Below are 72,089 nucleotides of genomic sequence, written 5' to 3'. Positions count from 1 at the left end.
CGCACGCAGCGGCAGCGCAGCGCGTGCATCGACCCCTAGACAGGCCCGGTCCTGAGATTTTTTGGGCCCAGTGCAAAATTAAATATAAGGCCCTAAATATATTTATATTGATACCGATAAAAACTTAAATTACATAAAAAATAATATTTATATGAATACTTCAAACATATTACCTTAAAAATTTCTTCGGATATTTCTAGATGCGAAGTCATTGATGATTGTATCAATATCAATCTCATCCAATAATTTCTTCTCAATGCATAAAGTTGCCAGATCGTTTAATCTTTCTTGTGACATTGTAGACCTCAAATGGTTCTTTAATAATTTCAACTTTGAAAAGCTTCTTTCAGCAGATGCCACAGTCACTGGTACAGTAAATAAGATCCGATAAGCAACAGAAATATTAGGATAACAATATGCATTTGTGACAAACTCAAAAATCTCTATGGCAGACATTGGTCTATCTAGTAAAGTCAACTGCATAACACTTAACTCAGAAATTAGATCATTTAACTCAACATCAGATGAACCCTTTAGAGAGAAAGTTTCTGCAAATTTAGTGCAACGATCTTTTAGTTCAATACCATCCAATGACTTCAAGATTGTTGAACTCATTAAAAACCCAAATATACTTTTGAATTCTTGGAGTTCTTCAAATCTAGTTTTCAATGAAGTGATTGCCATATCAACCATAACAAAAAAGTAATCAACTTCAAAAGCCCTCTCAGCTTGCAAATTTGCTTCATTATAATCAGTTTCATCAAACTGTTTCTTCCTAATAGAACGACGTTTTACTGGAAATGATGCCTCTACACCCATTTCAAATGCAATATCTTTGGCTATGATCAGACTAGAAGCAAATCCTTCATTTCTATAGCTGTGAAAGTAATTCATTATGCCTTCAATTTGCTGTAAGGTAGACTCAATGCACATGGACGGTGATTGCAACTTCTTACTCACAGTGTTAACAACAAATAAAATGTCATGCCAAATAACCATACCAAGTATAAATTCAAAGCTGCCAAGCACTTCAAATAAATTTTTTGCATCACTCTTATCCTTGGGATCAGTATCATCAGCTTCCCTTAAATTTAACAAAGCTGACCTTAGCTCAGGAGCTTGATACCTAATTGGTTTTACACTTTTGATTCGACTCTCCCAACGAGTATTGCACAACGATTTCACAGTTAAATTTGGAATATGTTCGAGCAAAACTTTTCATCTTTTGGTAGAACCAGAAAACAATACATATATCCGTTGCACAATTTCAAAAAATGAAATAGCTTTAGCACATGATTTAGCCATGTCACAAAGAGTAAGATTAAGACTGTGGCAAGCACATGACATATACAAAGCTCTTCGATTAATATCAAGCAATCGTCTTTGCACCCCCTTGTGTTTTCCTTTCATGTTAGAGCTATTATCATAACCTTGACCCCTAATATCATCAATATTAAGACCAAAAGACTTGATAGAATCAATCAATACATTGAAAAGCCCTGAACCAGATGTATCATCCACCATCAAGAAATCCAAAAAAAACTCCTCTAATTTTATTTTGCCATCGGACATATTAACACATCGTACCAACAAACTCATTTGCTCTTGATGACTCACATCTGGGGTACAATCAAGGATAATGGAGAAATATTTTGCCTCTTTAACAATCTTTATGATAGAATTTGTAATATCAGAAGCCAAAAGAGAAACCAACTCATTCTGAATTTTATGACTAAGATAATGATAATGAATCTCATTATTTTTAATACGTCTAAGATGGTCTTGCATCACCAAGTTAAATTCTGCAACCATCTCAACACAAGCTAAGAAATTGCCATTATGATCATTATAGAGTTGCTCATTGGATCCTCTAAAAGCCAAATTACGTTTACCAAGAAATTTGACAATGGCAATTATTCTTAGTAAAACTTGTCTTATACGTTCTTTCTCCTTTGTGATTTGCTGTTGTAAATCTTTGTCAATTGTTTCACTTTTCCTCAATCTAGCTCTCAGTTCATTCCAAGAGGTCATGTTGGTAATATGCTCAACACTAACTTCATGTTCTTTTAGCCTCTCACTAATATGCCTCCAATCTCTAAATCCATCACGCCCCAATGAACTCTTGCAATTTCTAGAATTGAAAATCTTACAACAAAAGCAAAACACTCTATCAACGTGCTTCGAATACAATAACCATTTTTTATCATGAACCTCCCCATTGCTCATTTTTCTAGAGAAATGAGCATACGAAAAATATCTTAAGTTGTCATCTAAAGGAAATACAATATTTTCTTCTCTTATAGGCCCCTTATCCACTAATATGTCCCTAGCTTTGTTATCAAGATTATCCCAATTTCTTGGATCATAAATATCCGTAGTAAAAACCGACTGCTCATCAACACTAGCAGATTCTGTAGCAGATGAATTAAATATGTTGTCATGACCACTTACATTGTTATCATCCTCGTTGATGTCAACATTATCTTCCGTAGGGTTAGGGCACTGGTCATCATCATTCACATTAGTTTGTTCCTCCACAGCAACTATCGCCCACTCATCTGAGGTTCGTGAACTGCCCGTATTACTCCTTAAGAATTTGTCCATTGCCCCCTTCTGTGATTCTATTAACTCATCCACCTGTTTTCTCTTTTTCCTTTTTTCACTACCCGATGCGTACTTTCTCAATGACATGATACCTAGGACGAACTGATAATTGAAAAGATTAACAATTTAACATATTAGTGGTTGAACTCATATAAATTACAAAGTCACAAAATTAAAAAATATAAGAATAATTGAAATTAACCTTAAAACTGATTTCTGAAATCTGCTACCTGCTGGTTGCTGCTCTGTACTCAGTACACAGTACTCAGACCTAGCAGAGAGAAGTGACCACTCTGAAATTGCGCCTGGTGTGAGGGGCGTAAACGGAAATAATCTTGCTCACCGCCACTAGCTGCAAGCCTGCAAATCTGCAATGCGTCTCAGCGTCTCCTTGCTATAAAATAATAAAAATGGCATTGACATTCAGATTTCAGAAGCATCGTACAAGCTAGCTTTCAGCGATTGCCACTTGCCAGACACTAGAGTGATGTCGAGCGGTCGAGCGAGGATGAAGTAGCGACTCCGGGGCTCCGGCCACCGGCCTCCGGGCGGACCGCGGACGGCGGACCAGGGGCTAGGCAGAAGGGCGGGCTGCGGACCTGCGGATTGTGGTCAGCGACTCAGCGGGCACCGGCCAGGCCACCGGGCGGACGGCGGACGCCGCGGACCAGGGGGGGCTGCGGCCTGCGGGCACCGGGCACCGGCCACCGGGCGGATGGCGGACGGCGGTCGGCGGACCGCGGACGGGGCCCAGGCGGACGGCGGTGGGTCGGCGGACCACGGGACCAGGGCGGGCACCGGGCCACCAGCTGACGGGCGACGGCGGACCGGCCAGGCGCGCGGACGCCGTGATTCCGCGAGACGCGAGTTCGCGATGGCAGACGGCAGCAGGTTCGGACTTCGGAGTTCGGTTCGATTCTTTGGCGGCGCATGTGCTATGCAATCCTGAAATCCGCTGCGAGCCTGCGAGTTGGGGGCCCCTGCGAGTTGGGGGCCCGGAGCGGCCGCACTGCTCGCCCCCCCAAGGGCTGGCCCTGCCCCTAGAAGCGAAAGCTATGAGCACGCGCAACGACGGGATTGAGACCCCAGAGGTAGAGAAGGAGAAAAAATGAAGAAAAAAAAACTTGTGCTCGCCAGCCGCTTCAGGTCATGGCTTTGACCAATCTTCCTCCTTCGATCGATACCCAGCTCGATCAGAGGGCGTCAGTGCGTATGCGTGTGGTGTGACGCATGCTACGGCCAATGTATATATCGGTGTGGCTTTTTCCTGGCTGCGAGCGTGTGTCGTACGTGCAAACTGCAAACCTCAAGGCGCTGGCTGGTCAAGATCGAGGTCCTTTATTTACCTGGTTGATTTGCAGAGGTTCTGTTGAAGATTGTTAGCAAATAATACAAAAACTAGATCAAATACAAGACACAATTTGTACTAAAAACTGTTGTCAGAAAAAATCATAGGCGCCATACGACAATCTTCACTGCGAACGAGCATGGTGTCCAGTGGCAAAACTCCAAGCGTGAGCCGAGCTTGTTAGGGTTCCATCCCCGGTGTCGCATCCCGTCAAAACGTCTCTTATGAAGACTCTAGAACAGGAGGCCGTGTTAAAAAAAAACCTTCGTTATATCATGAGTGACAACACCGGTCAATAGCAATGAGTGATCAATTCTTTTCATGTGACTTACCAGAAATATATATGATGGTAAAAAGAGCTACAGTCTAATAGAAAAACCCCGCTAAATACAACTATCCATATCATGGGAGGACTCCGCCCCCGCAGGCGTCCTAGCAAGACCTATAGAATTCTGATTTCGGATCATATATCGACAAAGATGGCTGATCGTTTGCTAATATCACCGGTGCTTAGTTTGCAGATGTGGCATATTGTCGATTTTTCACTAACTGGTTGTCTTAAAGATGACTGGTAAAACGATAAACATCACTCAATTTATTTCTCTTAAGAGAAGAGAGAAAAATTAAGCAGTTTGTAAGTCATATAGTGTCAAGGGAAGAAAATGCTCATGCTGTCCTGCAAGCTGTCGACATCTCTACCTTCTTTCCACGCCTGGCTGGGTATACAACATGATTCACGTTCACAGAATCACAATGCTGCCTTGGCACGAGTGGGTTTTATAACATGGGTCAAGCTCACTGAACCCGGTAGCAGATCTGCGTATACCACAGAGCATTGTTGACGTCAACTTTCTAGTACTGGTGTCAGTTTCATTTGACAAATTACGTTATCTCACTACTATAAAACCGGTCTTATATATCAACTTATCACTATCGATTACTAATGAACCAATAGTAATGGAACATCATTGTTGATTCATAATCCGTGTCAAAAAATCAGTCATCGTAGCTTGAGAACCGACAGTAATAAGGGTCATCACTGCCGGCTCGAATTAAAAATCGACATCACTACTGGTTTTTAATTCGAGCCGACAGTGATGCTAGTATTGGATCTGAGTTTTTACTTCAATCCAGTTAACTCTCGTGTCCGCTCATCCGACCAGTCAAAAAATCTACATTATCTCTCCCACCCCGTACTCTCTCTCCCTTATCCTTCCTCCGGTCTTTCCATGCTCAACCTTATCTCTCAGCTCACTCTCTCTCGATCTCTCCTCTCTCTCAATTTCTCCTCTCCCTCCATGCAGCAGCTGCTGCACCAGGCGGCTGCCGCAGGGCACCATCACAAGCCCTAGCCAACGCTACCGCAACACCACCCATAACCGACCCCAGCGAGGTAGACCCACAGGCGCGTGCGCGGACGGCCTGAACCAGCTCGCCACCGGCTTCGACGCACCCTCAGCTCCCTCCTTGCCGGTCTCGCCCCCAAGCTACCAAGTCTCGCCTACTCCCTCGCCGACTCCCTGGCCCTCACGCAGGCCACCTTCGCCAATCCACTGACACCCAGTTAGAGCTAGAGCTATAGCTAGAGAGGAGCTCGGATTTGATGATGGTGAGATCGATCGATGAGGTGACGTGATTTGGTGGTGTCATCTGTGCTGTAGGGTTCCTGAGGTGAATTTTTTTTATGTGGATGTGAATGCGAATGTTTGATGCGCACTGAGCTCGATGATATGAATGTTTGATCTTGCTGCACTCATGGATAAAACCGGCAGCAGTGGTGGCGGTGCAGTGGTGGTCGTCGGACGAGCGGTGGCGGAGTGGGCGCGGGGCTAGCGAGTGGGATTTTTTTTTCTCTAAAAAATAACAATACTGTCGGTGGACAACAACTAGCAGTGATAGCAATTGAATTATCACTGTCCGTTGTGTATTGTCGATTCCAAAGCCGACAGTAAAAACCATTTTGGAACCGGTAATAAAAGGTTGTTTTGTAGTAGTGTCTCTAAAGCCACCTTTCGTTTAACTTTCCCTGCATTGGGATCTTTGGCGCGCAAAGTTGTGCAGCATTTCCCTTTTCCACTTGCTGCATTGGCGCGTCCGTTCACAACAAGGAAATAGGAACACAACATCGCCGTGCTGATCAATCCCCAAAAAGAAGTCCATTGACACGTCGTTCTTCATCGGAATCCAGATAGATACACTAGTGACAAGGAAGATTTGAAAGATGTGTGTAGACATACAAAAGCGTATATGTGTTTGATGCCATCACGCCACTAGGATGTGCTTTATGTACATGAGCACGGTCATGGCCTGATGAATTTTTTAGTATAAGTTGGATGCCCACATACACTCATACACATATTCATGTCCATACATACCAATTTGGTGTGTCAAACACAATGTATAAATTAGATTAGAGATTAAGGGTGGCAACGGGTCTGCCCCGTCGAGTTTTTCTCGCCCACACCTGATTCCTCAAATCAGATCCGGCCTCGAAATGGACACCAGGTGCAAAACAGCCCCCGGTTATGACCTTGATGGGAACCCGAGACCCGGTAGGGACCCGAGCTCCGGACAACACAGGTGGCGGAGGGCGCTGGCTAGGCAACCGAGCACGTTCGGTGGAGCAGCATGGGTGGCGGTGGAGGTAAGGGCGGGCGACCGGGCAGTAACGCTTGGCCCCCGCCTCTGATTAACCACATCCTCACCGGATTCCAGCTCGATCGCGCCTTTCTTCCCTAACGTAGGCAACTTCCTCCTTGAACCCTCTCAGCTTGAGGACCGAGAGGATAAGGGCACCATGAAGATTAGCACGGCGTGGGGATTCTGTTTGACTAGTCAGCGGTGACATGCAGTGGCTGGAGCTAGGTCACCGACGACGACCATGGTGGGCGGGGGTCGAGCTCCGGTGGTGGCGCGCTACATCGAGGGAGAGGGGAAGGGAAGGGGCATGAGTGGCTCAGCGAAGTACGATAGAGTTCACCTTGGAGGCAATCGGGCCAAAGGAGCAGCAGGGCGGGAGATCAACGATGGGGTGGATAAGCTCAGCTGCCAGTTGGGAGGAAGAAGGTGGCGGTCCGGGGAGCTCCGGTCGTCGGTGACACTCGTTGGGGTCGTGGTTGAGCTCGCCATGGCTTGCTCTTCCGGATCCCGATGGCGGAAAAAGGCACGGAGGCGGCAGGTGGTCGACGGTGTGTCGGTGCTATGGAGCTGCGGTGCTACGGTGTGGTGGAGCTCAGTCTGTACTCGCGATGGAGAAGAACAAGGGAGAGCAGAGAGTGAGTTGAGAGGGGGAGGGTGAGAGGGATGGGCCGGGGGTTTAGGTGGGCTGGTGGGGAAGAATACGTGAATAAGTTGTGAGATTTCGGGGCTCGTGAGGTACCCGCGGGTGTAAAATCAACTCCGGCTCCGAACTTGACCCGATTCGGGGCCCTGATCCGATGCCCCCGTGGGGCTGATTCCCCACCCGAACCCAAATCCGCAGGGATCCGACCTGACAGCGGAAACTACCATCCCTATATGAGATATAACCTCACCTAGCACATACATACATACTCTAACCACTTAACGCGCCCAAATATATATACAATATGGACAAATGTGAGAGCACATATGCTGAGTCTGAGATTCAACCGAACTAAGGTGGCTATGTTCCTGATCAACAGAGAAAATGGTTGTAATGGGGAGGCTGTTTAGTTAGGCTCCATCAATTCGGTTTCACTTTGGAGCCTAAATCCGACTCGATCGGATGCTTATCTCCTTCTTTATCAAATGCGGACTCATCAGAGTTCATGGTCAACTTTCAGAAAAGAAACGAAGTTTGAGCTCAACAAAGAGGATGTGCCATAACCAGATTTTTTAAAATAATATTAAAATAATAAAAAATTGCAAAAATAATATCTGTTTTTTGAAAGTTATAGAAGTAGTACCCTGTTAGCATACGAGATGTTGACAAGAACCTATCGGCAAACCACGTTCTGAAAGGAACCTCTTTAAAGAGGTGTTCTGAGTGCGCGAGAGAGAGAAGAAGAGAGGAGAGAAAGAGAGGAGGAGGAGGAGCAAAAGGAGAGGATATAGGAGAAGAAGGGAGGAGGAGGAGCAGGATGAAGGAGAAGCTTCGGGATTAGAAGGTAAAATTTTCTTCTTCTTGTTTTTCTGGTTCACAGATGGCCGATCATATATCAACAAAGATGGCTGATCGTTTGCTAATCACCGGCGCTTAGTTTGCAGATGTGGCATAATGTCGATTTCCCGCTAACTCTCCATGATATTTTTTTGCTGCTGGTTCTTTTAAAGATGACTGATAAAACGATACACTTCACTCAATTTATTTCTCTTTAACAGAAAAGGGAGAAAAATTAAGCAGATTGTAAGTCGTATCGTGGAAAGGGAAGAAAATGCTCCTGCTGTCCTGCAAGCTCTCGGCATTGGAATTTTTTCAAATATTATTAAATTATACGTAAATTTTAAAAATAATATGCAAATTACGAAAATTATAAAAATAATACCTATTTGCGTTCTGGTACCGCAAGAAAGGGATTTGAAAAAGAATTTTCATGCCCTGAAAAAATGAAAATAAATGTGAAATTCCCATGTGTGCATAGTGTGCAAGATTTCGCGCCACCATGGCATGAAAAAGGCATTGTCGCGGGTTGTGAGCTCGAAAACTACTGACATGTCAGTAATCGTGGGCTAGGGGCGCGAAAACTTGACAGGTGGTAGGTTTTCACGTCTTAGGGGTGTGAAAACTGCCGGCCCTATCCTGGCCATGCGGCCCCTCCTCCCCTCGGTGCCATTTGCAATTTGGCCGAGTGCTCGGTTCAGGAGAGCGAGAGAAAAAAGTGAGGAAGAAGAAGGAGAGGAAGAAGGAGAAAGGAGATATCGAATATCCAACTATGGGGTATATGCGTATAATGAATATATCACATATGAACAGGGTATATACAACACATATTAAAAAGCTTCAGATATTATGGAACCGAATCAGCGGTATCTGATACACCCGGAATCAAGGAAGTACATATCAAGAAGGTTTCGATTGGTTACCTAACTCGATACAGTTAGTACCCAAAACAGATTTATCTACTTGGATGTCAAGGAAGACAACTCCCTATTGACCACGGCTGGATAGAAGTCAGTACCTTACCCCTATATAAGGCGAAAAGTCTAAGGAGGAAGGGGAAGAGAGACAACAACACGAAAACGAGGAAAGACAAGAGAGAGAGAGAACTCGAGGCAAGCATCAAGATCCTAGTAGAGAAGATACTTGGCGATTTTAGCTTTAGGTTAGACCAGATCTGATATACTCGCTGTAATAGATTTAGCCTTATTGCTTGTACTCGAGATCATCAATATACGGCAGCAACACCCCCACAGGACATAGGGTATTACTCCAATCAGAAGTCCGAACCTGTATACATCGATTGTCTCATTTCGTGATTAATCCCTTCACTCGAAGGTACCCAGTTAATTTATGGACACATTGTCAGAAACTAATCTTCAACAGTTGACGCACCATGTAGGGGCATTCTTCCGCTTTGCAAGATTAATCATGTCTCGGGCTCACGTTTACGTCGGATTCTTCGACAACGGCTTCTACGTCCACTTCGAGTCGACGACAGACAGTTTCGAGTCCCCCCTCGTCGACTCGGAGATCATCTTCGGAACCATGGTTTTCCGTTGGGACAACCAAGGTGGACTGATCCATACCGGTACCCTAAGTGGATGCGTACCATGAGGTGGGACATCTCGAGTCAGATCCCGCAGAGCCAAATGTTCTCCACTGTATGGACACTGACAGCGATGAGGATGGCGACGGTGATTCTACGCTAGCTAGAGCAGCCGAACAGATCGATTCGTGTATATGGCTAGAAGAAACAACCCCCCATCGGCTAACCAAATGGCGATAAATCCAGAGACCGTAGTCGACCACGGCGCGGAAATTCCCAAAGATCCGGCGATAGCTATCGAATCCTCAATTTATATGCTATCAAAAACATGAATATCAAAAGTATGTCATTGTTTTGATTTAAAAAGACATATAAGAAGATGCCAATTTTGATGTCAAGAACTTCTCATATTTTTTTGCAAGAAATTATATGCACCATCAGCCTTATTCTATCCAACCATGCCAAGTCTATGTAAAAAAGATAATCATAAGCTTAACACAATGATTTTAGTCATACACGACTTCTTCCAAGTTCATATCAAAGTGTAATGATATTTGGTTATTGTAGATATTGGTAGAAATAATTAATTAGTACGGAAATAAATTATAGATTTAATAATATTTTTGTAGATGTAGAATTTAATTTAAAGTATATGGTAGTTGTAGATGTCCGTAGAAATAATTAATATTAGGTTATAATTATTAGACAGATGCAACATTTACTATAGGATAAATGAGTCGGGAAATAGAATATAGATTTTGTAACGTTATCATTGGTGTACAATTTAATTTGAGGTATTTGGTAGTTGTAGATATCCATAGAAGTAATAAAAATTAGGTTGTAATTATTATACGTATGCAATATTTACTCTTGGATATACGAGTCGGGAAATTAATTATAGATTTAGTAATGAAATCATAGATGTGCAATTTAATTTTAGGTATTTGTTGTATGTTATACATATTAGATAGATGTAACATATAATTTTATTTGTGACATTTGTTCAAAGTTTAGTTATGTTTTATATAGTTTTTGAATATACAAGAAATTATGTAATTTTATAATATTTGCACTGCTATAATCCTAGACGATATAAGTTTTGATTTAGGTTGAGAATAATTATATTTTGCTGAAAATTATATCATGCCATAGATATGTCTTGGGCACTATATGTCTTAGATCAAAGTAAATATTTTGTAGGTAACTTTTGTGTTTGTAATAATGTTTTAGATTTACATAATTTTAGCTGTTGTTATAGATCTATGTAAGTTTAACCAGAGATGTACAAGGAATTATTTATATTTTAGGTACATGTAGGGTTCACAAAATTTGATATTGATTATTAGATTAAGCAGTTTAGAGAAATATAGTTATTGTTTGCTACATTTGAAGTTAGTCACATGAAATTAACTTGGTAATTTATTCGATATATTTATTTTAGGACGCAATTATATCAAACACTATAAATCTTAGAGTTTTCTATGGAAATGGTCAAATCCGTAACGGTCCATCGGGTGTTGATTTGAGCAATTTTCCTTATACTATTATTGACCACCCAAACCCTGAGGGTACAAGGATGAAAGAGATGAGAATGTGGTTCACCCAATATTTTTAGTTGGACCCTAACATTTATTCCGTTACAGTGTATTACATGTGAACTTGTACGTAGTATACTGGTGCAGGCTTGTCAAAGAGAAGTATGTGTGATGGTAGTATTGCAGTGACACGATGATGATGAGTCCTCTAAAACTTCCATCCCAGATCAATGGAACTTGCATGAGAAAGTGAAGATGCAAGTTATGGAAAACCATGATTCCCCTTGGGAGTATGGATCAAGTATGGTTCACCTAAATCAGGTCTTCTCCATTCGGTTTGAAATGAAGGTTGCAGTGGCACGGTGGGTAGTGACATAACATAGGGAGGTATGGGTTGCTTTGTCGATCCTAGAAAAGTACATTGTGAAGTACAGAACTCCTGGATGCAACTTTTATGTTTATGCATACAAGCTGAAGCATTCAACCCATTAGATATCCTCTAGAGTGGTTGAACACAATTGTAAGCTGAAAAACATAGGTCGTAAGCACCGTGACCTCACTGCTGCACTAGTTGCAAATGAATTATTCATTGAGATTATTCAGAAGCGGGACATGGAATTCTTATTCATTTAACGATCAATATTATGACAATTTAAATATAAGATTACTTATAAAAAAACTTAGCGTGCGAAGCAAAAAGCCTTGGAGAAGCGCTGGGGGTACTTTTGAGGCTTCTTATTGCAACCTTTCTCGTCTCCTTGAAATTCTAAAGGAAAGGAACCCTGACACATACACTACTTTCAAGGAGACTAAAATTGATGAAAACCAGCCCATGATTTTTCGACGTGCTTTCTTTTCTTTGGTTCAGTGTATTAAGTCCTTCCAGCATTGTCGTCCTTTGCTTTGTATGGATGACACATTCTTGACTGGAAAGTACAAATCCAGATTCTCACTGCAATAGGTGTTTATGTGAATAGCCAGATACTTCCTTTAGCATTTGTGTTTGTGGAGGGTGAGAGCAGGTTGAGCTAGCTTTGGCTTTCAGGCATCGTAAGGCTGGAATTGTCCATGATCGATCTAATATTTGCATTATACACAACTGGCATGTTGGGATCTTGTCTGCTATAAAGACACTGCAAGAGGATTTAAGTGAGCCGTTCCCATGACCTGACCTGTAGAACCGATGGTGTAAGCGTCATATGGGAGCAAATTTCTACAAGCAATTCAAGAACAAAGCACTGATGGACATGTTTAAGTGGTTGTACGGTCAGAATCAAAGTCGCAAGTTTGATGCTTTGTGGAACGAATTGGATAATTGCACAAGGACGCACATCCAGGAGAGGAATAAGAATCCGCCTACTGATGATGACACTATACCGGAGGCGCTGCCGCCTCTTAGAGCAGGCATTGACCCTCAAAATGTGAGAAGAAGGTCAGCAAGAAACATCAAATGTTTCTCACACTGGATTGAGGCAGAGTTAGAAGAGAAGTGTTCCTTGCTCTATGAAACCGGAGGAGCTTGGTACGTGTTGTTCGTAAGTTATTTTGATGTGTAGTACGAACTAGTATGTTCAAAAATTGATGAATAATTGTTTTAATGCATTTTAGTAGGTATGGCGTCATGATTACCAACATAACAGAGGTTTACAATTGGGTGATTAGAGGGCTGCGTGGACTCCCTCTTGTTGTAATCGTTGAGGGCATGTTGCACGGCATTATCAGGTACTACCAAAAGAGTCATGCTGCTGCTATTATTCACTATACAACAATGCATACATCGTATACCAGCCGAATGATGGAACACTTGGAAAAGAAGAACATGAAGGCAGTGGAATACATGGTTCGTAGCATGGGTGTGAATGGGCACCGTTTCGAGATAACCCTGAGATCAAAAGGAGGGGTGGGGAGCGATACTAGAATTGTTACTCATGAAATGAACATAGGACAAGTTTTTAATGGTTGGTGCGAATGCACATGCAACAAACCGAAGCTTTTTCCATGTCCCCTGTTCTCACGTGCTGGCTGCATTGTCACAAGTAGGTGTGGGAACCTCACTATATGTGTCACAATTTTACTTGAAGGAAAATGTGGTACATACATGGACTGGAGAAATCTGTGGACTCAGTGCATTTGGTGACTTTATGGTTTATGACTGAGATATGCCGACATGTCTGCCCCCTATGATGCTAATTCGACATTTGCATGGGAAGGTGGTCAGTCATAGACTAGGCGTGTTCGCAATGACATGGATGAAGCTGAGGTTGGTAGGCTTATGAGGATGTGTACTGAGTGTGATGAGTTTGGTCACAAGCCAAACGATTGGCCACAGTCTAACCGCGATGATGCTGAAGTAGGGCCATCTATCGGTGCTCGACGTGAGAGAGGTGTCTGTGGAGGACAAGCAATGCACGGGCCCGGGGCGGACCATGAGAGATATGCTATATAGGAATTCAGTGTACTATTGATGTTCGTGATGTGCTGTGGGTTCTTACAGGCCATTCGTGGTGCTACGTCCGTTCCTGTGTTGATGATGCGTGTGCCTCTGAGGGCTTTGCGACTTGACCCCTGGTGGTTCAGCAGGTTGTACAAATAGTTCAATTTTTCTGGAGCAATATTTTATTTTGTATCTTAACTACTCAACTCATTTTTTGTAGGTTGGATTACGCGAGACTTCTTCCTCTTGCACGGATGGTGTATACAATAGATGAGGCCGCGAGTCCACATCAGACGGTAAAGGGTGACGAAGACTACGGTCACGAGGAGTTGTCACTACGGTTCCCGTTTGACCGTTCCCTTGTTTTGGCTTTAGTGGACCGATGGAGGCCGGAGACACACATGTTCCACATGCTGTTTGGGGAGATGAAAATCACGCTGCAGGATGTCTCCATGCTCACTGGGTTGCCAATTTCTGGTGAAGCGATCGGCCTCTCGATCACTCTACTTGGTTGGCAGTAGGACTTGTTTGAGAGGTTCCAGGGAGTTCTACCTGAGCCATTAGAAGGGGACGTATTACCAATTGCAATGAATCGGAGCACGGGCCGAAGTAGCAGTGGCTAGAGCAGTTCAAGGTTAGTAATAATTTTTAGTTGCTTCTTTAATTTCATATTGCAAAAGGCTTGTCCATTTATTATCGGTAGTAACAATCAATGCTATTATGTAGGTGGAGGAAATAGCAGAGGACCCCATAGACCATCAGGTTGCTCGACACCTGGAGACTTACCTGCTGTGGTTGTTCGGTTGAGTGATGTTCACATCCACCCATGGAAACACCGTGGATGGATGTTGGAGAGCCTATACCTAGGCTATTGCTGACGTAGACGTCGACGATGTTCCGCAGGAGTCCTAGGGAATCAGTAGTTCTTGGTGCCATGTACCGCAGCTTGTGCAAGGCGTGCGTGAAGACATGCCCATGGTCTCTTATGATGGGTACGCCTCTACTAGTTTAGTTATGGTCATTCGAGCGATTTCAAGTTGGACGACCCCTTGTGCTGCCTATGCACTACACCTTAGACATGTACGGCGATGACGACATCGACAAGCCAGCAATGGGATCACTTTGGACATACCGATGGGTATGTCCTTCAAACTAACTGCAAATTTTGTATGTTTAACAGTTATTCCCTAACTTAGAGGAACCGTAATTTTGCAGTAGTAGTGGGTGGGAGTGCAAGTTCGTTACGCGTATGAGGCTTTCACATAGCAGTTTGACCACCTGCGGCCTGAGATGGTCGTTTGGGAGCCATACACCTCTGACTTTGTGCTCCGACGATCCACCGACCATGGGATCTCTGCCCTGTGCTACAGGGACACTGTGTTTTGGATGACGAGTAAGAAGCTGGTGTTTGACATATTCGTCGAGGACTACACCGTGCACCAAGTTATGCTCCAGTTTGGATGGTGCCAGTAGGTCCCCGTTCCGTTTGGAGTCCGTGTTCCTACTACAGTACACTCGTAAGTTATATTGTCACCTACCTCATCGTATTTTATGTGTTGCATTTGTCTAATTGAAACTACATTTTAGGTTTTCGACGAAGGGGCCACAAAAGAGCTTAGCTGACATGACCAACAGGCTGCAGCCTTGGTTGAAGCAGTGGGACCACTCTCTTGAGGATGTGATCGAGTATGGTATGCCTTATGATGACTATAGTTACCAGCAGTACCTCCAGTGGTACACTTTGTGGACTTGCACACATCTCCTTCGTGTTGAGGACCCGCCACATCGACCCTCTGCTACCACTACTGCCCTTTATCGAGGACACGCGGGAGTGGTGTTGAACTCTGCGGTACGTGAAATGTGCAAATTCTCATCAATGTTTATATTCATGTAACTACTGGTGGTAATGATTTCTTGTCTATGGCAGTCCGACGTCGGGAGAGAGATTCACGAGAAGGCGACGAGTTCAACTACTAGACTGCGCGAGCACGACATATGTGGTATGGTGATCGATGATATTATTGAACTGTTCTCCCGTTTGGCCACCAAGGGACGACGTATTGTGGAGTGCACATTGTGCCGACAACCTGATCTCGTTGTACACGACTCGTCTGCCGCACGTTCCACACAGAGGCCCCCACGACCTTCGTCCTCCTTCAGCCACTAGTTTTACACTAGTCCGTAGCCTTCACGCCCTAACAAGCCAGCACACTCTACATGGATGGGCCACCAGCTCTATGGTAGTACTCAGCCTCTGCGCCCTAACCAGGCTCCAGCTCTAAGTGGATCAACCATGGCTACCATAGTCCTCAACCTATGTGACATGACCAGCTAGGAGGCTCTGCTTTTGGTGCCCCTGTGTTTATTCCTACACCTAGTATGTGCTTACTCTTTATTCCACAATGTTTGATTTATTACGCATTATGTGACAATACTCATATGTTTCTGCACGATATAATGCATGTATGATCTGCATAGAGATGATCGCACAGGTTTTCAGAGTTCACCACACTCCATCGGGAACCGTTCTTTGATTACGGAGGGTCCTCTAAAGTGATGGGATCTTCTCAATTGTACAGTGCTCCTCCGTCCACTTAGGCTACGTAACAGGAGGCGAAAGGCACCTACGATCTCCACTAGTTGCCCAGACGTGAGCGTCACATGCGTGATTGGTACACACCTTCTGTATACGAGCATCCTCGGGAGGTAGAGGAGGTAGACGTTCAATTGTCAGCATGTAGGTGAAAGCGTGTGTCGGTGTATCATGAACCGGGGGTCTCTGAGTCCCGAGGCCAGGCCAGCCGTCCGCCACGCGTCACCATCCTGCGAGGTCCCTCCTGCGGGATGAGGAAATTCTAAGTTCCGGGAGAAGGTGCTCGGGGCCACAGCCTCTGATCCCCGAGTACCCCAGTTCCCCGATGACCCGCAGAGTCCAAGTATCGGGAAGAAAGTGCTCGGGGAGGTACCCGCTCGCCCCCGAGTATCCTAGTCCCCCGATGGGCCGAAGAGCTAAGTGCTCGGGAGAGAGTGCTCGGGGCTGCGCGTGGCAGCCCCCGAGCGCTCGGTTCCCCGAAGGTTCTACAGAAGTGCTCGGGAGAGAGTGCTCGGGGCTGCACGTGGCAGCCCCCGAGCACTCGGTTCCCCGAAGGTTCGCACGAGGACACCCGAAGCCCCGACGACCTGGAGGGGCCTGCCGACGAGGTGTCGACTAGTCAGAGGTCCAAGGCCGCATTTAATGGACATGCGCGGCCTGACATCCTGACATCCTGACATCCCCAACTGCTCCCGCCGAAGTGTCAGTCCCTGCCATGCTTTGGCACGGGGGCGTGGGTCCATTAATTGCACGGGTCCCGTCCCGTATCGTCCGGTGTATCTCGGGATAACATTGCCGGGATCAAGGCATTCCGCCTGCCACCCTGCCGTGGCAGAAGAACAAGACAGGGTGGGCGCGCCGGATGCCGCTATGGCTGCCCGGTGGGCCCTCTCAACGGCGCCCACCGCTGGGGCGTCCACAGCGGCGGGCGATCGGGCGACGCGTCGCTTTTTTCCACCGCCCCTGTCACTTCACCCAGAGGGAATGATGACGGCTTTCTCAGTCGTGGCGTCTCGGAACTTGTGCCTCCTCTTTCCCGTTCGGGGTATATCGTGGCCGGCGAGTGCATAAAAGGAAGGGGAGGCAGAGAAAAGAAAGGGCGGCCCCCGAATCAGAGATCAATCGAGAAAACATCATCGAAGGCAGACCAAGACAACCCGAACAAACGAGAAAACATCCGAAGACAGATCGAGACGATCAAAGACATCATCCGAAGAACACCGCAAGCAAGCTTGGGTAGAGTTAGAACAAGGGAGCCTCAAGCTCTCAGTTAGACCACATATTCTTGTAAATAGACATTTTCCCTGAGGGATCCCCCTTCGGGGAAAGTTATTGCATCCATACAGGAGTAGGGTATTACGCCCCCGTGCGGCCCGAACATGTCTAAACCCCGGTGCATTTGCTTCCCTTTGCACTAGGTCGATCCTCCCCCACCACCAGCCGTTGCATTTATTTTCACTCCCATTTATTTTTCCAACGAACTTATTCAGGATCATCCCTCGGCCAAATCTCTAAAAAGGGGTCTCTCGGGATCCTTACGACAGGAGTTAATCCTCCGACAGTGTGCCATAGGCAGGACCCAAGGTAGGGTGGGGGTAGGAGTCAGGAGTAGTCTGTATTGCTTTTATGCTTAATGAAAACAATTTGTTTAACTTTCCATTTCCTTAGCCTCCTATGCAATATTTATGAGCTATGTCCTATTATCGGACAAGTGATTCTACGATTTTTTTCATCTTCCTATTCCGCATAAGAATCGAATTGCAAAATAAAAAAGTAACATAATATTTTCGCGCTAAATATCTTTTCTGGCGATAGAAATAATTTTTTTGTTGAATAGTTTTTCAGGCATACAATAAAATTTAAATACATTTACCGATTTTCTGTACAACAAATATGTTAATTCACAGAATGCAAAAGCAAAATAATTTTATGGTGCTAAAAATATTTTTTGCCATGCAAATCATACGTGAGGACTCGAAAAGGATATTTTTGCGTGCTCACAATGGGACCAAATTTTTTTGTGTGATCAGGACGCGAAAAATCTATTTTCGTATTATGGTACCGTGAGAAAGGGTTTTTGAGTCCTTAGGACGCGAAAACCCCTTTTCCCATCCCGAGGATGTGAAAACCCCTTCTCACGGTACCATAACGTGGATAGGTATTATTTGTAATTTTCGTAATTTACGTATTGTTTCTGAAATTTACATATAAAATAATCATATTAAAAAAAAACCTCGGCATTGATCTCAACCTTCATTCCATGCCTGCCTGGTTATACAGCATATGATTCACGTTCACACAATCACACGGCAGCCTTGGCACGAGTGGGTTTTATGACATGGGTCAAGCTCACTGAACCCGGTACGTGCGGATCTGCGTATACCACAAGGCCTCGTACGTGGACGTCAACTTTCGAGTGGCGTCAGTTTCATTTGACAAATCACAATCTCTCTACGACCACCTTTGATTTAACTTTACCTGAACTGGGATCTTTGGCGCGCAAAGTTGTGCAACATTTGCCTTTTCAACTCGCTGCACTGGCGCGTCCTTTCACAACAAGGAAATAAGAACACGACGTCGTCGTGCTCAATCCCCTAGAAGTCCATTGACGCCGACGCGCCGTTCTTCATTGGAATCCAGATAGATACACTAGCAACAAGGAAGAAGTTAAAGATGTGTGAAGACATACAGAAGTGTATTCTATATGTTTGATGCCATCACGCCACTAGGGTGTGCGTTAGGTAAGAGAGCATGGCCATGGCCTGATGATTTTTTTCAGTATAAGATGGATGCACATATACACATGCACACAAAATCATGTTCACACGCACCAACATAGGTGTGCCATACACAATATACGTAGGACCAAGAATACGACTAGTGGAGGTGGATAGGAGTATCACCAAATTCTTTAATGATGTATCCTAATTTTTCACCTAACGTGTTTCAAATTAAAACGTGATAGCAAGAAACAGAAAGAAACCAGAATAACTCACACCAAAAATCTCTGTAAAGAACATAGCACCAATGATGGGTCTGAACTCTAGGTTTCATAGAAAATTATTCCAAGTATCATAGCTCAAACAAACTTACAACTGAAAGAAAAAAAAATACTTAGATCCAAAAAACTAGTCATCGGGTAAAGAAATTCTCCAAGATGATAGATCTAGAAGTAAGAGATGGTTCAAGACTAACTTATAGATGATTCTTATCTATCTAAAAATAAGAAGAATAACTTCAACTCGACACAAAAATTCAGCTCTCTAACAAAAACAAAAATCGAAAAACTTACAATCATGCGTGGGAGCTAAGAGAAAAATTAGTAGGAGATGACCATAAGCGTAATAGGAAACACAATATTCATTACTTACATAGGAACGCCCTATTTCGATGGATTACAAAGTTTTTTTAGATACATAGCTCTCACCTAAATCATAGGCTAAGCTCTTATATCTCTTCTAGAACCCTAGCACAACACTCTCAAATGGCTAGCTCAAGGAGGCTCTCACAGCCCTCTCCCATATTTATAGGCTTTGGGAGCTTCCTTGGATGCCAAGTTTATTATATTCTTTGCCCTCCAAGTAATCTAGAATTCTTACTCTATAAGTAACCTAACTTTCTTGCTTCACAAGTAATCTTCCTGATGATGGCACGTGTACTCCGTCTTGCGATCTCGACTGCCGACAAGTCTCTCCCGCTCCCGAGCCCTTGGGCCACCTTGTCACTTGCACAGACATCCCTTTCATTTGATTTTGTTAGCATGCCATGTTCATCGATCTTCTCATGCTTTGCTTGTTCTCCACGTGTACAGCTGGGATCATCCTTGACTTCGCCCGTCCCTCCTTGATCGTCTAGCACCAAGCACCCCGCTTAGTCCCGATCATCCCACCGTCGACCTCTAAGTTGCATCCATAACTTACACATCATAAGACAAGCATACAAGTTTCTCCAACTCCATTTCTCTCCATCTCCAGTTAGTCATAATCAAAATTCTCTATCAAAAGCTCATAAAAAAAATCGTAAACACTAGATGTTCTAGCGTTAGCAGTAGTACAAGCATCAGAATATCCGGTGTGTACAACTTGATTTCTCTCATCAAATCGAAGGAACACTTCTGGAAAATGCTCTAGCGAAGCATCCGACGTCCATAACTTCAATCATCAGACCATTCGGCGTGTATAATTCTATCTTCCATTGAATCAAAGGAATATTCTGGAAAATGCTACGGTGAAGCCTCCATCGTGCATAGCTGCAAGCACCATACCATCCGGCGTGTAGAACACTTGAACCCTGACTTCTAAGATGCTCCGACGTGCACAATTTCTCCATCGCCGGATCATCCTGCGTGCACATCCGATGTGTACATATTTCTTGGGACTTGTCTAATTCAATCCAATCTTTGTCCTGGCTTTGGTAGTTTCTTCATGTGTTGCATCCATGAGATCTACTAAATTATATATTTGACAAACATATCTAGTCACATTGACTATGTTGTCAATGACTCATGACATATAAATCAATGTACATATCCACTTGGTTTCTCAATCTCTCCCTTTATGAGTCCATTGACAACATATATGCAAAACAAAGAATGAATTGAAGCACAATAGCCCATTATCATATCTAAGTGATCAAAAGGCAAAGAAAAGTAACAAAAAGATCACTTAGCATAAGATGGAATTGCAAAAGCCTAAAACCAAAGCCAAAACGCTCTCCCCTTTGTGGACAATGGATTCATCAGGAATTCAAAAGACATTTTTTTTATTTAGTATCTCCTTTTTTTTTACTAACAAGCATCATAAATCATCCACATATGAAGCAACAACTCTATCAAGCCATACTATCAAACATAATTGCAGCAACCCATCTACACATGTAACAATGCAGTATAAGCACAACTCTTCAGGTACACTTAATAGTTTACTTGCAAGGCATGGTCTCCCAAACTCAGCTACTCCAATCTTAAAAAATATTGAAACAACTGATTTATTGCTTGAAGAAATATAAGATATAATTTATTTGCAAGAAATTATATGCACCATCATCCTTACTTTTCAACCATGCCAAGCCTATGTCACAAAGACAATTGGAAGCTTAAGATTAATGGTTTCGGTCATACACAACTTCTTTCAATTTTAGATCGAAGTGTTGAAAAGAAGAAGTGCGACAATGCATATTTCCTTGATCTTCTGCATATCAACTATTTTTTAGCATTTATCACATAACTTTGATAATTCACATTTAGATCTTTTAGAGAAGATCAAAGCAGTCAAGAAAGTTTGACCATGACAAGATTTAATTTAAGTTTTCATTCTAATTAAAAAGTTATGACTAAAACTACACAATGACTTGTATAGATATGAAAGTGCAACAACCTTGTAGCATAAACATGGCTTCACATGTCATACATGAATAAACTACAATGCTCGTTACATTCTTTTAATTTTATTTTTAGCATTCAAGAACCCTCCTCACATAAAGTTATAGGGATGACACACTTGAAGCTCCCCCTTTAGAAAGGCAAACCTAGTTGAAGAGGTTTGGAAAAGATATCTGTAAGCTGGTGTTAGGTATCTATGTAACGTAGGTCAATACTTCCCTTCTCATTGTGGTCTTGCAAAAGATGAAATTTCACATCTATGTGTTTGGTTTTGGAGTGTTGTACTAGGTTATTGGCTAAGCTTATGTCACTAATGTTTTTACATAAAAATGTCACACTCTTGAAATCTAATAAAAAATCTCTCAAAGTGGCAATCATTCACCAGATCTGAAAATAACAGCTAGCAGCAGCAACATATTCTGATTTAATAGTGGACTGGGCAATACTAGATTGCTTGCGAGAAGACCAATAAACCAGAGAGATACCGAAGAAAAGACAAGTAACTGAGGTAATCTTTCTATTAATCCTACAGCTACCAAAGTCTGCATCCAAGAAGCCTCGGAGAGAGAGCGAAGAAGATCTAGAAAACCAAATACCATATTTGTCGGTGTATCAGGAACCAGGGGTCCCCGAATCCTGAGGCCAGGCCAGCCACCCGCCACATGGCGCCATCCCGCGAGGTCTTTCCTGTAGGATGAGAAAAGGCCAAGTCCCGGGAGAAGGTGCTCGGGACCACGGTCGGTGGCCCCCAAGTCCCCCAGTTCCCCGATGATCCACGGAGTCTAAGTACCGGGAAGAAAGTGCTCGGGGAGGTGTACGGTCACCCCCGAGCACCCTAGTCCCCCGACGTTTAGAAGAGCTAAGTTCCGGGAGAGAGTGCTCGGGGCTGCGCGCGGCAGCCCCTGAGCACTCGGTTCCCCGAGGGTCCATGTAAGAGTGCTCGGGGCTGCACGTGGCAGCCCCTGAGCACTCGGTTCCCCGAAGGTCCGTGCAAGAGTGCTCGGGAGAGAGTGCTCGGGGATGTAAACAGTACCCCCGAGTGATGAGTAATGTTGGCCTGATCTTCCGATAGGTAGCGATAAATCGGTGGGTGAAGAACTCGACGTTGATGATCCAAAGACTTCGACCCGAACAGATCGTCTCCCTTGCAATCACTACACCACAGCTCCGTTGGTTATCAACCGTGTCGCGCGGTTGACCTAGCCAAGAAGGCTCAATCCCTGCAAGCGTACCGAGAACACGAGCAAGAACGCAGAAGATGCAATCTGAAATATTGCGAATTGAATTGAAGCACTCGAAGTTGGGGTTCCACAAACACTTGCGGCGGCCTAGTCGGTCCGGAACCAGAGCGAAAATCTCATAACTGTGTGTAGATCAATATCTAAGCAAAACCCAACCCTAATTAGGGCGGTGGCTACTATATATAAAGGATTAGGGTCGGCCAAGGACTCCTGGACGCGTCCCTAATGGACTCCAACACGATACACGGGCCAACGGCCCAAAAGATGGTGGCGCAGCACCCTGACAGATTCTGGACATCCACTTGTTTCGACGATTCCCGTTGACTCAGAAAGAATTTGGATATGGGACCAGTCCCGTTGGAAAGCTTATCTCCTTAGCTTTCCAACCATATGTAGAACGTCGGAAACGGAGTCCGTATGCGTCCTGAGCGACAATTTTAGTGCGGACTGGTCCTGGACTCCGAAACGGACTCGAACTGAATTGGACCTCCACCTTGGCTTGGGCGCCCTTGCTGTTCTTCTCCCGTGTTCCTAAGTAGCAATACATCACAATTATTCAGTAGCATCCCATCCTCATCAAAATATAAAGGAACATTAAGGAACGAGCTCACCTCATGATTTAGTTGACGTGCACGAGCTCGTGTCAATGGACCTATTGTTGGAGGAATACTCAGTGTGTGTGTATCCGAAAGAGTGATGTCCTCATCACCGAGCACTCGGTACCCTGACGACCCAGGAAGGCCCCCGAGGGACCCACCGTCAAGGCGTCAACCGGTCAAAGGCCCGAGGCCGCATTTAATGAGCGTGCGTGGTCTGACATCTCCAACTGCTCCCGCCGCGTCAGTTCCTGCCATGTTCCGGCAGAGAGGCATGAGGTCATTAATTGCACGGGTCCTGTCCCGTGCCATCCGGATCGTCTCGTGATAACGTTGTAAGGACCAAAGCGTTCCGTCTGCCGCGCTGCTGTGGCATGAGAACAAGACAAGGCGGGCACGACGGGTTGCTCTGCGGCTGCCCGGTGGGCCCTCTCCACGGCGCCCGTTGCCAGGGCATTTATGGTGACGGGCGACCGGGCGTGCGATGCATTTTCCACCCCCGGTCATTTCACCCAGAAGAAATGATGACTCCCTTTCCATTCATGGTGTCTTGGAACTCGTGCCCCCCCTTTCCGTTCTGGGCATGTCTCGGCCGGCGGGTACTTAAAGCCGCCAGCAGCACAGAAGCAGAAAGGAGGAAAGAATATCAAAAGTCCATCGAAGAACAACCAACAACGGGCAACAAAGAACTAATAGGAACCGGAGATGACGAACCGGGATCGAGAATAGACACAAAAGAAACACTGTGAGGAAGGCTGAGCCCAGTTCCAACCGAAGAACAAGGAGCTCTAAGCTCTTAGATAGGCCATTATTCTTGTAACCAGCAACATCCTTGAGGGACTTCCTCAGGACAGTTATAGCATCCATACAGGAGTAGGGTATTACGCCCCCGTGCGGCCCGAACCTGTCTAAACTCCGGTGCATTTACTCCTTTTTGCACTAGGTCAACTCCCCCACCACCGGCCGTTGCATTCATTCCCATTTATTTCCACGACGAACTTATTCAGGATCATCCCCCCCTTCCGAATCTTTAAAAAGGGGTCTCTCGGGATCCCTGCGACATGAGTTAATCCTCCGACAATATTCAAGTGTGTGCTTAAGATACCTCAAGACGCGCTTGGAAACGAGCACATAGACAGATGACAAAGTGAATGTTAGGTCTTATCACCGTCAAGTACAAGAGGGAGCCAATCATGCTCCTATACTCCCACTGGTCTACTGCCTCACCATTTTCATGCAGATCAAGCGGGTTGAGGCAGCCATCGGTGTCGCTAAAGGCGTTGCATCGCTCATGTCAAACTTGTTCAACAGATCCTTTGTGTACTTCATCTGGTGAACGAATGTATCTTGCTTGTATTGCTTGATTTGAAGACTAAGGAAGAAGTTGAGCTCACCTATCATTGACATCTCAAATTCCATACTCATGGTTTCTACAAACTTGGCCACAAGAGCATGAGATGAGCCATAAAAAATGATATCATCCACATATATCTGAACAAGTATGAAGTAATTTCCACACTTAAAAATGAACATGGTTTTATCCATCAACCCCACCACATACCCATGGTCTAACAAAAAAGACTTAAGTCTATCATACCAAGCCATATGCGCCTACTTAAGCCCATACAAAACATTCTGAAGCTTGTATACTCTATGTTAGTATTTGGGGTGCTCAAAATCAGGGGGTTGCTTTATATAGACATCTTCCTCTATAAACCCATTTAGGAAGTTACTTTTGATATCCATTTGATACAACTTGAAACCCTTAGATGCCGAAAATGCAAGAAGAATCCTAATGGCTTCTAATCTAGCCACTAGTGCAAATATCTCTTCAGAATCTATCCCCTCTATCTGTGTAAAACCCTGGGCCACATGTCGAGTTTTGTTTCTTACTACTGGTGCAAATATCTCTTCAAAATCTATCCCCTTTATATGTGTAAAACCCTTGGCCACAAGTCGAGTTTTGTTCTTAAAAACCCATTTGGTACCTATGGTATGGATATTTGGGGTGGCTCTACAAGGACCAAACTTGGTTTTTGTCAAAGTTTTTAGGTTCTTCATGCATGGCATTGACCCAATTTGAATTAGAAAGCGTGTGTCCAATATCATGGGGTTCAAAGGAAGCAACAAATGCAAAATTTATGAAATGAGCATGTTGAGTGGACTTAGACCTTATTACTCTTTCACTGAGATTACAGATCATCATCTGTGGGGTATATCTTCGCTAAATGTGTTTAGGGGCCTCGCGATGTGAGAAGATTTTCCCCTCAAATACTGTTGGTGCAGACTCGAAAGCCGCTGAAGTGGAAGTAGAGACTGCAGGACCCTCTACCAGTGTCAAAGAGGTAGTAATTAGCTCAGAAGCACGTGTGATAGCAGGAAGTAGTGGATCATCCTTATCACAACCGAGAGCTGAAAGGTTGCCATCTACAAAGATACTTTCACTCATCTCTTGATCACCTACATACTCAAGAATAGAGCTAGCACAAGGGGTTGATTCATCAAAGGTCACATCATAGAACTCCATGATAGTGTTAGTGTAAAGATTATAAACATTGTAGGCATGACCATGAATCGAATAACCCAAAAAAATCCCATCGAAAGAACATGATCGTACTTATTAAGATTGTCACGCTTTAGGATGAAGCAACGTCAGCCAAATACTCTCATGTGTGAAACCTTTGGCTTCCTCCCAAAGTGCAACTCATAAGAAGTCACATTCAAAATTGAGTGCAAGAAAATCCGATTTAAGATATAACAAGCTATGCTAATTGTCTCTGCCCAGAACCTCCAAGGAGTCATATACTCATCAAGCATCATTCTAGCCATCTCAACCAAGGTTCGGTTTTTTCTTTCGACCACGTCATTCTGCTGAGGAACACGTGTGGCAGAAAATTAATGCTCAATTCCATGTTCAAGATAGAAAGTATGAAAAAGGGAGTTCTTGAACTCAGTGCCATTATCCCTATGGATTTCTCTTAATGCACCAGGGAGTTACTTGAATAGTCTCAGAGCTAAGCTCCGAAAGTGTGAATACACCTCATCCTTGCTTGCAAGAAAGAACATCCAAGAATAGAGAGAGTAATCACCAACAATTATAAGCACATACCACTTTCCACCCAACAAATAGATTCAGGATGGACCAACAATATCCATATGAAGAAGTTCTCCCCGTCGTTCAGTTATCACCAGATTAACTGGTGGGTGAGAGGCGGCAACTATCTTGCCATGTCGACAAGGAGTGTAAACATCCAAGAACCATAATGCATCCTCGGTCATATGGAACGAACAATTGGAGTCGATGAGCCACTTGTTCTCTAGGCCTCCACCTGCTACCTACACAAAGTAAGAAGAACTCGAGTACTCAGTGCCGAGGTAAGTAAAAAATTTCTTGGGAATCCAGCACCGAGTCAATCGAGGTGAAGGAGTAAAAACATGTATATGTAAATTAGATCTAGCATGCTAAGGGGTAGGTACCATAATGACGAAAACGTGATCTGCGAAAGTGTTGTGACTCAAAACTTCTTATACGCGGACCAAAATCATATGAACCATGATATGGTCTACACCGGGCACCACCTCTAGAAATAAACTAAAAATGTCAAAAACTCGTGACTGAGGGCGAGGAAAAGGCTCATGTACATCAAAAGAAGGATGATACATGTCTCGAGCGCTCCACTCCTACTCACATCGCTCATCTCTCCTACGGAGACTAGTGGCCCTCTCTCTGGTAGTAAGTGCAAACATAGTGTCTCTTAGGAACTGGCCTGCTGATCACTCTAGAATCTCTCATTGGGACTTTCTCAAGCTAAGGAACTTTCCTAGGTTGTGTTTGCGGAAACTCTTTCTTCATAGATTGCGGTATGATATTTTTCTTTTCTGGCACAAGCTGTGTGGCATTGATCTTGGCTTTTTCAGTCTCTAGGTGTGGTGAAAACAGTTTTGCCAAGCTTGTTGTAAGCCAGGCTCTCAAAATACAAACCTAGAGCTAATCCTGCCTTATCCGCGCACATCTTGATCTTGGCTAAAATTAAATCCGTCTTACCCTTACCTTCTGAGTACTTCTCCACAAGAGAAAGTAGGTACTCATTTTTAACCATGGGCTTCTGAGCTTGCTCTCTTATATAGCTGAGTTTGTCCTTAAAGACAATGTAGAAGGAACAATTCAGCTGCATATCCTTAGAACACTCAACACTCTCCAATCTAGACTCTAACTCCTTAATGCACTAGCCTTTCATTTCAACATCCTTTGTGAGCAAAGGGAAATTTTGGCAAGCACCTAAATGAGCAGGTCTAGATTTCTTCTAAAGAAATTGTGAGCAAAGGGCAATTTTGGCAAGCACCTAAATGAGCAGGTCTAGATTTCTCCTAAAGAAGCTTCTACTCAGTAGTCTCAAGACGACTGGCAACTTGAGCATGCAAAGTCTGAAGCTCAGCCATGACTACAATATAACTTTCACACTCCTCTTCCTCATTTTTAGCTCTAGACATAAGCAACTCAAGCTCATACAACGAACATTCTAGCTTAGACTTGAGTTTCTTAACCTCTCTAGCTGCACTTCAAACCAACCTATCTTGACTAACCAGCGCATCAGTTAAACGATCTACCTCAACAGAAAGCTAATGATGGTTGTGCCTCATTAGGCTCGAGGTTGTCGTTCTCACCTGCCATGAAGCATAGGCCGGTGAAGTCTTTGTTCTTCTTCTTGTTCTTCACAGGCTCCTCCTCCTCTTCTGAGTTCTCATCCTTGCTTGAGGAAGCATTGATGTCGCTGAGTGCCACGACAAAAGCTCGTGAAGCCACCTTGGCTGACTTCTTGGCTATCTTGTCACGGTTCTTGTAGAAGGGCTTCATGTTCTTCAGGTGCTTGTCATGGTCGTGGTTGCGGTCTTCCTTTTTCTTGAGCTTAGGGCAGTCCATCTTGAAATAAGTGGTGTCACCACACTCATAGCAAGCACGATGATCGCCTCTCCTCCAGTCTTAACGGTTGTTGTAGAAGCGGGTAAATATCTTCATAATCAATGCAAGATCTTCATACACGTGCTCTTTTGTAATAGAGACCAAATAAGACAAAGCAAAGACACCAAGTGAAAAGTTAGCACAAGAAAAACCACCTCCCATCTAACTGCCACCGCTAGATCCCGAAACATATGCTATATTATGAGATAGGGGATTTTCTAGATCTATTCTAGCCACCTTGGCTATCTCTGTAGACTTAAGCTTGCTAAACAGCTCATCACAAGTCAGGGTATCGTAGCTGGATGACTCCTCAATGCTAGAGATCTCCACCTCCCAAATTCTACAGTCAAGAGTATAGAGAAGCTTGATCGCCCTCTCATGATCAGAATAAGAAAAAACCCTAGTGGATCTAAGATTGCTCACAATCCCATCGAACCTTGTAAACATGGCATCTCAAGACTCTCTAGGACCTTGCACAAACATACAATACTCCTGATTGTAAGTGCTCTGACACCTAGCCTTAATCTGGTTTGTGTCTTCATGAAAAACACTAAGAGTGGACCAAATCTCTCTAGCAATGCGAATGTGTTGAACTCTATCAAACTCATTACGACTTAGACCGGTGAACAAGATATTTCTAGCCATGTTGTTCGCCTCATATTGATCAGTCTGAGCCTGAGAAGTACGAGCAATAGGAATTTCATAGTTGGAGTCAATAATATTTCATATAGCACTTCCTCGGCTTAAGAGATAAGGCTCCATGTACACCTTCCAATATGAATAGTCACAACCCTCAAAGAATGGTATTTTTCTATTTCTCTCCGTTGTCACATACGGATCATAAAACCGGTTAAGGTCAACTGGTGATACAAACTCAGCTCTGATACCCATTGTAGGATTGAGGAAGGCGATTAGAGGGGAGGGGTGAATAGGAGCCTCACAAAATTCTTAGATGGCCTATCCTAGCCTTTCACCCAACGCGCTTCAAATCAAAACGCGGAACCTAGAAACCGAGAGAAACAAGAATAACTCATCCAAAAATCTCCATAAAAAACATAACACCAATGGACGGATCTAAATCCTAGGTTCTATAGAAAACCATTCCAAGTGTCCTAGCTCAAACAAAATTACAACTGGAAGAAGAAACACTTAGATCCAAAGAATTAGTGTAGCATTTAGGCCCCTAAGAAAAAGGTAAGGGTTTCGGTGATTAATGACAACCATATCATTGTGACTAACATTTCAGCTTTTAAGGAACAAAGAAAGACTTAATTGTCAATGGTGACTTTACACTCTTGCCCATTAAAAAAGTTATGTGATAATCAAAGGACCGGAACGTGAAGGATAAGGATCTTCTAAATCTAAGTGTCACAAGGAGATGAAGGACACTTAGAGTAGTATAGGTTCTTTTTAATCTTAGTCTTTTGACTGTACTATAAAGAGGGGCTAAGAGTTGTAGCTTGACTTAGGAGAGTCTAGACATAGTCGATGCACACTTGTGACTTTCCATTACTAGGTTAACCTCAGAAAATCATTGGTTCCGAATCTCGAAGGTAGAACTCAAAATTGCTCTGAAATAGATAAAGTCAGCAAAATTTTAGTTCACCGGATGATCCTCTGATGTCAGAGTGAGTTCACCGGAGTAAATTCCTAAGAGTTCTGACTTGAAAAATTGTTGAAGACCACGCCGGATAGTCCGGCGTTCGATAGGTGAAATCACCGGATAAATAGAAAGCCTTGAAGTCCAGAACAATTTTTATACACTGGATAGTCCGGTGTAGCAAAGATGATCACCGGATGAATTTTTACAGAGAGGTTGTAAACTATCATCTGGCCCATTTTAATGCACCGGATGATCCGCTGTAGGCCAGGATTAATCACCGGAGTTTTAACGGCTAATGGAACAGTTAACGGCTATTTTGTCAGAATTATTAGCATCGGATATTCCGGTGTGAAGCGTGTTATTCACACCGGACCTTCCGGCGTTAAGAAAAATTCTGGGTTGTTAGGCAACGGCTAATTTTCGATCCATAGCCTATAAATACCCAACCATTTGGACCTCTCTGGTGCTCTTGCGACCCTGTAGCAGCTCATATACTTGGTGTGTCATTTAGAAGCAAGAGAGAGAGCACTTGTGTCCATTCTAAGTTCTTAATTGAGGATTAAGGACTTCTTTGAGTGCTTGAAGAGTAACAAGTGTGCATCTAGCTGTTGTCTAGGCTTGGTCTTTGTCAAGTGAAGCTTGAGGCTTGTTACTCTTGGTGGTTGGCAATACCTAGACGGTCTTGGTGATCAGAGGATTTCTCGGTGAGCTCTTGGAGGAATTGTGGGAGCCCCGGAAAAAGAGGATATACTTGGTTTGATACCCGCCAATCCGGAGATGGAGAAGGGGTAATCAAGAGGGAGCACTTGAGCCTTGGTGACTCAAGGGGGAGCGACATCCTTGGTGGATGCTCCAACGAGGACTAGAGGGAAGTGCCAACTTCTCGAAACCTCGGGAAAAAATTGGTGTTGTCTTCTCCAACTCTTTACTTTCTTGCATCTTATTTTGAGCTTTGTTATTATTGCAAGTTCTTCTTAGAAATTGTCTTTCTTAGTTAATTCTTGCTTGGTTAGCTATCTTGTGCTAGTTAAAATTCCTTACTTGCGTTTCTTTTAAGTTTTATTTGGTCAAGCGGTAGTTAATTAAAAAAAAATTAATATCCCAATTCACCCCCATCTTGGGCTATTCGATCCTTTCAATTAGGCACCGGGGGAAGAAATTCTCCAAGGTGATGAATCTAGAGGAAAGAGATAGTTTTAAACCAATTTTATAGATGATTCTTATCCTTCTAGCAACAAGAAGAATAACTTAAACACGATACAAAAATTCAGTTCTCCAATAAAAATGAAAATTGCAACAAAACCGAAAAACTTGCAATCATGCGCAGGAGCCAAGGGGGCAATTAGAAGAAGATGAATACAAGTGTAAGAGAAAATATAATATTCATTACCTACAAAAGAACACCCTATTTTCGACAGATTACAAAGTGTTTTTGGATACACAGCTCTTACCTAAACCATAGGCCTCTCTCCTCTCTCTTCTAGAACCCTAGCACAACACTCTGAAATAGTTAGCTCAAGGAGGCTCTCACAGCCCTCCCCCATATTTATAGGCCTTAGAAGCTTCCTTATATGCCAAACTTCCTAGATTCCTTATCCCAAGTAATATAGATTTCTTGCTCCCCAAGTAATCAAGCTTTCTTGCTTCCCATGTAACCTTCCTGATTATGATAACACGTGTATTCTGTCTTGCGATCTCGATTGCCAGCAAGTCTCACCCGCTCCTGATTTCTTGGGCCGCCTTGTCACTTGCACCGACATCCTTTTCACTTGAATTTATCAACACATCATCTTCATCCATTTTCTCACGCTTTTCTTGCTCTCCACATATACAACTAGGATCACCCTTGACTCCGTCCGAACCTTCTTGATCGTCTAGCATCAAGCATCCTGCTTAGTCCCGATCATCCCGCCGTCGATCGCCGAGTAGCATCCATCATCTACACATCATAAGACAAGCACACAAGTTTCTCTAACCCCATTTCTCTCCATCTCAAGTTAGTCATAATCAAAATTCCCTATCGAAAGCTCATAAAAGAAATTGAGTACATTAGGTGTTCCAGCGTTAGTAGCAATACAAGCACCAGAACATCCGGTTTGAACAACTCCATTTCTCTCATCGAATCGAAGGACACTTCTAGAAAATGCTCCGATGAAGCATCCGACATCTATAACTTTAATCACCAGACTATCCAGCGTGTATAATTCCATCTTGTATTGAACCGAAAGAATCTTCTGAAAAATGCTCTAATGCAGCCTCCGACGTGCACAGCTGGAAGCACCAGATCATCCGGCGTGTAGAACACTTGAACCCTGACTTTTGAGATGCTCTGGTGTGCACGATTTCTCAATCGCTAGATAATCCTGCATGTACAAACATCTCTGCGCCGAACTATCTGGTGTGTACATATTTCGTGGAATTTATCCAATTCAATCAAATCATTGTCCCGACTTTGATAATTTCTTCATGTGTTACATCCATGAGACTTACTAAAATAAATACTTGACAAATATAATAAATATGTTAATTCTATTAAATATGCTGTCAATAACTCCTCACATATAAATTAAGTTACATACCCACTTGATTTCTCGATATATAAATTGGATCAGAGATGCAACTCACATAGCACATGAACATATACTCTAACCACTTAACGCTTCCAAATATATATACAATGTGGACAAATGTGAGAGCACATATGCTGAGTCTGAGATTCAACCGAACTAAGGTGGCCTTGTTCCTGACCAACAAAGAAAATGGTTGTAATGGGGAGGCTGTTTGGTTAGGTCTCCATCAATTCGGTTTCACTTTGGAGCCTAAATCCGACTCGATCGGGTGCTTATCTCCACCTTTGCCGAAAGCGGCCTCATCAGAGTTCATGGTCAACTTTCAGAAAAGAAACGAAGTTTGAGCTCGATAGAGGCGCCATGAGCATGCGCTGTTCGGTGCTATACAGCTTGGTCACGTTGGTCAGCGGGTCAAGGCAACTCGATTGGCTCTCTAGCTCCGTACAAAATTTGTACCTGCCTAGACGCAGGGTATAGATGCTACAGACGTACAGACCCTCCAAGTCGCTACTAGTTATGATGTACCACAAAATACTACGACATTTACTCTTTTTTTGCGAAAGAATACTACGACATATACGTACACGTACCCTGGTCTGTGGCCATAGCTTGCTAGCTCTCAAAATAGAAGAGAGAACTTGTTCCGTTTTATCCAGGTTTGCGCACATTTGGCTTCAATTCAACATATCCATTTTGGCACCAACCGAAACAATTTAACGCAGCACATTAAACCCTGCCCAGAAATATGACATGTGGCTAAGAGGATATGACACATTTAGCAGTAGCAATGACAATGTGTGGTGACGTATGTTCCTCTCCCTCCACAGCCACCTTGCTAGAGTAGGGATGGGTTGCTACTGGCAACCAACGAGGGACACAACGCCGTCGTTCGGGAATTAGGTATTTCAAAATCATTTAAACACGTAAAAACCAGTGGCAGAGGTAGAATATACTCTGCACGAGAATTTTAAGTGTGTATGTGACACTAATCTGTACTAGTGTATATGATTTTTATTTAATAAAAAACTAATCTATACTGACATCAGGATTATATCTGTAACACCAAAATACCTTTGGCTCCGCCCCCCATGAAAACCAATTAGTAAAACTACACTAGCGTAGAATCAAACCCAGCCTAGGAAACATCCGAAATACATCTTTGTCATAGAAGGGTTAATTACTTTTTATCATTTTATCGGATGGCAACTTACTAAATGTTACTTACTAGAGTTGCTAGACCAATATACCACTGGCTCGAAAAAAAGAAACAATCTCATTTCTTACTTTGAGCCCTTTTTTACCGACACTTGGCATTTTTTTTCCCTTGACGGATTGTCACCGGAAATAAGCACTCTGCCCTCAGCTCGCTCACTCCATGCTTGGGTGCGGTCGGACCAGTTCAACCCCTGACGCCATGCCTCATAGCGCCATCGTAGCCTCTGTCCTTGTTGTCGACGCAAGGCTCGCCGCTGCGTGCCAGCTCCTCTGCTTCGCCGCCCCTATGGCTGCGTCCTTGAGCTGTTTCACTGCCATAGTTGCCCCAGATTCAAGGACTGCCTTGTATGTCGTTCCAAACGCTCCTTTTCCGAGCACCTCGGCCGACGCGTGCAGTAGGTCCTCTAGGTTTAACGGTGCCGCGATGGCTGTTGACCCAAACAAAACCAACTTCTTCCCAAACGTCGACTAACCAATAGGAGCATTAGGATGGCTTATAGTGGTCAATGGCGCTACGGCCGCGCCACTTGTCATCGCGTTGAGGACCACATTCCTGAGTGCATCCACAGAGGCGAGGTCGACCGGGAGCGCACCAGAGAGCGCGTTAAGGTGGAGGCTGAGCGTGTGGAAATTCATCAGGTTCCCGAGCGTCCCCATGGGGACCTAGCTGGAGAGTCGCAACACTACCACGCGACCGCCCTTGCAGGTGACCGTAGTCTAACGCCGTGAGGAGCACGAGCAGGGGCCGTGTAATAGAGGAGTCGGGGCCACCATGGAGGGGTAGGGGTGACCGCATTGCGGCTGCGGAGAGAGAACCACACTCAGCGAGATGAGACGCAGAAGCGAGGCAAAGAGGAGTAGCGTTTCTAGGGAATGAGGCTGTAGATGCGAGCCCGAGGGTAGAGGGGTTATTTCTGGTGACATTCCACGTTGGCAAGACAAAAAAATAAAAAATAAAACACCAGGTGGCAATAAAAATATCATTGTCAGCTCAGTGGATCGGCAGTAAAGGGGTTATCACTGTCGGTTGAAGGATTTGGCCGTTAGTGATACCTAAGGCATCACTGTCGGCCCGACAGTGATTCGCTGGAATCGCTGCTGGCTAAAGATTTCAGCCGACTGTGTTTTCCCTCTCCTCCCTCTCTCTTTGTCCTCTCTGTCCTCTCTCTTTCGTCGATCTCTCCGTCTCTCTCTCAATACATGCATACAATGATACATATATTTATTATAAATCAATAATAAAAACATCTTTATTAATACATAGTAATGAACAAATATTACAAGTCAGGCATTGATAAACACATATATATTCATAATAGTTCTCACAGCTCACCCCCTAAAAAGTCGGTCGAGTTGAGTCAGTCCAGTATCCCTCTACCTCTCCCGCGATGAGGACCACGTCTTCGCACTGATGATTGATGGCATGTGTACGTCTGGGGACACTGAGAGGCTGATGATGGTGGAGCCGAGGACCCAATCACGCCTGATCGACTGTAGCATCATCTATACTCCAGGCTCACTGACGTGTCAAAGATATCAAAGTCTGACGCCTGAACGCCTCTACGGTTTTAGCCTTCGACCTCCTCCGTAGCACACTGATGCGTCACCCTCACGTTCTCCTCCTCCTGGGCACGCTTATGGGACACTGCTTCTTGCTCCTCCATAGTGCACAACTAACGAGCCAGCCTCTCATCCTCCTCCTCCTGGGCACGCTTACAGGATGATGCTTCTTGATCCTCTGCAGTGCACAGTTGACAGACCAACCTCTCATCCTCCTCCTGGACACACTTACTGGTCATTGCTTCTTGCTCCTCCTTCGCATCATCGTTGGAAGGCCATTCTGTCGAAGAGTCATCTGATGATACCAACTTCGCATAATACAATGTAATTCATATCATTCATTAATAAATAGTAATTAATGTCATTCATTCATATTATTACAATTGGTGAAATATAATACGTTGTCAAGCCCCTTGGTAGCCTTCCTCCTTGTCGCATGCTCTCTACTAGAAGGTACGGTGTCTTCTGAAGGTTTCTCACATGTGGACGACATGATCAGTTCATGAAACTCATTGTTTGGGTTGATAACATGTTCCAAGAAGAACTCGACCATTTGTTTTTAAGGATATGTATTTCTGCAGGTTGTAACACACTTGTACGTAGTTTGGAGCGCTGTGTTTGAAGATTCGAAAGAATTAGTCCTTGAACACGTGTAGAAATTGAAAAGAAGGTATCGATATGTCATTTCATATCTCAAGATAATTGAACCTAACATCGTCTCCGTCTGGCCTGAATGCATGCATGAAGTAAGAATATAAAACGTGCAGAGATTGTTGCCGGGTAGCTGCCTCATACATTTGAAGAGAAAATGATTCGTCAGTGGAATGAATTTAACCTTTTTATTCAATAGGAAATACAAGACATGAATATGGATTGTGTACCAGAAAGTCAATTTTTACATCGTACTATTTCTTGATGGAAGTGGATAACACTCTTTATTTTGGATTTCTTCTATTTTTTCGTAATGCGGATTTACTCTTTTTTACTTTGCGGTATCTTGTGTACGCCCTGTATGTGAATATGAATACTAATTAAACTTAGATGCAATCATCGAGAAGATTAAATGATCGAGTTAACCTGTTTAGCATGTTGATGAGGTATTGGTAAGTCATCTTATCTATCTTTTTGTGAGTCCAAGACAATGATCTTGCTCAAGTCTGGGTGGATGACAAAGAGGATCCAATAAAAACTGCAGAATATGTCACCATAGAGAATTAGTACTAGAATCGAGTTACCCATAAAATGAGGACGCCCTGGCGTGCAAACACGTACTCAAAGTTGTAGGGTAAGAGTATGAATTTCTTGTATTGGTGGTGAAGCAGGCACTTCAATAAGTAGTCCTTGCTAAAGTCTGGATTCTTCGTTACAAGTTTCTAGTTCACAAGCCCAGGGCCGATGAATCCTACTTTCTCATCTAAATCTTGTTCGTATGCTTGGATCTCCATTCTATGAAAGCGAGAAGTTAACTATGCAATTTTAAGGTACAATATCATATAACGTGAAGTACATGCATAATTCACTTACATAGTTCATGCTCTGACTATAGCCACATCGAGGGCATCTTCTTTGAACAGTTCATACAAGTGAAAGAATTCCAACCAGAAGAACCGTCCCTACTGAGGAAATATTCATCTCTATATTTTACAGGGAATGCCTGAAAACTCTGCTTGGACTGCTCCAAGTACCACTGATATAATCAGCGTATTTGAGTTGTAAGGTTTCTTTCTATATCTGGTTTGACCAAAAGTTTGCTCAACTCAAATGACCATGTAACATCCAACTTTGATATATCCACTCCCACAATAAGCCATGCTAGTTCCTCTGATGTTATTCTTGAATCAGTCAGGAAGTCCGCAATGCTTGGAGCATCCTTAATGATTGGACCTGGTTTGCTCTTGGCTTGCTTCTTGCTGATGCTTCATAGTCAGTCGGTGGCTTACTTGAAGTTGCCCCCATCTGTTTAGCTTTGGCCATTCTCATGAAAAATTTCAAGGCATCTTCAGGCACAACAGGCTTCGGTGGAGATGGTAGAGGAAGGAAATGAGTCGTGACATTTGTGTCCACAATCTTTTAAGTTTCCTCAGCAGTGAGTGAATAGACGTCCTTGGGTTTCGCCAACATCTTAGATGCCACCAACTTCTTAGATGATGTCGTCTGCTTGGATGTTGCAGAACCTAATCTTGTTTTCTGAGCTAATGGCTAGCTTCTTGATGGTGCTGCCTTCTTGAGTGATGGACTTCTTCAACGCGATGGCTGAGGAGGTGGACTTCTTTTACAAGATGGCTGAGGAGAAGAACATGTTTGAGGCGACGGTTGCCCGGGGTGTAGTGGAGAGTAGATGCCACGTCCCAAATTCGTAATCACCTAATTAAGCATAATTATGCTTCTTAAGCATTATATTTCAGTTTGTGTGACTTTGTTTTGTAACTCTAGAGCAATTCGTTTAAAGTCATTCGGATAAGAGAAAGAAAATTGGGAGAGAAAAGAATAGAAATCGCATTGGAAACGCACCACCTGCTCCCTCTCTCTCCTCCCTCACTCCCCACACCCTCACTTGAGCAGCACAGCTGCTGCAGCTCACTCAGCCCCCTCTCTCTCAAGCTCTCTCTCACTCCTCCCTCGAATCCGCACTCTAGAAGCGAAGCCATGGTATGCATGTGGTACCATTGCATTCTCTAGCTCATGATCTACTCATCTATTTAATCCATTTTTGTTTTTGTGGAAGAATCTAGTAGTTCTTAAAGTTCTTGAGCTTTTTGGAGCAAAAATAAAGTTTTGGTCGAAAATGAGTTCTAGAGTCGTGTTGCTAGTTGATGAGCGAGTTCCAGGACCCTTGGACTATCCCTAACATGTCCCCTTTAGGCTTGGAAAAGATCGCAACTCGAATTGACCAAAAATCCACTCGAGAACAGCTTTTCTGGGCTGACCCGAATATCCCGGCCTCACCCGGATACTCCGAATTCAGCAGAAATTGTCTGTCGAATTGTGTTCAAAATTGGTTAGGGTTTAGGGTGCGAGATTGGTTTAGAATCCTTTGGATGGGGCATATATACGTTTGCGTAGCACAGATTTGTAAAGTGAGCCAAATCACCAGAGGGAAAAGTTGTGAAGAACCTAAGTTTGTATCACCCAGATAATCCGGGTAAGCCCAGAGAATCCGGGTAATTGCGTTATCGAATAACCGAGAGCCTCACCCGGAGCCTCACTCGGAGTGTCCGGCACATCTTGGATAGTCCGGACCAATCCAGAGGTTCCAGGTTAAGTTAGAGTAGTGGCTAACCAAGAGCCTTCACCGGTGGATAGCCCGGAGGCTCTGGAACCCGGATATTCCGGATTCACCTAGATACTCCAGGTCAGACAAGCAAAAGGGCAGTAACCGAGCGCCTCTTCCGGAGGTTCACCCGATGGGTCTGAACCCGGATACTCCGAACCAATCCGGATACTTCGGATGGCTGTTATTTTTCAGATTTCATTTAGATCGTTTAGAGTTGCATTGATTCGCATGTCTTATACTTCTAGCATATTTTTTAGCATTGTGGCATACCTTGTTGCATTCATTCATGCTCATCATTGCACGCGTTCTTGTTTAGTGAACAAGGAGCTGGAGCGTGGCATGGTTGCAGTTGAAGATGACTCCAATCTTCTAGATTTCTGCGAGTGTTGCGTGGGTAATTATAGGCAGCCACCTGAGCAGCAAGGCAAGCAACTAAGCATATTGCAAATTTATTCAATTAAATAGAGTTTAGTGTCGGGTATGCTTATGTATATTGCATGATTAGCGAGTTAGTGTCGGGTATAAATGGGTAGATTCTATGTTGGTTGTATTCGTTCTACCTTAAGATATTGTTTACTCGCACCCTTGTAGACTTGAGAGGTTGTTGTCATCTAAGTACATTTTCGACTTAAATGCTTAGAAATGCATAGGTCACCGGTAGAAGTCGAGCGGTAAAATGTTCCATCGTTCGCGAGCGATAGGTTTAATTGCTGTTCACAATAATTTTAACCTTGATGGGTTGTTGATGATGGTTGTACGAGTGGTGAGTATGAGACGAAACGTGGGCGGCGCTAGGAGGTGTTTATCCTGCTCGGATGTGGAGTTCACCTGGGTAGGTCGGGAGAGGAAACCGGACACCGTAGACCGTTTGTATCGTTTAAGCACCGATCGTCGGTGTAGTCGGCTTTAGCACTTATCATACTCACCACATGCCGATCTAATGGTAAGGCAAGCCGAATACCTTTGTAGTTGTGGTCATTTGGGGCCTGAACATTGACGGTGTGAGCGGATGGGCTTGTAGTGGTACTAGTTTGCTCCGGGAGTAGTTCTAGTACCGTCGCGGTGAGCGGTGCATGTTTCAAATGATCGGGGCTTATTGGGAAAGGTTGACATGAGTACCCCCTTGTATGGATCTGTGTGGTCATGCAAGCCGTATGGTCTTCAAGTCGTGTGGGTCCAGGAGTATCCCCTGCAGGGTGTAAAAATATTTCAAAATGCCACACTCTCGGTCATGAGCATGCTTATGTCCATCTGTATCGGTCGCAGAGTTTTCGCTTGTGGTTGATGGTTGGATATATGGGAGATGGTTGAGTTGGTCTTTGTTACTTGTATGCTCATAATGGTTCCTTTTATTTATGTTCAGTTGGTTATGGCAGGATAGAGTTATGTTGTTGTTGGTTAAGTTTGTTGCTAACACATATATGTCTAGGTTGCTTACCGCTTATGTATAACTTAACCTTGTGGCTTTCCCTTGCTAATGGTCCAATGCACAATCCTTGGAGTCGAGCTATGTATATGTGCTATATATGGTTTAAGTCTTGCGAGTACTTTCATACTCAAGCCTGCGTTTTCAGGTGCTGCTGGTGAGGAAGAGCTGGTATTTGGCTACTTCGTACCTGCCGATCAGGGTGACGGGCAAGAGTAGTGCATCATACTCTCGGAGGTCGTGCTTTGTGGGTGGAGCCTAAGGGCATGTGGCTCCACTCTCCTTTGTTGTATAGGTTTATATTTCCACTGCGTACTTGTTGTTACCTTTTGTAGTAAATTGTTAAAAATGGTTGTATGCTTAAGAGCTTGTAATATAATGCTAATTATTTGCTCTTTCTTAAGTTATATTGTGATACTAATTGTTGGAAGGCATGTGTTTCGATATTGGGCACAAAACACGTGCCAGAACTATAAGGATGATATTCTGTTTAATCATCGAGGTTGTGATTATGAATAATGATCCTCCTGGTGATTAATTAGAATATTATTTGAACGGTTCCCCACAGCGTGGTATCAGAGCTTGATTTAATGAAGTAGCCTAAACATAATTAGAACGTTGTTTTGTAAGTGGTTAACTTCACTAAGCAACTCACAAAAAAATTTCTTTTGTGCATCTTCTTGCCAATATGTATGAACCTGCTATATTATGCCCCTAAGTATAACGTATGTAGTTGTAACGTTTGATGGGGTGAGATGCATTTGAGAAAGATGTGTGTAGTTCAGAAGCGAGCATGCTTTGATGTTTCATTATTCATTTTGCACCATGCCTTTGAACATGCATTTTTATCATTATGTAGTATACGGATCCAAATAAGCGAGGTCCGACGTAGCAAGGTAGCATTAGTTGGAATTTGATCTTTCACCTATGTCAGAATTTAACCTTTCACATCAATTTCTTCTCATCACCACAACAACATGAGAACCCATGGCAGTTTGGGTGATCTTCCTGAGGGTTCTAATGAGAATAACCCTCCTCCACCGCCGAGCATGGCGGATGTGCTTATGCAAATCGAGCAAAACCGTCAAGCTCAGACGGCGCTTCTCGAAACTCTCGTGCGTAACACAGCCCCTCAAGGAGGAGGTGGGGCTGGGCACCGAGATGACTCAGTCGCCTACCTTCACGCTGGCTGAGGATCCTCTGGATGCCGACCACTGGCTCCGGACTATCGAGCAGAAGCTCGCCCTCCTCAGATGTGAAGATCACGAGAGGGCGCTCTTTGCTGCTCGTCAGCTTCAAGGCCCGGCAGGTACGTGGTGGTCCAACTACTTGGCCTTGCACCCCGCCAATCATCAGGTGTCTTGGGCGGAGTTCCGCCAGGCATTCCGGGATTTCCATATTCCTAAGGGTCTTATAGAGATCAAAAGAAGGGAATTCATGGACCTCAAGCAAGGAGGTAAATCAGTGATAGAGTATGTGCAAGTGTTCAACCACCTTGCACAATATGCTCAGGATGAGGTCAACACCGACGAGAGGAAACAATACCGCTTTGTCAATGGCCTCAATTCAAAGATGCAAGACCGGCTATCTGCACATTAGTTCACCGACTTAACCAAGTTGGTGAGCACGTCCCTCACAGTGGAGTTCAAACTCAAGAATCACCAAGAGGAGAAGAAGCGCAAGAGGGGTCCGTCGCCTTCCATGGGTGGGAGCTCTCAACGCGCCCGCACTGAAAGTCAGCCTCTACCATCTCACATGTCGACACTGACTGCTCCACGGCCAATGTGGATGATGCGACGCCTATCTTTCTCCGCTCCACAAGGGCAGCCTACAAGACCCATTGACTCTCAAATGAGCGTGACAGGTGGCCCCGGTGGCCCGTGCTACAACTACAGCCGTGTCGGCCACTATGCTCGGGATTGCCCATATCCGAAGCCGGGAGCCATGGTGACCGCTCCAAGGCCACCACCTACTTAGTCTGCACCGCAGTCTTCTCAGGCCACCCATGTCCCCAAGAGTGGCCGAGCGCACCACACCACCCCTGACGAGGTTCACGAGGGTGACAATGTATTGATGGGTACGTTGAATATGAGTTTTAATTTTGTCATAATTCTGTCATCAGTAAGCGGGGTAAAGTTGTCGTAGAACCCCTCATCCGAAAAACCGGTTCTCAGTGAAAGCTTTGGTGACGCTGACGACATGCTCTGTGTAGACTCTTTAGTGCCTATTGCCATGATCCACACGGATGACGCTAGCTATCAATGATTGGTGAACCATCGATCTAATGAACTTGTTGAAGAATTAGGGGATGCTTTGAGTAGATGAATCATAAGAGGAACACACAAGGGGTTTTAGAAAGGTTCAAGCCTCCCTGAGGATAATAACCATACGTCATATTTGTTTTGTATTAATCTGGGTCTGTTACAAGGGGGTGTAGCTACCTTAGATGGATCTAAAACTAGTTGGTGACTTTCTCCTTGGCTTCTATGGGCTTGTCTTGCTTGTGGTGCTCTCTCCCGCTTTGTATCGCCTATCCTCCGTAGGGCCCCTTGAATCCGTATATATGTGGGGGTATCGTATGTCCTGTGGAGTCCTCATTCCTGTTCTTGGAGATAAACCTTTCCCAGTTATAGGTTGCCTTGGGTGCCTACAGGTAGTTTCCTTTCATTCAGGGATCATCTTCCTGGAGATAAAGACATACCCCAAGAATTACGGGAAATTCTAGGGTGGCCAGATACAGTAATTATCTATTACTCATCATCATAAAGGCTTTGTAGTGGTCAACTTAGCACACACCTCAAAAGTGTGTAAGTTACTGATGGGTACCAACACCAGAGTATGATCATGACTTATGGGTAAAGTGCACGACCTCTGCATAGTGTAAAAATTGTTAATCAGTCATACTTAAGGTTATGAGTGGCAAGGAAAATCTCAAATGATTAGAACTTGATGGTTTGGTTGGTTTGGTCAATCATTGTGGTGTGAACTATGATTGAGGTGTTCTTCAACTTTGATGGTGGGAATTTTGGTTGAAATGTTAGAATGTTGGTTACGTCAAGATGATTGAAGTCTTGAGGTGGTTATTTATTTATTGTTATTCACTTAATTATTACTGTTTTTTAAATGTTTTACTTAAATGATGGTTTTAAAAAAGCCATATTGTCATACTTTGTCAAGCCTTTATATGCATATTATTTCCTCACAACTTGCAAAGTGTGACATGTACTCACTCTTGCTATCATCAAACACTCAATTGGAAAAGCTATTAAATAGTTCGTCGAAAATGGATCGTTCTAATATGCTTTCTACGTCAGTTTAGCTTGTGCAGTCATCACGAAGGATTGTCTACATAGGTTCGCTGCAGTTTTATTTCAATCTTGGCCCTTCAAGGTCACTTTTGTAAGACATTTAATGACGATTAAGTGTGATATTGTAATGATATTCATCTATGAAGTCACTATGTATTGGGATTGATTCCTGGGCTCAACACCCGAGGTTAAGTACATCCCGAGAAACAATAAATATCTCACCGATAGTCTTGCCAGACTAGCCTCCTAATGATCCCCAGGACAAATTGTGATCTTTACAGAAAGACTCTCGAAGCTGGTCGTGAAATCTACAGATGACACGGTTGAATAAGTGGTAGTCCATGAGACCTATAGCCAACTTGGGGGCTTGCCAGGAATCAATGCTCCAAAAGGAGTCGTGAGGGAACTCGTAGCTACACTGAAATATGAAGACACATGGATGGATCCAATCCGCAAGTTTCTTCACGATCGATCATGCACAAGGATGAGGCACTATCTGAGTAGATTTCTCGAAGAGCCAGGATGTATTCCTTAGTAGACGACGTCCTCTATCAACGAAGTGCTCACGGAGTGCTCATGAGGTGTATCTCTCGGAAGTTGGGTAGCGAACTACTTGAAGAAATCCATGGAGGGGTGTGGCTCACGCTTCCTTTTGAACCATGGTCGGAAAGACCTCCAGACAAGGTTGCTACTGACCTATGACTCTCCATGATGCGAGCAAGATGGTAAAAAACTACACCAATTGCTAATTCCACAGCAGGCACATTCACCAACCCACCCAGCCCTTATAGACGATTCCCTTCTCGTGGCCATTCGTGACATGGGACCTGGATATCGTAGGGCCTTTTCCAGTAGCACCCGGAGGCTTCAAGTTCCTTTTCATCGCAATTGATACCTTCACCAAGTGGATTGAAGCTAAGCTAGTCGAAAGGATCACCTCGGAAGTAGCTAAGAAGTTCATCATGAAGAGCGTCATGACAAGGTTCGGTGTCCAGAGTAGGATCATCACCGACAACGATACTCAATTCTCTAGTTTGACCTTCATTGAGTATTACGAGGAGCTAGGTACCAAGGTCTGCTTCACATCGGTACCTCACCCACAGAGCAACAGATACGTCAAGCAGGCCAACAGCCTCGTGCTACAAGGAACCAAGACACGTGTCTTCAACTGCTTAGCAGCCTACTCCAAAGCCTGGGCGTTTGAGCTGTCTAACATACTCTGGGCACTCTGGACAACAGCCGGTAGGGCAACTGATGAAACACTTTTCTTTCTAGTCTACAGGGCTGAAGTCATGTTTCCCTATGAATTAAAGATCAAATGTCCCTGCATTGAATTATACACCGACAAGGATGAAACCCTCAGAAGAGAGGACGATTCAAAGCTATTGAGGAAAAAAGGACTCAAGTACTGATACGATCGACACGGTACCAACAAGCCCTCCGACACTACTACAACTAGAATGTCTGAAAGCGTGCCCTACAATACGGGGATCTAGTTCTATGACTTGTTCAGAACCAATGTAATAACAATAAGCTATCCCCGAAGTGGGGCTGTCCTTCTAGTGGCTAGCTTGGTCAGCTACAACTCCTTCTCTGCTTCATGCTCGACCATGTGCGTCTTTAGCTGCTAGTTCTCTAAGCAAAGGGCATGCATCCTTAACATGGCTAGCTGCAAAGTTCTAGGTTAGCATGCATAAATTTATAGAGTAAAGACTATCTTGTAGGGTAGGACTTACTGTGAGAAAGGGGCCAAGAAAAATCCTTCAAGTCATAGCCACCCTCGGATCGGATCCCCTGGACGATGCCACACCAGGGCATCCGAGAATGCAACCAAAAGATAGTGGCTTGAGGCTCCTGAGGCGCCATGACTTTTGCCTCCCCATTTCCTCTCGCCAGTTTCAGGGGGCTCTTTTGCGGTCTGGGCCACCTGTCCTCCACTCGAGTAGTCTTCCCCGAGCTTGAAGATGTCATCCTCCTAAGCTCAGGATCCTAGGGACTCGGGGATGGGCGTCATCACACTTAGTGGCGAGCCTCCCTCAAATAGTCTATAAAAAGAAGTTAACTTCGTGTTCCTAAGCGCAAGAATATTGCCAATGCAGATGCCTGTACTTGGGCCTCTTAAATTCAGCAGGCATCCTCAGCATGGCCACCTTGCCGTCCTCTTGGATGTCCCAACCCGAAGGACAACTTCCCATATCATGACTTCTGGCACGGTTAAGGCCGTACCGGCCAAAGTCCCTATGCTGATGACTGCCTTTCTGCGATCCTGGTCCTACACCTACTCATGCTTCAGCCTAAACCATATCGCTACAAGTGGGAATGTGATAGGCTGTACGAACATACCAGAGGTGAGGGCTACGACGATGGAAGTGAGGGAGTCAGAGTCAGAACTGGAGGTGGCGCCGCAATGTTGCTCGTCGATTGGTCACTGTCCCTGGTGCCTATGGCGTCCTTCAGCATGCTTTCGTCGGCAGGGGCCAAGGCCAACAGCACGATCGGCACACCTCCGCTCTAGCTAGGGCCTGAGGTGCTAATGACCGCGATGTCATTTGAGTCCTTGACTTGTACTCTCGCATTCTCAGCCTTCTGGCCGGGCCTCTCGTGACCCAAATGCTTCATCATCCACACAGATCGCTACCTTAAGTCAGGACTACTCGGAAAGAAAAAACAAAAAGTTCATAAGACTTACTGATAAGATATCCACCCTAGCCTCAACCTTCATCTCCACGATGGGGATTGAGATGTTTAGGCGAAACCCCTCGAGGGAAATCTCAAAGAGGAACTTGGTCCTTTGTTCCACCTCCACCAGGGAAAGATCTGTCAAAAGAAGTAACTCATAAGAAGTAAGGATTCCTCCAACTACTACTCGAGATAGACAAGTACATGTCTCATATTCTCGGGCCGGATACTTCTCGATAGTGAACTCCTAGACGCCTGAAATCCTCGATCGCAGAGGACTCAATTGCCACCTAATGAAGTCCCCATCAACATCTCACACTGTCAACCCACCCTCCTTTAGATCCTGGATCTCAATGATGAGGGTCTGGATTGTAGCGTTGATGTATGATGAATCCATCCACACTATTGTTTGGAGTGGCTCAAGTCCCCGGTAGCTAACTTCATGTGGGAGTGGCTGGCAACAGAACCATTTCTTGTATCACCCTAACCAAGAGCTCGTGGCGACAAAACCGATGTACTCCCCTGACTTCCCTTCATGGAGGCAGAACCAGAATAGGTCGATGAGGGGTCGCATGCCCAGGTATACCTCACATGGGTGTGTGAAGATGCTAAGCATAATGATAGAGTTGGGATTGAGGTGGATGAACTTGACGCCATATAAATTGAGCATGAGGAGGAGGAAACTAGAAGGGGGAAATGAAAACCACAACGAAAGAAATCAACAAAGAACACAACCCAGTTCATGTTTGGGTTGGGTATCTCCTGGCCTTTCGCTAGCGCGCAGGTGACCAGAGCGTGCGAGGGAATAATCTCATCATGCTCTAGCCAGACAAACGTCTCCTCTGAGACCTTTGACACCATCTATGGTCGAATCGTGGATTTGTCAATGTCAGAAGTGGAGGTAGCTTGCTTTTTTGTCTTCTTGCGTCCCATGAGGACCGGAAGATGAAGGGAAAAAAGAGAGGGTTTTGGTTACGGTCGCAGTTGCAGGGAGGGAGGTGAAAGGGCAAGAGCTCAAGTGCTGATGTATCCCTTAAACAAGAAAATATATCCCTAAGTTTAAGGATGATATAATCCTACTCAGAAAAAAGTCCGGAGGCTACAAGGCAAGGAACCCTGCAGAGAATAAGCCAGACAAAAGCAACAAGCGCTCAATGAGCCTTAAGCCTTCTGCAATCGCGATCTACATCAACATCTCGCTGAGACTACGCACGAGGAGCCTTCGACTAGATTTAGATCTCATCTAGGCTAACCAAAACCCCCTTGCAATCTTTCTTGAAAATCAATACAAAAATACAAGATATAGAGCTATTCTCCTTCGGAAGGGAAACACTTGTATAAATCTCTATCTTCTGGTGCTTTTCGGTAAGAGGAACTATCATATACTCTAATCACGTATTCGTAAAATAGGTGGTTTACTAATCGTCGACAGGCTTGTTTACATTCTCTAAAGTATGTTAGGTTTAAAAGCAATACATGCCTACGTTAGTGTGAAAGTGTATCATACGTGCCATTGTATCTATTGGTTGCGAGAATAAAATTGTCTTCAACTCTTCTAGTCCGATGATTCCACAACAAGCTATCGCACATATGTCTTAACACTCTATGTCTCCATAGAATGATGTTTAAAAATTATTTCTCCTTAAAAGATAAAAAAATTAAAACTGTTAAAAAATTTAAAAGACAATATTAGCATATAAGTTGCCAACAAGGCCCTATCAGGTGGCTTGCTGGCATGTCAAATGCTGATAAATCCAGTTGATAGGGACTCTTACGGACAGGATTATCCGTCGGTATGCAAAATACCAACAATAGGTCTATCGGCGTCTCGCCTGCTAACACGGTATTATTTAAGCAATTTTCAAAAATAAATATTATTTTTAATTTTCTATTAAAATAATATTATTATTTAAAAAATCCTAAAAAGCCGACGAAGAGAAGCGCGGCTGGCGCTGGGCCCAGCTGTCATCCGCCCGGTTAGTAACGGCAGGGCAGCAGCATTAAAATCTTCCAAAAAACGAAAATATATATATATATATATATATATATATATATATATATATATATATATATATATATATATAGGAAAACTAGTATGTACTCCTGGGTGTATGTACTCGCACCTCTCATATACCACTTTTACACGTGTGTTATACTTCTTTATCACTTTAAATATACTTCATTAGTAATTATAAGATACTACAATACAAATCCCATGAAATTTTTTATGAAATTCCATGATTTTTATCATAATTTGCGTATATACTTCTTTTATGTATAAAAAAGAGTATATAGCAAAAATGAAAGGCTAACATTGAATTTTTTTTCATACAACTCATATTGGAGTATCTTAGAATTAGTATTAGAGTATACTAAAAATGGTAAAAGAGTATAAAGTGTTTGTTTAGGTGGTATATTGCATGTGAGAGTACATACTCCTAGAAGTATAGAATAGGTGTCCTATATATATATATATATATATATATATAAACCAGCCAACGCACCACTTCACTCCGCCGTCTCTCTTCTCCCCCTCCCCCTCTTCTAGAATTAGATCTCTCGAGGTCGCCGTCTCCGGCCACGGCGGCCGGCACTCAGAGCAGCGGTGGAGGTCGCGGCGGAGGGCGGCGGCGATGTACAAGAACCAGCTGCAGGAGCTGGCGCAGCGGAGCTGCTTCAACCTGCCGGCGTACACGTCCCTGCGGGAGGGCCCGGACCACGCGCCGCGGTTCAAGGCGGCGGTGAACTTCAACGGGGAGCAGTTCGAGAGCCCCGGGTTCTTCTCCACGCTCCGCCAGGCCGAGCACGCTGCCGCCGAGGTCGCGCTCGCCGCGCTCGCTCGCCGCGGCCCGTCCTACTCGCTCGCCGCGCGCATTCTGGTAAGCCGTGCCCCCCATCGTGTGGTCGCCCGTTTCCTATTCCGTCTACCTCCCGCTTTCTATGAACTGCTCCTCTTCTCCTGATTGTTTTTTTTTTGGGGTACTTTTCGCGATTATTCTTCGTGTGTTGAGCCCCCTTCGAGTGGAATTTTGAGATCTGTGGTGGTTTCTCCTCGGGGTTTAGTTGATCGTTCGTACAATCGTTGTAGCCACTCTTCCCGCGACGGCAACACATTCTCCATAATCCACGGCGAGTCGTTTGATTGGGAGTCCAGGCCTCATGTTGTAGCGCAGTTTCATGTATTTTATGTAATTTTAAACAAAATTTTGGCGATTATGGAGAGATTTAGCGGAAAATGCACCACTCCCTTCGAATTATTCTCGAGTTATTTTGTGGCAGCTTTGAGAATCTGTTTCGTTTGGGATTGGGGCTCGTGAGCGACATGAATTGCAGCGAATAATTGGTACGGAAAGCTGCAACTCTTTTCACGTCAAAAATTCTGGCCCTTTTTTTTGGTTCTCAAAAGGGGGATTCTTTTGATTCCGAGAGAAAAAGTTGCAGTACTCGAGTTCGGTTAATTTTTTTAAGTTCGTTCTTAAAAAATTCTTCTCATTTTTCGGGAACGAAAATACTACTCTCATTTCGTGTTCTTACAACTGTAATTTTATCTTGATCTGTTCGTACTCCGCGCCGGCCATTAAACCCACCACTATACTTTAATCTCTCGTTAAATGGGCTCTCGAGCCGTAACGGCGACGGTGCTTCAGATAACACCCCGCATTAACCGCCAATTAGGGAAAAAATTTCATTTCTTACAGCCTTCAGATCTTACCCCGCGCCTCCGAATTACCGCTAGTGTTCCGTCCGTACCCGCCCGCACCGTTTTTTTTTTTTTTTGCAGACTGCGCAAGTCGTCGTGCCATTAACTGCTAAACCCCGATTAGCGAAACCTGTCCATTAATGGGGGCGATTAAAAAGTGTCCGTGTACACTTGACTCGGAAGCGCAGTTGCCGTGCAGGGTACGCGGAGGGGAAGCAGCCATGGGGACACGTGGATGCTTGGGCTTTGAACGGGATTAGCGAGCGCGTGGAAGTGTCAGTGTGAAACGTGGGGGAGGAGGAGGATGGGGATTAGGTTTCGGTCTTAATACTAGTGGTGGTATTAATGGCGAGGGGCGTGGGAGTGGGTGGAGGGTATTGAATTGGAGACCGCCCGCACCTAACCGGGGCATCGCAGGTCAATGCCGGTGGGCCTGGGTGGTTTAGTGGCAGGCAGGCCCCCTCACAGCCACCATGGTGCAGTGCGGCGGGGGTGGCGTTGTTGCGCCGATGCGTGCCATCTTTGGCGATACGGTCAGGTCAATCTTTGGTGCTGCTGGTGCTGGGAGTTGCCTCGCAATTAGCAGTGCGGCTCCCTAGTGCTTTGTTGACTTCCCTGTGTCAGCGGCTTTGGGGGCGTCGAATTGATCCGTGGATGGATGGGACAATGTGGGTGTGGCTGCTGGTGCTAGTGCGGGAACGTCGCTTTGCTCCTCGCCTTTTAGGCAGGGTTTTTGGTGCGGGCGTGGCAGCCATGTTGAGTAGTGGGTGTTCTTGTCGGTCTGCGATTTGCGCAGAGATTGTTCTGTGGAATTTGGGATTTGGATTGTGACCAGATGATGAAAAGGTGCCAACTTTTCGGATCTAGACAGATGGTAGAGGGGTCTTGTTCTGAATGGGTTTTATTCGTTTGTGTTCATACTATGATGTAACAATTAAAATAAGGGGGATAGGGGTGACATGGTCCTGTAGTATAATGGAGTTCAAAGATTGGTCTCCGAGTAGACAGGTTACTAGCTTAGATGAACCTTCAGGCGATCTGCTTGCTGGTCAATCTGTAGACAATTGTCATGTTACTAGACCTGAGAGTAGAATGGGTTGCTACGATAATTTTGAACAATGGTCAGTCAAATGTTAGGCATGTTCAGTGTTCCTCATAGTTGACTGGCTGGAGGGTTTCAAAATCGGAGCCTGGACTATCATCGGAAAGTTTTTGACCATGTGGTTAGAGAATTGGGATTTCACTGGGACATGATTATTGAATAATATTTAATTCTTACAGACCAATTGAGAATAAGAAACAAAGAAAATGTGAAAACTTCCTAGTCAACTACGTGTGGTAGTAAATAGTAACTAGCTGCAACTAAGTATGGAGTTCTTATTCCTGTAGAATTGAAAATATATCCTGTCATCAATGTTGTGACATCCATGTTTTCTTTTCAATAATTTTATGTAAGATCCATAGATGTTATCTTGTATTGTACGAATATCCTCTCACTGTTTGATCTAAGTGAGTTTCGTGGTCAACTACCAACAGTCTTTTAGGTTCTGATGGTATATTGTACCTTTTGCATTAGTTTATTCAGAACTGATCTGCAAGACTATTTTTTATTGTCCAGCTTATATCCAGGATCTAACTTTGTAATTTTGGAGTTGAATCATGTATATTCATTACCCCTTTCTAGTCAGATAGTGGACAGCTCTATTACCACTTCGTATTTGAACCTCTTCTGAATCATAATACTTGCAGTTGAAGTATAAGACTGATTAGCAATGTCTTAATCTGGAAGTCATCTTTCTTTGGATTCTGGAGGCCCTTCTTCTTTTTATGATTTGATTACTTCTGTTTCAATCAAGACCTGTAATAAAGGCAGTTTAACTAACTAAAGTGGACAACATTGTGTTCATTCTGTCATAAAGTTCTATATTAGCTGTTTGTTGGGCTTTAATATTTTTCTGTGATTATTCTTTGACCTTGCAAGTAGTATCTTACACCCTCAACTTCTATGGTTTAATTTACAGTATAAATTTCAATCACTTGCTTATGGTGCTAAATTTCTGTTAAACAGGATGAAACAGGTGTTTATAAGAACCTTCTACAGGAAGTAGCTCAGAGAGTTGGAGCACCGTTGCCTTCGTATACAACAGAGCGATCTGGCCTTGGCCACCTGCCGGTTTTCACATGCACAGTAGAGCTAGCTGGTATTACATTTACAGGTGATCCTGCTAAGAATAAGAAACAGGCTGAAAAAAATGCTGCTTCAGCAGCATGGTCTTCACTGAAACAACGTGAGTATTACTACTGCTTTCTGTCTTGTTATAGTTCTTTGCACTGCTTTGTTGATGAAAGAAATTGTAGCTCCATTGCTTATTCATATATTTTTGCAATAATCATATTTGACAAAAAAGAAATAGAAAAAGAAAGGAAGCAATGAAGCAGCGCAATTTGCCAATTTGGTTTGAAAAAAGTCTCATTATGGCTTCAAAGATTTTATTTAGGTTTATCAAATGAATTGAATTCCTTCCTATCTAGCTAGGTGCACTTGATATTAAAAAAGGGCCTAACTGTGGCTGATCATAAGTCCATTGCTCCTAAAGTATGTTTGAACATGTGTAGTAGAAAATCTTAGTATCATAGTGCTGCTCTTGAGGTGTGCTTGCCACAACAATGTGGTTTTCGTTATAGGTATTTCTTCAAGTGCATCAGGCGTAGAGAACTATATGTCAACTATGGATCAATGGATGTTGATTTAACTTTCATTTGTGCAAATGTAGTTATACAAAGGCTGAAGACATAATTCTCTCCAGCTAGTAACATATCATGGGAAATGTGAAACTAAATCTCAACTAGTTTTATTTTGTCAAGGCAAATGATTGGATCTTTGTAATTTTGTGTTCTATATATGAGCCTGATGATACCTTATCTCTAGAATTGGTTGAATCAAAGATACTTTTAAGAATACAAATACTATAGTTGATCACACAGTTACTTGAAACTTAGTATACACATAAAACCCTTCTTTCATTTGAAACTTCTGCCTAACTAAAGTAACTAAAACATTAACTGAGATGTTTGAAAACACATGTTCATTTGGAGCTCTTCATCAAGCTAGAAATGCCTTTGTTTGTCTTTAATACCTATAGTTGGTGGTGCAAGAAAGTTAGCAGTATGATATCTGGTTTCACTTAGAGCACTACTGGAATTGGACCTTTAAGTGTAGTTTATGCATTATGACTGCTCTGTTTGATCTCATTGAAATCCATGACTGTAGCAGTAAATTATGATAGCCAACATTTTGAGTTGTAACATTTTCTATTAAACAGCACCTTCTCACACTATTTCTCCTCTTTGCAACAGTGGTACGTCAGGAAGCAAATTCATCAAATGAACCAGAGAACAATGATGAGCAGGAGCAGATCAGGATCGCCCGAGCTCTTCTCAACTATCGCTTGAAGGAGAAGATGGCAATGGCCAATTATCCCCATGCTTCGCCATTCCCCAAGAAATTTCCGATGCAGCCAGAGAGGAAGCCTTCTTTGCCCCAATCTTCCCATTCTAGCTACTCAAAGATCCTCCCTCTATTTCGCCCTAAATCTAATTCAAGATCCAGAACAGAGTCACCAGCATCGACTGATGGAGTATCTCAATCACCTGCACGGGTCATTGAAAGCTTTAATCCAAGGTCAAGGTTTCCAGCAGCAGAGGCAGCCCCTTATGTCCCTGTTGGGCACTACCGTATGCCTTGCCATAGCATGGCTCCTTCAGTCACAATTAGGACTGCTGTTCCTGTGTTCTCTGCTCCACCTCTTCCACCTCCGGCTGCACGCACACAGCAGCTTCCTCCTCTCATGAGCCATCCTCCACCGATTCGGATGTCATCCCCAGTTCGCATCAGGCCAGCTTCCGGCCCAATGTTTGCTCCCCCAGCTCCTGTTCAAGGGCCGAAACCTGTGATCCCTATTCAGTTAAAGGATGTGCAACATCAATCAAGAAAGGAATCGGTTTCGCCTGTGATCCCTGTTCAGGTGAAGGATGTGCAATACCAACCAATGAAGGAATCAATGTCTCCTGTGATTTCTGTTCAGGTGAAGGATGCACAACGTCAACCGCTTTCGGGGTCGCCGTCACCTGTGATCCACATTCAGATGAAGGATGTGCAATCCCAACCACTGAAGGGATCACTCTCTCTTGGTAACAGTGCACCACTGTCAACTCTATTTCCAGCAATTCAGTCTTCGGTTAAGATTGAGGCTCCAATTCAAGCTAAGGAAGCTTCAAAAGCAGCTACCAGTGAAGTGCCATGTTCTGCTGCTGGCAATACTGCTGCTGTGGAACGCACTGCATCGTTAGAGTTTCTCCCAACAAGACAATTGGGGGCTGCTGATGCCAGCGATGACAAAGCGGAAGCCGAGCACAAGGCCGAGGCTCAAGCTGTAGCAGAGGCGGCCATCAAGCAGCTGGATATAAATTGATTTGAGGAAACACGAACGATCATCTTCTCCCAGATTTTGTAATTAGCTGCCTCCTGTGCACATTCCTTTCTGTTTAGTTTTTGTCTGTCTTGGCTCCGGTTAGGGCTCGCTGGGCAAGCTGCATTCTGGTAGGGACACCTAGCTTTCTCTTGAGAAGGAAAAAAAACATGTAGTGGTAGGCAGTCTGCCCAGTGTTTGGTTGGAGACAGTTATACTTCCCTGGATATGCAGTTGGTCTGCTTTTACCCCAATGATGAGGTGGATTGGAGGTGCCTCTAAGGAAGGATTATGAGGTGGCAGTTACATCTAGATTCCGTTATCATTGTCGATCTGCCATCATCTTGTTCTGCTTTGTTATTATGTCATGCAAATGATGGCGAATGGCCTGCTTTTTGCCCGTTCTCCTCTGCACTATTCTATAAATCTTACTATATGAAAATGTGGTGGATTAGCAGTAGTATGATGAAAAGTTGAAATGTATTGCTTTTCGTCCTTGGTAGTATGACGAAAAATTGATTGATTCGGAGGACTTTTGTTGCTTTTCTCATCCTTGTCGGAAATCTGAACCAACTTCATTTCGAGGTACCGTCTGATGCAGAGCTGCTGCACAAGAGACCAGGGATTGGCCGCGACGTTGGTCGGTCCTGCGGCCCCTACGCCACCGAACTGGGACCACGCATGTTGCTTCACTCATGTGCTTAAACATCTCGCCATCGCCAGGAAGAAAAGCAAAAGGAGGAGAAGAGTTTGCTCGAGCTAAAAAGTGGTTGTTGCGTCGTGACCTTAGTTGTTATTATTTTTGCAAATTTCGCAATGCATTTAACTTGGAACCACCAACGCGACCTGAACCGCATCTCCTTTTTTTCCATAGGAACGAACAAAAAAGGCGCTCAGAAACCAGAACTGCAGCTGCCGCGCTGCTATGCGAGGCAGGCAGGCGTCGGCCAGGGGCCAGTTGATCGGTCGTTGCATGCCGAGCATGTGTGCGGCCTGATCTCACAATGATGAGACAAATGTTAGCCTGTGGCGGCACCTGCCCGTTTGACCTGCCCACAGCGTGCTGACCCGGCCAGCCAGTACCGCGGCGCCGGCACGGCAGCACGACAAACCGTAACGGCAAGGAGACAGCGCCGGCCGGCCGTGGAAAACGTAACCGTGGCGCCTCCTCGCCGACGTCGTCGTCCGTAGCAGCGGCAATAGTGTGTTTCTGCACGCACTGGGACAAGCCAAAGGAAAAAAAATAAAAAATAAAAGCAGAGAGAGGAGTGGCACCGAGCGGCCGGGCAGGAGCAGGGCCATGCCATTTAGTACGTGTCGGTACAGCGGGCATCAATGCTATTCCCTCTCGTAATACTCGTCACTTTTGATTAAAAAAAAGTTTTCTTAAAATATTTAATATTTCACGTATCTCAATATATTTTTACCACTCTTTAACATTTTGCTCCTATCAATTCATGCTTTACCTCGTTATTTGTGTAACTCAATACTAATCATTAAAAGGGTATTTTAGTTATAAAATATTTTACCGAGAATTGATTAAATCTTCATGATTGGTTAAAAGAATCAAGTATTACCAAACCAAGGAAGTACTCTGGATCAGACAACGCTGTCAGTGCCTTGTGGAGAAGCGTGTAGTAGGCGTTGCCGCTGCTGATTCATCTGACCGGCAATTCTCACAATGAATTCGATGGACGGGGCGAGGAGAGTGAGGTCGATAGGGGGAAAGAAGAAGGATAGGGAGGAGACGAGGGATCAGATCAGAGTGGGAGGAGGAAAGCAGCAGCGGGGGGGACGGCATCGTTTTCTTGCTTACTGTGCCGAGCAGACCTGATAATAATTGAAGGGGGGCAACGCCTCCATAGATGCACAGCATGGACGGCCCAGCGACAGGAGGCGCCGATTTATGGCGCGCTGATGCCATCGAAACGGGGATTCATTGCGCCCTCGCCATCTCGTCTCGCCTCCATATTAGATCCAACAACAGAAAAGTCGAGTAATTTACACTCTTGTTGTTGTGATGTTTTAAACTAAGCTTTGCAGTGAGATAAGAGTCGAGTAGTAATATTGTATACCATTTTTACTCGGCGCAAAGTGCAATTTACTCATGTTGTACACCATTTCTCTTCACGTGCCTTTATTTGTATGTTCATATGTATTATGAATGCTAATTTATTTTATTAAATTTTATGTTTTTAAAAACACTAATACAACCCGTAAACATACGTATATACTCACACGACCACAAACATGTACTCACATAATGCCTACTAAAAACCGGAGATGTCGAGTTTAAAGATTGGTGAAATCACCATAGATGTCTCGCTATCCACGGGAACGTCGTCTACTATCAAAAGAATTCTCAATTTGCACCATCTTTTAGCACCGAACATGATGGGGTGACCCTAGGCCCACATGTAAGCTAATCAGGACCCTAAACCAAATAACTTTTTTATTTACCCGATAACTGATGGCACATATTCAGATACTTCCTTCAATCAAAAATACTTGATGTTTTGCACATACCTTTAACCACTTTTGACTAGTATATATTTGTAAAATCTAATAAATTTACGATATTATAAAAATATTTTTCAAGACAAACATACACATATGGTTTTCATTTTTTTAAACTAATACTCAAATTTAAAAGTTATTGATAGTCAAAGTTATAGAAGTTTATTTGGATCTTTTCCAGACGTAAGTATTATTTGGAGCCATATTATCATATTGTACCAGATTTAAGCATTTGTTGCACCTTGTATCAGGTTTTAACAGTTTTTGAGGCACAAACATCACAACAGTTCAACATAATGATCAGGGGTCTTAAATTCCATTATAAAATGTGAAACAAGTATACTTACAGCCCAATACAAACCCCCCATTACTCCCGATATCAAGATGGATCAGATCTCGTTACGACTCTTCCCCTCCTCCACGACAGTGCATGATTCTCTCCCCTCCGCACACAGTGGCACGACGCTTGCCTCCACTAATCCTCTCTCCTATGTCTTTCCTCTGCATGTGACACCCTCCGATCCCATCTCTGGCAAACCATGGATATGCCATTACCCGGTAATCATGCAGCGCAGGCGGCGTGGTCTGGCACGGTGGCACGAACTCGTGGCGGGCAACGAGTGCTGAGAAACACACAAATGTAGAAAGACTAGCGGCAAGCATGATTGGCAAGTTTGGAATCTAGCATCAAGCTCTCTAGAGGGACATGAGAGGAGCTCAGGTGGCGGTGGTGGTGGATTTGGGAGATCGGGAAGAGCATAATGGATTGGGGTAGCGGCAGCAAATTTAGGAGGAGGCCCACAGAAGGAAGGTCCGAATCACAGAAAACGAGTAGAGGGACCTGAGAGGAGCTTGTTTTGATGGTCGTTGGTGAGCGAGATGTTGGATCCAGCGGCAATCTATGGAGACGGTGGAGTATCTTTACGAGGAGAGAGAGATGAGAGGTAGCAATCCATCGATGTGAACCAAACAAACTCTGTAGTTTGTTACATCGTTACCACTCCCAAGTACCATTTACGTTTGCATTTGCATTTTCCAACCGAACACCACCTATGTCCGGTTGGAAATTTTTTCGGTGTTTTTCAACGTATCACCCAGGCTTTCGTACACAAACAGCGGTGCAGAAGAGAAATGGGTGCAGCATCAGCAGACTGGTGAAACATGTGGGGTAGATGGGTGAACGCGTCCGACCCAGCCACGCTTCGCCTGGTGACCTGCACCTCCGGTTCTAGCTCTAGCCAGCCACGGCTTCAGAGTTGAGACCCACCCCATGAAACGTGAGTTTTTTATTTTTTTTATTTTTCTATTAAATATTTCAATAAATAGACTCCTGATAGCAAGATTTGCAGAAATAGACGCCTACCGCCCTCTAAAAGGGTTGCAGCCCTTTCAAAAGGCAGTAAGGATGCCATGGTGATACTGCCACCCCTTACCGCCCTCTCAGAGAGGGGTGGGGCCCACCCAGCACCCGCCACCCTAACCGCCCTCTTAGAGGGCGGGTAGGGACTAACCGCCCTTTCATCCCTTTGAAAGGGCGGGTAGCCCCTGCCCGCCCACTGATATGGCGGGTAGCCTTGGTGAAATTTGTTTTTTAATTTAATGTTTGTATAGCTCAATTTGAAAAATAGTGCACATTCAATCGGTGAAAAATGTTGGAAATTGATATTTTGGAAATTTTGGATCGAAACGGTCAAAAAGTGGCCAAAACGGCATCACGGAGTAGCGATATTTTAGAAATTGGGGATCGTTATAAATTTGTTGATATTTGTTTATGTATTTGATGTAAAATTGTATTAATAATTTTTTAGTGACGTATTGTTGGGAGGATACAAAATCTAATTTTGTGAACAATTGTAAATGTGAAGCACTCTTAGCATATTACCCGGCATTGAGGTTACATACGGTGACAAACATTACATGTGACATACGGTGGCAAACATTACATGGGACTCTAACCATGAAGACACTATAATAAAAAATGGTGGCATGTACAGTATGCCTAAAGACCAATCTAATAGTGTGCGCTGCTAATTTTAACATGCCTTAGAGAGTTAAAATATGTTAGGTTACATTAGATACTCTCTACTGAGTATACATAGGATATTTGCCCTTTCTCAGGGCATCGAGGCCACCCACCTTAACATGACGGACCCTCTCCCGCTTTCTTTCTTTCTCAGCTTCGCGGGCTTGAGTCGCGGTATGGTCCTGCGCTGCCTTCCTCATACGCTCCTCTTCCTACTGCTTCAGTCGTAATTTCTCCTGCTGTTGCTCGTACTCCCGGAGTGCGTATGCTTCCCTCCTCCACCGCATGCTCATGTCGACCCACTGCTTCTGGTCTTCATTTTTCTCAATGTCGAGCCATTCAATGAAGTCACAGATAGGTGGAGGAGACTAGACAAATAAAACAAGATGTGAGATTAGTAAAACGGTGAGTAAAATCGGGAACAAGATGTGGAAAGTGCCACATGACTGATCTATGTCGCTATACCGGTGGGTACTCATACAGTCAATGTTGAGGCTTGTTGTATTGGTACTTAGCACACATTAAGAAGAGTGGGCCATAGGTGTAGGAGATGTCCTGGGACTCGCGAAGCCTACAAAGGTCGTCACAAAAGCACATCGGTGGTTCGACCCTCTGGGGGATAAAAATCTCCTAATGTTTCTTGAGTGAGCTTGGTGGAGCTGAGGAAGACATTGCAGTTGAGAGAGCTGAAGAATGAGTGGTGTATCCGTGGATGAAGATGGGGTTATTTATGGTGGCTGAGGGCTGATGCATGGACTGAGTGTATAGACTTGGCGGGGGGCTGGAGCATTGGATTCCCTATTCAAGAATGGAAAAGTTGTGGCATTGATGCTGGGCAGAGATTCCATGTGTCAAGATGCATGTGTTGTCATTTAATTTATGGTTAAAGCTCTCTCGTGTGGTCACTTCTTGTCTACAGCCTGCATCAGGACAGAGGTGTTGTTATTTCATGGTTAAAGTTGAGTCGTGTGGTCACTTCATGTCTACATATTACGTTAGGACAGAGTGTTATCATTTTATGGTTAAAGCTGAGTCGTGTGGTCACTTTGTGTCTAAAGCTAGACTCCCGACAGAGATGTCGTGTGGTCACTTTGTGTATAAGTAGCTTTGTAAGAAATGCTTTTCTAGCTCTGTCGTGAACGGTTCATACAAAGCCGAGGATGCTAGAAAGTAGCATGTGGTCACGTTGGATTAAGAAATGCAACTAGTGTGCAATCACGTTGGATTAAGAAATGCAGTTACGACATGGTAAGTAGACCATAGAAAGTAGACATGTCCGAATATGTAAAACTAGTTCGCTAATCAAAGATGCATCATGAAACAGACATATAAGTTACAAAAGTAAAGGTACAATCCTACTGCTATCTCCCTCACTGTCGTCGTCCACTCCCATCATCATGGTCCCGGAGCCGCTGCCGCTGGTTCGCCCTCACGTGGCCCCTAGAGTAGGTCAGGGCATCAGGTGGACCAACTTGCCTAGTAGGCCTAGTAGGGATCAAAGGTGTCGAGGCCTCCTCCTGGTTGTGATGTGTCCGAAGTGGAGCACTTGGCAGCTGGGACTGCGCGACGACATCATAGTCTAGTGTGGCCCCAAAGAAGTCCCTCACAAGGTCTAACAGGGGGTCTAGCCCAGGCTCATCCTCCTGACTCGGGTATGACGACTGCGAAGGTTCTGCCGTCGTCCATATGTACTGACTTGAGGGGCCTACGAACAGATGAATTTATTAGATACGAAAAATGTACAAATGAAAGTATTTGTATAAAATGCAATATTGTACATGTATGGTATGCAGGTACAGCAGTAGATGGCCAGGCGTGAGTGCCACAATAGAGTGCGAACGGTGGAGCTCCAAACGGTGGATGTGCGACCGATCGAGGTGCAAATGAAGACGGCCCAGCTTCATCACCGTAGTAACCTGCAGAATATATTAAATATACTATTGAATATATTGAATACGACAATTTAGTGTCTCCCATTACCTGAGTGGCCTGCAAGTGGTGAGGGTGTCGGCACTGGGCATGGTCTAGGTGGTAGCGTCGAGACGTATGTAGGTGCACCTAATATTTGTTTGAAATTAATACATCAGTAATAAAAGAATATCTCTAACTTCTGTGCGTAGGAAATATGCGTACCTATTGTGTCCGGGTGTGGTCCAGGCGGCCGTGTGAGTGCCGGTCCCGGCAGACGGCGTTGCACATCAGACCTCCTACGTGGACCCCACTCGACCTGGCTAGAGCACCGGTGATGTCTGCGGTGGATCAGCAAGAGGTAAGCTTCAGGGCCCGCACGGTCTTGTTGAAAACCCGCTTGAAAAAACCCGCTACATCCGCCACACTAAGCTACACCCCTTGCCTAAGGTGGTCCATGGTTCCAGCCACGTCCCTATGGATATCGTAAATGATATCGGTCTGTTGAAACAAATAAGAAATGAGAATTTCAATTTATAGTCGTTCTTATGGGATTATATGATAAATAAATGAGATGTTAATTACACATACCGCTAATGCAGCATCCTCGTCCCAATGGCCCGGGTAGGCCTCCGTAGTCGATACGACGTGGTGTCGGACAGTCTCTGGGGTGTAGGTGACCCATGTACACGTACGCGGGATGTACCACCACAGGTACTCCTCGAAGCTCAGCTCGGCGGAAGGACGAGGCTCCTCGATGACATCCTCAAGGGCATGGGACCACGCTGAGACGTACGACGCCAAGCGATCTGCCCAGAGGTTGCCACCCAGCTGTCCCTTTCGTGTATACCTGCAAGTCAACCACGTTAAATAGTCTGCCAATGAGACAAATGCTATGGATTATTTATTTGATTTTAGTTACATGTGGACGTGGCCTGGAATCGTGCAAACGTTGACGAGGGGGAAAGCCTGGAAGCGTCCGAACTGCCTCATGACGCGGTGGGGTGAGTACTCCTCGATGTAGATGTCAAAGACAAGCGACTTCTTTGTAAACCAGTACTCCTCATCTTGGCTACACAACGGAGACAGACCGACAGGTGCACGGGCTTGGATGAACAAGTGGCTGTATGGGGTCCAGACCACGTCGTCTGGACGAAGACGGTCAAACTGCGACTTAAAAAGCTCGTACGCGCTATGGGCCTGCTCATGCGCCCAGTGCGGTTGTGGAGAAACATAGTAAAAAACCAAAACTAAAACATGTGACAAAGAAGCATTAATATATTTTGTACGTACCTGTCGTCGACACTACAACAAGCCTATGATGGGCCCGTCCTCCTCGGGCTCGCCGTACCATTCCTCAGGGTACGGGGATTGGTCCACAATAGGCAGGCCTATCATGAACCGCTCGTAAGACCACAACTACAGTAGTAGTGGGCACCCAGCAAATATGGCTAGTGGCACCTTCTTCGTGCACGAGTCGCACAAGGCCCGATACGTCGCAGCAAGGACAACAGAGGCCCAGCTCAACTGGGGGACATCATCGAGCTCCACATCTGCGATCCACCTCACGTATGGAACAAAGGGTCCTCGACACCAGGTGGCCTTGGCCGCTAATGAACAAAACCCAGCCGAACAACCAAAGCAGGTAGGCCTCCAAGTGCATCGAGACCGAGTGCAAGCCGGCCTCCGGGTGCATGTATGCAGGCTACAAGTAATGCAAATGATGATGAGTAAAATATCTTAAAAATTGTAAAGTAATTGGGAAGGTAAATTGTAAGGTACATGGAACTGGAGGATCCACTTCTTTGTGGGCCCTCGCAGATCCGATAGGAACTCGGGCACGTAGGCGGGTGCGTCGTCAATCTGCTGAACAGGAGCAAACCGCTGATGCATGATGTTCATCCAGTCTGCATCCACGTCGATGACTCCAACGGTAGATCCAGCGTAAGGTAAGCCTAACAGGTAGGCTACGTCCTGCAACGTTGGAGTCATCTCGCGTAGGGGGTGGAAAGTATGGGTCTCAGGTCTCCACCGGTCAACCAGTGCTGCAATCAGCAAGCGGTCAAAATAGAATCACACCGTCGCTGCCTCAGGGTTCTCTGTCGCTCGGGCCTCCACCAAACGACACAATGGTATGAGTCTAGATGCTGTCAACCTGCACCATTTGGAATTTAAAGTGAATGTGGGGCATGTAATAAATAAATAAACTAGCACATACGTAGCTAATTAGCGACATACCAGTGCTTCCAACGATCATCGATCGTAAGTAGTTCCCCAGGGCCACGTGGTCGGAAAACCCCTAAATTCGTCTGGTGAACGGCATATAAGAAGCTGCGGTGTTTCTTGTCCACTGCAAGGTCAAGAACCTCGGGGGTCGGTGGGTGCTCCATATCTGCATAGAAACCAAATATACTTGAATATATTACAACATGTAGATAAGAATAATATACATTGAAACCAAATATACATTGCAACCAAATATACATGAATAATATAAACAGTCTGTTACATGAAAATATACACATAGTTACGTGAACAGCATATAACATACACGTGCACAAAGTTACAAATATATTACAACATGTAGGTATACAATCAGATACAAATGTAAGGTCCAAATGCAACGTAGATAACTAAGGCGAATACCTTACAAATATAACATCGAGATACGCTAAATACATTCACACTTAACCGCCGTCATGACCCCACCTACACAACAGGTACATTTTTCAGACAGTACTTTTATGTGTGACCTATTTTATTGCACTTGCTGCATCGCTTCACCCTTGGACCCAGCTCGGATTCATCCATATTGTTTCTAATCTGCCGAGTTTGTCGACATCCCGGTGTGTTCTTCATCCTCTCAAAGTCCGGTACATAAATTTGTGAGGGACCTGGATTACTTGTAAATGTATCAACAATGCCATATGTTCAGTATCTGATCCTTCATAAAGTACTTAGAAACGTATTGTCTGGGTAACATATTGCGCTCCCCACATGCAGCTATGACGTATGTGCACGGCTTGTGTAGCAATTGTGGCTTCTGGCACGTACAGATGCATGTTCTAATCCTAAGCACGCACTCTTGCACATGCCGCTCACGTCTGCCACCCCTACGACCCTTATCACGGCACAAGACACTAAACCTGTGCTCTGCAGTTCCCTCCTAATTGGCATGGTGCATATGTGCCTTCTTTGTGGCCTTCTCCATGTACTCACATAGTGTCGATCCATACAGCATACGATTATCTTTCATTGCCTTCGAACCAACTGCATAGCGATCAGTAAAATATCTGCTAGTCCCATGCATAATACCTTCTATAATTCCAACAAGTGGGAGGGACCTCATACCCCGCATGACCCAGTTGTAGACCTCAGCAAGATTAGTTGTCATTATCCCATACCTTGCCCCTCCAATATCGTACATCAAAACCCATTTCTCTTTTGGCTCATTTTGTATCCACTGTAAAAAGTTCCTGATAGATGACCCTGATCTCTTTACTATCTAAGAAGTATCTGTTGGGAGAGGTCCAAGAGCAATCGGTTCATCTCATGTGGCTTCTAGCTCAGCTGTCTGCTTCATGATTAGTTAGTCTAGTCTTGTCCATAGGGCATTGAACTTTCTCTGCTAGTTTTGGCTGCATAATTTCTTGAAAAGATTCATCAAGTCCTTGTTTTTAACTTGTCTATAAAAGTTTGCACCCATATGCCTCATGCAACAGTTGCTCTTCAAGTCAGACAACTTTGCTGTAACACATTATCGAATACTGTCATATTGCATATCCAGCAAATCCTGCAACAGCCCTGCATGTCTATCATGAATCAAACAAATATTTGGTCAGTCCAGAACAATAGAATGCTTCACCCGCTCAAGGAACCAATACCAGTTGTCCCCGTTCTCACTCTCCACGAAGGCAAACCCCAGTAGTAGGACTTGGTTGTTCCTGTCGACCCCAATTGCAGACAATATCTGTCATTTATACTTCCCAGTGAGGAACATTCAGTCCAAGCAAATGATGGGTCGATAATGCCTAAATGCTGTGATGGTTGCCGAAAATACAAAGAAAGCACGCTGTAATATTCGCTTCCCGCTATACTTCACATTAGTCGAGGGGTAATGCTTAATTTCATAGTAACTTCCCGGGTTTCTTGCACATATTATGGCTAATTGACGCGGTAGATTGTCATATGAATCTTCGTATGTCCCAAACCTTATCTCAATAGCCTTCTGTTTCACCCTCTATGCCTTGTGTAGTTTATTGTGTACTGGAACATTTCCTCAATAGCATAGATTATTTATCATGGCTCATAATTCAGGTTGTCCACAATCTCCCCATACATAACATTAGCAACAAAAACAGATGACAGGTTCCGGTGGGAGAACTCTATTTCCTCAATGTGATAATTATGCTCCTGACTATTAAGCACTCCTAGTAGTCAACCCACTTCCCCTTGAATGTGTGCACCTGCTAAGTACAATCAGCCACAAAACACTTGACGTTGTACTCCCTTTTACTCGACTTCATAACCTTGAACTGCCTCCGAAGAGACAACGACCAGAATTTAACTGCATCAATAACAGCCTCCTTACTAGGGTACATAGCACCCTGGGACACCTCGTTCTCATGATATTTCCACAGTGTCTGATGAGCCTCACTGACCACTAGCTTCGAAAATTCCTGATTCCTCCATTCTGCAGGAACAAGAGCATTTTCCTACTCGTCGGATGAATCCTCATTAGCAATGGCTTCCTCTAGCTCTTGATTCTCCATCTCTTCAATTATGCTAGGAATGTGCTCCCCCTCATTGGCTACACCCCTCGGTTGCATCTCACGCACATCCCTAACATCTTGCTCGTTCCCGACATTTGCCAGGTCTGCTTCATCTATCATTGTCTAACTTGTTCCCGCTACTACTTCCGCAGAGTTTATCTCTGTTGGATCCTTTTGGTACGCCTCAGCTAATAGCACAAGAGGGAGATCACGGTCACATGACATATGTACATACTGCCTCCAAGTAGATGTCACATTGATCGGGACGAGCTCCCCAAAGTACCCCTGATTAGCACGACTTAATAAAGCTCTTAGCTTAAGCTCATGTTGCTGGGAATCTAGTTGAAAATGACGCATCAACCACTTGCACACGCCCACTATGGTTCTCTCATTGGCTCTACTAAGTCCCTTAATGACATGCTGAAATCCAGAGAGATACACTGTTATGACCATAACTAATTTGACATTCACCATAATATATCTGAAAATATGATTTATCTGACATCCCTAAAAACTTCTAAAAATATATCCAATGTTAATACTGGAAAATTATTTTTTTTATTATCGAAACTCTAACAAAATTACCGACACCGATGATCACATAACAATAGGTTTATTTAATATTGCCCCTAAGAAAACTAACCAAATTAAACTAATTAACCCTCCGTCTATTTAATAAAGTTTCTAATTAGATATAATTATTACTTACATCATTATTATATAAAATCTAGATATTCAAAGCTACCATACTCTAAATACTACTATATATCTGATGTCTATCCTACAATGTCGTAATTAATATTTACAATATACTACAAAATACATTTCTAAACCCTAGGTCATATCTAATATTGCTATTATTATACCGCTAAACTCTAGATCTAGTGATACTTTAATTACTAATAAAAAACATAAGTATAAAAAAATTACCAAAAAGTGAGATCCAAAATCCGCAGATAAAAACAGTAGGGCTTCATCGCGCTGCCTCCCTTTCCTCTTCTCTTCTCTTTTCTCTCTCATCTCATCTCCTTTCCTATCCTCTTTCTTTCTTTTTTTCAAATTAAAATAAGCATTTTCCCTGAATTTTAGCCTTTATATAGAGGTGGAGAGGAGAGGAGGGTAGGAGGAGGGGGTGGCCCCTAACCACCCCTGAGAAGGCAGTAAGGGAGTTAATCGCCCTCTCAGAGGGCGGTAAGAGTGGCGGGCGCAAAGGAGGTCCCTATCCGCTCTCTAAGAGGGCTGTTAGGAGGGCGGACATCGGGGTGGGCCTCACCTGTCCTCTGAGAGGGTGGTAAGAGGTGGTAGTGGCACTGTGACATCCTTACCGCGCTCTGATCAGAGGACGGTAGACGTCTATTTCTGTAAATATTACCATTAGAAATCTATCTATTTAAATATTTAATAAAAAAATTAAAAAAAACGTTGGTCCACAAACCCAGTGGCACGGGCCTAGTTTTGCTTGTGCGGAGCATAGGACCAGCGCTGGACCGAGCCATCGGCCCAGGAACGCCGCCTTTGTGCTGCGCGCGCGCAGAGAGAGTGCTGTGGAGGGCCTTTGCTCTACCTCCGTTCGTATGTGCTATGAGGTGGGCCCACACGCCCCCTCCCGTGGACGGATTAGTTACGGGCTTGGTATCAAAACATAGACTCCTACCACATATATATATATATATATATATATATATATATATATATATATATATATATAATATGTGAGAAATAGAAAGAGGAGAAAAATTGTACGGATTAAATTTTTTAGTGAGATGGAAATATGACATCACTTAGGTTGGCTTCCCTTGCGCTACAGCTTATATCAATATTTCGTTACCCACCTTTGCGAAAAGCTTCTCCTTCCAACTTTCTACACAACCTCATATCTTCTCGTTCAGATAAGCAAATACACTTTTCTTTGACTGACCGATATACACAGGAAGACGTAGATAATTTTCTGTACGGGCAATGTTATTTATATCTCTTGAGTATTTGGCCTGAACATTCTGAAATGTCTCCTGCGCATTATGACTGAACATTATGGATGATTTCTCCATGTTTACACGCTATCCCGAGCAATCCTCATACATGCCCATATTATCTTTTAAAAGGGAAATGTCTCACCCCACCCGCAGAAGCCACAAAAGCTCACATCAGCTTGCTTCTCTGGTCCAATTCAAAACTGGCTTTTGGAGAAAGCTAGCTTCTGAGAAGTGGTTTGAAAAACAGCTCGTTAAGTTGGGCTTCCGGCTTTCAGGGGCGAGAAGCCGAAAATAAGCCCAACAAAGCATGACCTTAACCACCACTGGCAGCATTCCTGTGCCATTCCTCTTTTCATCTATCATGTGATGTCCATCTCTGACTTCCTTAGGCTACGCCCAAAGATTTCCTTTCGGGAACGAAAATCCCATCATAAAGGGATTTTCGTTCCCTTCAGCGTTTTAACGGTTTCTTTTCACGGTTCCCTTCAGGACGGGATTCTCAGGATCATTCCCTTCAGGACAGGATTATTTCTCTTTTCCCTTCGCGATTCCCCTCTAATAAAAACTGTTGAGGATGAGAGAAAATAAAAGGAATAGGAATGAGAAAGAGAATCAGAAAGGGAATAAAATGAAAGGAATATGGTTGAAGATGGTCTTAAGCCCAGCTATCTTCAGGGAGGCATGCCCTTTATTCCCTAGCCCTATACATTTTAAAGGAAAGAAGAAGAGTAAGAGGGTGTGGAGGAAAAATAAGCCCATGGAAGTCGAGCCCGACCCTCCCCTCTATATTTTATTCTAAAAAAATGTTAGAAAACTTTTCAATTGTCGGCGTATCACTTAGGCTAAAATGTAAAAAGTCCATAAATTTCTTGAGGAGCACAAGATAATAAAGACATCTTATTTAGATTTGCATCAAGCATATGGATACATTACATGCAAGAGCAAGTCGACCGATACGGGTACTGCTCGTCTGCTCAGGCAAGAAATTCGTCATCGGCTGTTGCTACTATTTTGACGCCACCACCCGTGCGGCCGTGCCCCCCGGATTGGGGGTGGGGGACTGGGGAGAGGTAGTCTGTCTGCAGCAGCACAAGTCATGAAGAGGATAATCCGACTTGCAATAGGCAGTGAAACCGTAGCCGAGCTTCAATTTGCAAACTAAGTAGCATTTCATAACATCGCACTCTGGTGTTTGTTTCTCGCATGTCTCAGTTTCCTCTGAAAATTATCCGGTTAATCAATTTGGATAGCTCAATATTATTGCAGATAAAAAATAGCTGCATACCTGCATAGGTGGTGGACGAAAGGGTGGAATACATGATCACAAGGACCGTAGCAGCAGCTATCAGGTACACAGTCCTCGTCGTGCTGCGTTTGACGGTCGCCATGAGCGAGGAGAAAGAAGACCGCTTGTATATGTACTTCTTCTACTTCGATGTGTGCCTTGGCAAGCTCCTTTGCTGGTGTTTATATAAAAACACAGACAAATCCTATGAATAAATTTATCAATTGTCCTCACCTACGTTAATGTTATCGTATCTCAATATATGCCAATTTTTGATATCTTGATGGATTCAAATAACTATGACCACATCCAAATCACACAATCTTCTTTTCTCACCTTGATTTATTTTGTCTTCAGCGTGGTATTAATTGCTTTCGGTTCACTTCAGAATCTACTAAATTAATAAATACAATGATATCTTTTCAGCATCTAATCTATTCAAATAAATACAATGATATCTTTTACCTTGTGCATTTTAATCTGTTGATTTCTAAAGAAAGTATATATGAGAAATATGTAATTATTACTGTAGATATTTTTATTTGTACAATAGTGTTATTATTTATTTCCTCTTTATCTTTGGATTAATATCAAATGACCCGGGGTGTAATGCATAAAAGTACCCCAAAAAAGGAAATTTCCACTTGTTTCGCACCGCCTATGAGATAATCCACGCCTAGCAAATCCTTTCTATTCGAAAATCCCAAAGGACACATGGGCCCGAAAGAGAGGCCACTTTGATTTCTTACGTCTAGAATTCACTTGAATAGTTTAGTTTAAACATCATTTTCTACCTTATCCAGCATGATCAGAATTAATCAAATAATGGATATATAATGTTTAAAGTTTAGGGAAGAAAATGCGTCATAGTTTGGAAACTTATGAGAGAAGAGGGGCAGGGTGAGCAAAGTTGGGTAAAGATAATCGAGATGCAGTCGAGATAAACCAAATGATACGCAGACACTAGACTAGTGTTACCGGCAGGAGTGAATGGATCGTAGATGTTGACAACTACTGAAATTGGTCGAAACAGAAAGCCAGTTGAAATCTTGCCATGAGGCAAACATAAAACTTCAGGTTTCAAGAAGTAAATCTGAAAGCATAAGTTTTGTCAAAAAGTTTTCAGATGCAACGAGACCTCCATTAAACAGTGGCTCCAGGCTGATCGTCGGAAATCAGAACGTTTACAACTCTGGTGCCTAATCCAACCAAACTATCAGTTCAGGCAGAGTAGAGCTAGTACCATACGTAGCTAACAGGTCAGCTACCGTATTACATGACTGGGGAACATGTGCAAGCATACGATGCGTAAATTTAGAGACAATTAAACTCTTGCATTCCCTCACTACGACACCAACATCCGTCAAATCGTAACCTGAGCCCTTTGAGCAGCAATAACATTGGAAGCATCGCACTCAAGAATAATTCATTGTGTCCCCAAAAGCACTGCCTGACGAAGAGAATTGAGGCAAACCACAATCTCCACATGAAAGGCACTGTAAAATAGGCTCGTGCTCCCTACACCAGCCGCACATAAATGTCCCTCTTCACCTGTAATCAGGAAGCGCCAACCCCTTGCGGACAGTGGTGGATTTAGAGCTAAGAAGTAGAGGGCTCTCTCTTTTCATCTTCCTCCTTCCCCTCCTCTTATTTCTTTTCTTCCTCATTTTTGTCCTCTTCCATACCAAAAAATTGTAGAGGGAGGGCTCTCAAGTGTTTCTAGGGGTAGGGGGGCTGAAGCCCCCTTAGCCCCTCTACGCTGGATCTGTCCATGCTTGTGGGTTGTGTCACTGAAGGCTCCATCACAGCTAATCTTTAGATAAGTGTGATCAGACAGTTTCTAACTCACAGCCGGCTTCCTTACAAACTCGGTCTTCTTCTCTACTAGCTTCTGAAATTCCATGAAGTGGTAAAGAACCGACCTGCAAATAGCTTCAGTACTTCTTTTACCCTCTCCCTCGTTTACTTTGTTTCTTGTTTTCCACCATATCCACATCAGCACACAAATAATCATTTGCTAGGTCTTCTTCATACTCCAAATTTTCAGCAAGACATCCTTTGGTGAAGTGCATTGAGCTAGCTGAATTCTTTCACCTTCTAGGTTCAAGTAATGCTAGCAAGCTCTAGCTACTTGTCGGGGCTCCAGTTGTTCATCCGGCAATGGCGGGCGCTGAAGCTGAACACACCGAGTGAGCACGCCAATTGGGCAGAGGTAGAATGTCCAAGTGGGCCAGCACAAGAATTAATGGACCAGAATGGCTGTGTAGCATGTGTGTGGGCTTGGCCCATGGTGGTGATGCTTAAGCATGTGGCGTGTATATGAGTGCGCGGGTTGTACCATTGAGGATAGGCTATAAACAGACACAAACCTGCCTCCTTCTTCCTCCTCTGCAATGAACTCATCCATGGTGAATTGATTCCTCCAGCCTATCCCAACCTAGCCTAATTCGTCTGCTCTTCCTCCTATCCTTGCTGCAATCGCTGCTAACATCCTGGTACCAGAGCCACCACTCCTGCGACCAATCTGGAGTCACACGACCATTACATGCAATTTCAACGGAAGCTGGGCACCGTGGATCCAAACACTAAGCTCATCCTCGACGAGATGAAGAACCTCAAGTAATCGTTGTAGAAGCACATCCTGGAGGCGGATCAGAAGCGTGAAGACCGATTCAAGCAACTGGAAGAAAATTGGTCTTTCATGGGAGCGTGGAAGCCACAGATCGACAAGATGGTGGGCGATTTGAAGATGGAGATTGGGGTCTACACTAGCACCTCTATCGTGTGCTGTTGGAGCACGACTCGCCATCCCTAGGTCTGCTTGCAACACCAGAGGCAGCTGTAGTGGCATCTCAAGCAAAGCACACAATTGTTGGCCCAGCTGGGCACCAAGGCAACACACATCATTGGGAGCGTGGGTTCGGGTGTATCACCACCCTTTCTCATCTCCTGGTCAAAGGGTATACTCGATCCGCTCTCCTTTAAGCCTTATGTGTGAATTATAGTTAGGGTGCCCGGTGGGTAGCAGATCACCATTCATGCATCAATCCAATTCCCAGCACTACCATAGCAAGATTCCTAAAATTCATTTTCCTCCATTTGATGGTAGTAGTCCTAAGCTGTGGAGATCTCATTGTGAAGACTATTTTGATCTCTACTCGGTCTCACCTAACATTTGGATCAAGGTAGCCACCATGTATTTCATGGGTGCGGTAGCCTGCTGGCTGCAAGCAGTGGAATACTGCATTCGTCACATAGGTGGGGACGAGTTTTGTCAATTCCTGCATGATATATTTGGTAGAGATGAGCATGACATTTTAACTAGGCAGCTCTTCCATATCAATCAAGTAGGATCGGTAGCTAAGTACATTGATAAGTTCTTTGCATTGGTGGACCAACTTACTGCATATGAATTAGTTACATACCCTAGGTATTATACAATGAGATTCA

General features: G+C 44.2%; 1 protein-coding gene across 2 annotated transcripts; it reads left to right on the top strand.

The window, feature by feature from the left end:
* The first annotated feature begins 48,498 nt into the window (after positions 1–48,498).
* LOC133903479 (double-stranded RNA-binding protein 6-like) lies at positions 48,499–54,473 on the top strand. Of its 2 annotated transcripts, none has more exons than XM_062344878.1 (3): positions 48,499–48,871; positions 51,761–51,980; positions 53,050–54,473. In XM_062344878.1, exons 1-3 carry the CDS (start codon positions 48,626–48,628, stop codon positions 54,162–54,164), a joined length of 1,581 nt encoding a protein of 526 aa, XP_062200862.1. In that variant the 5' UTR covers positions 48,499–48,625; the 3' UTR covers positions 54,165–54,473. The 2 variants fall into 2 exon arrangements, with proteins under 2 accessions (XP_062200862.1, XP_062200863.1); XM_062344879.1 differs by lacking the exon at positions 48,499–48,871 and adding an exon at positions 50,080–50,230.
* Positions 54,474–72,089: the final 17,616 nt, after the last annotated feature.

This window comes from Phragmites australis, chromosome 21, assembly GCF_958298935.1.
Source record: "Phragmites australis chromosome 21, lpPhrAust1.1, whole genome shotgun sequence".
Taxonomy (NCBI): domain Eukaryota; kingdom Viridiplantae; phylum Streptophyta; class Magnoliopsida; order Poales; family Poaceae; genus Phragmites; species Phragmites australis.
The sequence above is the reverse complement of the archived record's forward strand: the minus strand, read 5'-3'. Positions and strand labels throughout refer to the sequence as shown.

Bases quoted from the DNA above. Each gene is read 5' to 3' on its own strand.
- LOC133903479 (XM_062344878.1), top strand. From the start codon at position 48,626: ATGTACAAGAACCAGCTGCAGGAGCTGGCGCAGCGGAGCTGCTTCAAC. The intron at 48,872-51,760 runs GTAAGCCGTGCC...TCTGTTAAACAG, and splicing joins CGCTCGCCGCGCGCATTCTG to GATGAAACAGGTGTTTATAA. The intron at 51,981-53,049 runs GTGAGTATTACT...TCTTTGCAACAG, and splicing joins ATGGTCTTCACTGAAACAAC to TGGTACGTCAGGAAGCAAAT.